Source organism: Nicotiana sylvestris, chromosome 8 (genome assembly GCF_000393655.2).
Source record: "Nicotiana sylvestris chromosome 8, ASM39365v2, whole genome shotgun sequence".
Lineage (NCBI taxonomy): Eukaryota > Viridiplantae > Streptophyta > Magnoliopsida > Solanales > Solanaceae > Nicotiana > Nicotiana sylvestris.
In genome coordinates this window covers 159,328,627-159,400,715 of record NC_091064.1, presented here as the reverse complement: position 1 = coordinate 159,400,715, position 72,089 = coordinate 159,328,627, and the positions used below count along the sequence as shown (strand labels likewise).

Here is a 72,089-nt window from a genome sequence, read left to right as displayed (position 1 = left end):
AAACTATGTACCCCTATCTGAAATGATGGAAACTGGGACAACATGCAACCGAACAATCTCCTGGATATAGATCTTTGCCAACCGCTCTGAAGAATAGGTAGTACACACAGGAACGAAGTGCGTGGACTTGATCAGTCCATCCACGATCACCCAAATAGCATCGAACTTTCTCAAAGTCTGTGGAAGTCCAACTACAAAGTCCATAGTGATTCTCTCCTACTTCCACTCGGGAATATCCATCTGCTATAGCAAGCTACCCGGTCTCTGATGCTCATATTTCACCTACTGACAATTGAGACACTGAGCTACAAATCACACAATATCTTTCTTCATTCTTCTCCACCAATAGTGATCCCTAAATCCTGATATATCTTCATGGCACCCAGACGAATGGAATACCGCGAGCTATGGGCCTCCTCCAAAATCAACTCCCAAAGCCCATTCACCCTAGGCACACAAATCCGGCCTGCATCCTCATCACCCATCATCACCAATGGTCACATCTCTAGCATCATCATGCTGAACTCTGTCCTTAAGTACAAGAAAATGCGGATCATCATATTGGCGCTCTCTGATGCGATTATATAAGGAAGACCAAGAAACCACACAAGCCAATACCCGATTGGGCTCCGAAATATCTAACCTCACAAACCAATTGGCCAAGGCCTGAACATCAACTGCAAGAGGTCACTTCCCAACTGGAATATATGTCAAAATCCTCATACTCACCGCAGTTCGGCTCAAGGCACTGGCCACCACATTGGCCTTTCCTGGATGGTACAATATATTGATATCATAATCCTTAAGCAACTCCAACCACCTCTGCTGCCTCAAATTGAGATCCTTCTATTTGAACAAGTGCTGGAGGCTTCGATGATCAGTAAACACCTCACAAGACACACCATACAAGTAATGTCTCCAAATCTTCAACGCATGAACTATGGTAGCCAACTCCAAATCATGAATGAGGTAGTTCTTATCATGAGGATTCAATTGACGAGAAACATAAGCAATAACTCTACCCTCTTGTATCAATACACAACCAATGCCAACTCTCGAAGCATCACAATACACGGTATATGAACCTGAAGCTGATGGAAAAACTAACACTGGAGTTGTGGTCAAAGCTGTCTTGAGCTTCTGAAAGCTCCCCTCACACTCGTCCAATTATACAAATGAAACACCCTTCTAAGTCAACTTGGTCAAGGTCGATGCAATAGATGAGAATCCCTGAACAAAACGGCAATAATAACCCGCCAAACCAAGAATGTTGTGAATCTCTGTGGCTGAGGACGGTATGGGGCAACTCTAAATCGCCTATATCTTCTTCGGATCAACCTGAATACCCTCGCTGGACACCACATGCCCCAATAAATCCACTGAACTGAGCCAAAACTCACACTTGGAGAATTTGGCATAAAGCTTATCCTCTCTCAATCTCTACAACACAACTCTCAAATGCTCCGCGTGCTCCTCCTGACTACGCGAATACACCAGAATATCGTCAATGAAGACTATGACAAACGAGTCAAGATAAGGCCGGAACACACTATTCATCAAATGCATGAACACTGCTGGGGCATTAGTCAGCCCAAAAGACATCACCAAGAACTCATAATGACCATATCCGGTCCTGAAAGTTGTCTTATGAATATCCGATCCCTAATCTTCAATGGGTGATAACCTGAACAGAGATCAATCTTGGAGAACACTCTCGCTCCCTGAAGTTGTTCGAATAAATTATCAATACGAGGCAAAGGATACTTTTTCTTAATTGTTACCTTGTTCAATTGCCTATAGTCAATGCACATCCTCATAGTGTCATCCTTCTTCTTCACAAATAGAACCGGTGCACCCCAAGTTGACACACTAGGCCGAATGAACCCTTTATCAAGGAGTTCCTGAAGTCCTTTAATTCCTTTAACTCCGCTGGTGCCCTACGATACGGCGGAATAGAAATGGTTTGAGTGCTTGGCACCAAGTCAATACCAAAATCAATATCCCTATCCGGTGGCATGCCCGACAGGTCTGCATGAAACACATCGAGAAAATCCCTCACAACTGGAACAGAATAAAAACTGGAAGTCACAGCACTGACATCCCTCACAAAGGCTAGATAGGAAAGACAACCCTTCCTAACCATACATTGGGCTTTCAAGAATGAGATCACTCTACTGGGAACATAATCAGTCACACCTCGCCACTCGATCTATGGCACACCCGATATGGCAAATGTGACTGTCTTAGCATGACAGACCAGAATAGCACGACATAGAGATAGCCAATACATGCCCAAAATGACATCGAAATCCACCATACACAATAATAAAAGATCCACATGGGTCTCCAGTCCCCCAATACTCACCACACATGACCGGTATACACGGTCTACAACAACAGTATCACCCACCGGGGTAGATACATGAATATGTGAAGAAAGAAACTCACGGGGCATACCCAAATAACGAGCAAAGTATGATGACACATAAGAAAAGGTGGAACTGGGATCAAATAATACAAAGGCATCTCTATGGGAGACTGAAACAATACTTGTAATAACGGCATCTGAAACAATAGCATCGGGTCTGCTTAGAAGTGCATAGAAACGGGCCTAACCGCCACCTGATCGACCTCCCCCTCTGGGGCAACCCCTACCTGACTGACCTTCACCCATAGCTGGCTGGGCGGGTGGTGGTGAAGTAACTAGTGCTGAAGTTGATGATTGACCCCTCTAGTGAGATGAACTCGCAAGACGACAAGGGCACTGCCTCCATATATAACCCGTCTCACCACACTAATAACAACTCCCAGGTGCTAGAGAAGGGGACTGAAGGGAACCTCTCACACCGGAGTGACTAGCAGATACACTCAGCATAGATGAGCCCTGAACCGATGGAGCACTGGATGAACTCTGAGCTAGAAAGGCACTAAGTGATGACTGGCCCTAATGAGAACTGTGAGAACCATGACCCGATGACGCCCCACGATAACCTGAGCGAGCTGGCTGAGCATGCCTGAATGGACGACCTCTGCCGTGTTGAAACTAACCTCTCGAAGGGGTACCACTTTAACTACCAGATCCTCGAGGCCTCTTGGCCTCCCTCTCCTCTCACTCCTAGCGACGAACAGACTCAATCTCCCAGGTAATATCCACAACCTCCTCAAAAGTAGCACCAATCAGCCTCTCTCTAGTCATGAGAATACGAAGCTAATATGTGAGGACATCAACAAACCTCCTAACCCTCTCTCTATCTGTCAGAACCATCCAAATAGCATGACGAGCTAACTCGAAGAACCTCATCTCGTACTACATCATAGTCATCTCTCCCTAACGCAACCACTCAAACTCTCTACGCAGCTCCTCTCTGCATGACTATGGCACATATTTCTCCAGAAAGAGAACGAAGAACCGCTACCAAGTAAGGGGTGCTGCACCAATAGGCCTACGCCTCTCAAAAGCCTCCCACCAAGTGAAGGCAGCTCCAAAAACTGATAAGTAGTGAAAGCGACCCCATTGGTCTCCAGAATACCCGTTGTACGAAGCATCCTCTGGCACTTATCTAAGAAACCCTGGGCATCCTCACTCTCTACAGAACTGAAGGTCGGAGGCTGCAGTCTACCAAACCTCTCCAACCTACGTTGCTCATCCTTTGGCATGGTAGGAACTACATAGTCCTGAGCAGCTGCAATCGACTGGGCTAGATGTGCCCCTGGCGTCTGAAGTCCCTACATGACCTATTCAGGTGTGCGAGCGGTGGGAGTCTAATTACCTCCCCAGGCCTGAGAAGTAGCTGCGGCTGTAGTGGCTGAAACCGCCTGAGCTAGGCTAGTGCAAACTAAAAAGATCTGAGCCAAGGCCTCCTGAAGACCCAAAATCAGAATGGGCAGAGCTGGTGTCTGAGTTGGTGCTGCAGGAGCATCCATAACTAGGACCTAATCCTGAACTGGGGCAGCTGGTGGATCCGCAGGTGCTACCCTAGCTGCTCTGCCCCTACCACGACCACGACAGCGTCCCCAGCCTCTAGTGGCCACAGTTAGTGGTACTGGTGGTCGTCCATCCTGACCGGTAGCGCGTGTCCTTACCATCTATGAGAGAATAGAAGAACAGAAGTTTAGCACTCGGATCAACAAATTCGCACGATAAGAATTTCAAGAATATGAAGTTTTTTTAAAGGTTATGCAGCCTCTCGAGGATAAATATAGATGTCTCCATACCGATCCGCGAGACTCTACTAAACCTGCTCATGACTTGTGAGACCTATGTAACCTAGGCTCTGATACCAACTTGTCACGACCCTAAACCCTGACCCGGTCGTGATGGCACCTCTCGTGAAGACAAGGCCAGCCAACTATACCCAATTCGATGTTAAATAGTTAAACAACAGGAAAATAGTCTAAAACATGATTTAATAATACTAAGTAGCAGATAATATCGTAAATACGTGAAAGAACAACCCAACGCAGCCCGATACCGGGGTTTCACTAGTCATGAGCATCTATAAGTCATAATACAATTATGCTAAGTCTATAAGCTAGTACAAATGTCTAAAAAGAGATAGAAATGATAAAGGAGGAGAAACACAGGACTGCAAACGTCAAGCAGCTACCTCGTGGACTCCGATATCTGCCGGGAGCTCTCAACTCGCACTAGCAGGATCTGCAATGCCTGAATCTGCACACAGGGGTGCAGGGAGTAAAGTGAGTGCTCCATCTCAATGAGTAACAAATGTAAATAAAGACTGAAAGTATGAAATCACGTAAGGCACAAAGCATTCTATAATGAAGCAGTAAAACAATTAAAACAGTAAACCAGTGAAAGATAGGTAGAATTCTTTAACTCAAACGTAGTTTCATGAAAAGCCTTTTTCAATTATTAAGCAGGTAATTGACAGTCAATTATGAAAAATAAACACATAAAGGTTCGCCCCTCAGGAACAGTATCAACAAATCCGCCCATCTGACAATATCTCAGAACAGTACCAGCCCCTCGGGCAATCACATAGAACAATACCAGCCCCTCGGGCTCAATCTCACATCACAATGGGTACCTGCACTCACTGGAGGTGTACAAACTCCTCGAGGGGACCCTTACGGCGCAAGTGCAATATCAAGCCACCTCGTGGCATCATCACTAGTCCCTCAGCCTCATATCAATCAAGCCACCTCATGGCATACATGTCTCAAGCCCTCGACCTCATAATCAGTATCAAATGTTTCCTCACAACATAGGCCCTAGGGCCTTACTCAGTCAAAATCCTCACAAGCCACTCGGGCAATAGTAAAACATGTGTTTCTCAGCCCAAACATTATTTAAAATATCATTAAAGTATTAAAACTGAGTAAACATGGCTGAGTATGAAAAACAATGGAAAATATCATGACTTAGTTCAAGTATAAAGTCAAAACAGTGAGGAAATATCAATAAAAATCCCCCAAAGGGTTCAAATAGTTGGCACGAAGCCCAAATATGGCATTCAGCCAATTAATGATGATAGCAAATAGATTTCAGTCAAATACGCGGTAAAACCATCAATCGGGATGGACCAAGTCACAATCCCCAATAGTGCACGACCTCACGCTTGTTATCAAGCGTGTGCCTCACCTCAATATAGCACTACGATGTGCAATCCGAGGTTTCAAACCCTCAGAACATCATTTATAATCAGTACTCACCTCGAACCGGTCAAAGCTCTAGCTCATGACGCCTTTGCCCTTCGAATCGGCCTCCACTCGCGTCGAATCTACCCAAAATCAGAACGAGGACGTCAAAATATGCTAAGGGAACGAAGCACAAGCGAAAATAATCAAAATACGACACAAATCTCGAAATTACCAAAATTCGACCCCCCGGCCCACGTCTCGGAATTCAATAATTTTTACATCAATAGATTGATTATTTCCCTACGAGTTCATACATATCAAAAGTTCTCATATCATAGATCTAATCCGTGAAATAATAGCATCGGAACGAGTTTTAGGTCCAAATTCCTTACCTCAATGAAGTTCCCTTGAAATCCCTTTTTCAAATCATCCAAAAAGCTCCAAAGCCGAGTTAAAAATGGTGAAATAGCTCAAAATTCGCGAAGGTGACAATTTATACTTTCTGCCCAGACATTTTCGCATCTGCGGTCCTTACTCCGCTTCTGCAGAAATCACTTAACTGGCCAACAATCGCATCTGCGACCACATCCCCGCATCTGCGACATCGCAGATGCGGCCACCCTAATCGCTTCTGTGGTCACTGTTAATCAGGCCTCTTTTCGCTTCTACGACAAATCGACTGCACATGCGGCGCCACACCTGCGGTCCCCAATCCGCAGGTCCAAAAATACCAGAAGCAGCAAATTTAGCAGCTGCAACAACATCCAAACTTCTCCGTTAACCATCTGAAATCACCCGTAGGCCCTCGGGACCTCAACCAAAAGCACAAACATGTCCTAATACCTTATTCAAACTTGTTCCAACATCAAAACACCTCAAACAACATCAAATCACCCAAAACACATCAGATTCAATCCAAACTTTCTAAAATCTTCCAAATTCCGCTTTTGATCAAAAACCCAACCAAATCACGCCTGAATGACTTAAAATTTTGCACACACATCCCAAATGACCAAACAGAACTACTGCAACTCTCGAAATTCTATTCCGGTCCCTATATCAAAATCTCGCCTACCAATCGGAAATCGCCAAAATACCAATTTCGCCAACTCAAGCCTAAATCTACTCCGAACATCCAAAACTCATTCTGATCACGCTCCTAAGTCTCAAATCACCTTCCAAAGCTAACCAAACCACCGTAACTCACATCTGAGCCCTCTAACACTTATGTCAACATCCGGTTGACTTTTTCAACTTAAACTTCCTTAAATGAGATTAAGTGTCTCAAACCTTACCAAAATCATTCCGGATTCGATCCGACCAACCCGATACCACATAACACGGATAAAAATAGCATAAAAAGTAGAAATGGGAGAAAACGGAGCGATAACTCATGAGAAAACTTGTCGGGTCATCACAAAATCGGTCTCCAAATGCTCGAAATCTAACCAATTACAGATTTATACCATCAAAATATGCTAAGTGAACAAAGCACATTTGAAAATAACCAATTTACATCAAAAGTCCCAAAATTGGCCAAACCCGACTCCAAACCCACATCTCGGATTCCAAAAAAAATCACAAAACTAGAAATCTTATACTCTCACGAGTTCATACATATCAAATACATCAAAATCCGACCACAAATGACCCCTCAAATCCCTAGATTTAGGTCTCCAATTTCCAAGCCTTAACTTCCAAGTTGCTACTGATTTTCCCATATAATTAAAGCTTACAAACTTAAAATCATCATAAAAACGAGCTTTGGGACCAAGGACCTTACCTCTAATAAAGCATCTTGAATTGCCCCTTCAATTAGCTCTCTAAAGTTTTCTCCCGAATGAAATATGGTGAAAACCCACTCAAAATCGCGAAAGGTGAAATTTATATGTTCTGACCCAGCAAAAATCGCATCCGCGGTCCAATTATCGAACCTGCGATCCCAGGTGCGCATATGTGGATATCACTTATACGCCCAGCCACCGCACCTTCGATCATATACTCGCACCTGCACCATCGCAGGTGCGCCCAAAGTTCCACTTCTGCGGTTCCAGCCTTTCCCTCCCTTGGCCGCATCTGCGACTTCACTTCCGCTTCTGCAGGCTTGTACCTCCGGTCCCCAAGCCACAGGTGCGATTATGACAGAAAACTCAGCAGCTTTGGCTGCAATGCACAACTCCAAACTTGCCATCAACCATCCAAAATCAAACGAGGCCCCCGGGACCTCAACCAAAAGCACGAACAAATCATATACCACTAAACAAACTTACACCAATTTCCAAAATACCTCAAACAACATTGAATCAACCAAATAACATCGGATTCAAGCCTAAGGTTACAAAAGTCTTTTGAGTTCCGCTTTTGATCAAAAAGTCTATCAAACCACCTCCAAATGACCTGAAATTTGCACACACGTCACAAATTACACAACGGACCTGCTCCAACTTCCGAAATTCCATTCCGACCCCTATATCCAAATCTCGCCTATCAACCGGAAAATGCCAAAATTTCAATTTCGCCAATTCAAGCCTAAATCTAATCCGGACCTCCAAAACACATTCTGATCACGCTCCTAAGTCCCAAATCACCTAACAGAACTAACCAAATCATAAAAATTCCCATCCGAGATCATATACTAACAAGTCAAAACTTGGTCAAACCTTTCAAATTTTTAGCTTCAAACTGAGAACTGTTCTTCCAAATTCATTTCGATTACCCTAAAAACCAAAATTGACAATGTACATAAGTCATAATATATCACATGGGGCTAGTCATGCCCGAGAACTGGCGAGCGAAGTGCAAAAGCTCAAAATGACCGATCGGGTCGTTACATCCTCCCCCACTTAAACATATGTTCATGCTCGAACGTGACTAGAGTTCTTTTGAAACCATCAAATAGATGAGTAACCTTACCATGCCCGGGGGTGATCCCACGTCATCCTATCTCGTATAGGTCCGATAACACAATGTAACTAGAATTTCACAATCCAACTCTAGCCCATAAAACATAGAACCACATTTCCACTTCTGAAATCATCTACAAGATCAAAATCTCACATCTATACTCTGAATAAGTACGAACAAGCTGTAACAAACCATATCTGCACCCGTAGATGCAATCACAAGATATACCATAAAACTCAGACACTTGTAGCGATAACTTCCAATCACGACAACTGCACACAACAACCGAATACCGATAATAAACCTCTTATCAATTTAAGTCTCATTCCAACACTTTCATATACTACCAATGATAAATGAAACATGTAGAAGTCATAACCATTCCTCAGATCACCATCCGTAAAGCCACTTCTCCTTTGGCAATGACCATAGCAAATTTTTGAGTCGAACATCGATATTATCCTTCCAACACGCTGAAACCGAATCCGTTTGTATTCATTCTAGATCCCAACGATCTCATCTAATATAACATAGCTGCTCTCGTGACATGCCACATCAATACTATCTAAAGCCACAACTCGTGCAATCTGCACACCAATAAGCAATAATCCGAACGTACTCAAATCATAAAAAATGACTCAAATGAGAGAGCTGTACCGCAAGCTCACCAGTATCACCACAATGCAAATGCTAAAAACCCATCAAACATCGTAGAACTAGAACACACGAATCTAACCCGAAGGGTCACGCCTCCACATAACTCTACTGCAATGCACGACCGTATCCAAACACTGGTCCACATGAAACACCTCAAGTCACTATGCTCAAACTCGACCATCACGTGCAATTTGATGTCTAGAACCAAATCAAATCATCATACCCTTGGCAAAGCAATTGATATAACATTACTAAACCTGAAAGGACACAACCGATACGCCATCTGTCGAGCAATACCCAATACTTTTCCCGCTCAAATTCCACTGAGAAACCCCAATAAAACTACACCATATGTGCCTATAACCAACAAATCCCAACGCCTCACAACATGGAAAGGTAGCTCATAGAACTCCCTAAATCACTAATAATCTCAATAACAATCGAATCAACACATCCCTAAACAATACAACTTGGAGTCAACCAAGCCGACTCGAGTTAGAACACATATCCATATTTGCCTACAAATGAACCTCTTTTCAAAGAGTCCCTGAAACTACTCCTTCATCTCCTCTAACTCCGCTAGTGCCATACGATACGATGCCTAGCACCAAATCAATAACGAGATCAATAACCCTATCCAGTGACATGCTCGACAGCTGGAAACACATCCAAAAAATCCCTCACCATCGGAACTGAATCAATGGTAGAAGTCTCTGCACTGACATCCATCACGAAGGCCACATAAGAAAGACAAACCTTCCCAGCCATCCGATGGGTCTTCAAAAGGAAACCACCCTATTGGGAACATAATCCGTCGAACCTCGCCACTCAATCCGTGGCATTCCCGGCATGGCCAACGTCGCCATCTTAGTGCAACAGCCCAAAAATAATACGACACTGAGGCAACCAGTCCATACCCAATATCATACCACACTCTATCATACTAAGCAACAAGGATCCATTCGGGTCTCCAAACCTCCAATAGTTACCACACAAGACCAGTATACATAGTCCACAACCACGACCTAACATGTTTATGAGAACTCCCAGTCTCCAAATCCATACAGCACGTGAATCACCATATCCGATCCCAACTCCACCGTCCGAATATACAACACACATCTAATAACCAATCATCTCACGAGAGGTACTCCTAAAATTCTTCCGTGCCACCAAGCAAACTCGAATATCAGCAGTCGATCCAACAAGAGAGTTCCATAATACTAATAAAGTATCATCAACTCAATCACATTGCCCTTTTCTAAAATGTATACACTCATCAAGCCACACCAATTAGTAATATCATTTCCCTAATCATCTGAAGCTGCCCGTGCTGCCTAAGAATTTTATGGCCTTCCTTTCAGAACTGAGCTGTGACCTTACACATGCAAATCTCAATCCTACACAACATACCGCATATACCATATCATCCTAGGATAAGCATGAGAACTTCATATCCCTTCCAAGCCACAGGTAACTACATACTCAACTAGCCAAGAACTTTCTTTTGATCCTATCCAGAAGAAAATTACTATACATCCCATGATCCTCACGCTCGTGAAAAATATACATCTCTAACCGTAGTGGAAACTATCAAGAATTCTCCAAATTCCATTTGCTCAAAACTAAACCATCAGGAATGAATCTTTCTAACTCAAAACAAGCTATGCAGGCAACTAAAACCGAAGAGCATTACTGCGAAACACCTACAAAAACTCATTACCTCGTAAGCAACCAAAGAACTAATCATATCCTTACTATGCCGATCTGGCCTACTACAAAGCTATCCCATCCATCCAAGTTCCTTCTGATTTACCTTCAACTTGATACTTCTTCTCGCTATAACGCCATAATTCCTCAACACAAACTCACCACGCGAGACCCCAAGCATAAAACCACACCGTCTAAGGCTCATAAGCCACTGGGTACTCTCTTAAATATTCCCAAACGCACCACATTCAAAATACCTACCATAAAGTGATTCCCTGCGAACACAAAGCCATTACCTTCACCTTCCTGATACTGATATATATAGAATCCCATAATGATATAGAAATACCAGGAGTCTTGACACCCTCCAATGCAAACCTCAGTTTCTAGCCAAATATACAACCTGAAATCTCCAATTATTGCATGTAAAATCTTGAACCCACTAGAACCATTCTCGAGAGTCATACACTCTACTCAAACCGCAATTAGACCGATCAAACGGACCAGATGACCTGTACTTCATTAGCAGCCCGACACCGCAAAATGTAACCTCACCTTAACGCAACCAAGAAACTTCCTATTCCATGCACCCTACATCCTTTACCAATAACAACTCAAGTCATTCCATGATTCTTATGCACCCATAAAGCATAACATAACCTTTATTGAAATTTCCTTTACTCGAGCCATCATCGGTCTCAACCTCCGCATGCCATAACTGATTCACCAGTACGACTCAAACTGGAACCAACATAGCACATAACCGTGCAATCAAATAATCAATAGCAGACTCCCCCACTTGGCTCAAAGCCATAGATCAAAACACACAATAACTCACAGTGCATATACTCTATTACTTCCATAATACTATAGTGAGATTAAACTCAATCCTTCATAAGCTCGTGCAACACAGACCATCCAGTACTTCAAATATTCTACAAATCTTTCATTCACCCTCGTAACAGTCAAGTCCACTCTTTTAAACGACCCAAAATTTAAATTGCAACACATATATTTCACTAGTAAAGGAGATCTTCCAACAACAATATAAGGATCACACAAACTTCAGAACACTCCACAGGAGATAACCTACCCGCTTCGCCTCAAACTAACATCTCTTTATACCCTTCCACCGTCATAAACATTATGTAGTCACTTAATCTTCCTGAGTCTGAACTCGTATCACAGCATGAAATCTACTTCACTTCCCAACTAGGCAACATGAAAAGGTCCTTCAACACGCGACAACTCAGGATATACATCAAATCACGATGGAAATCAAATACTGGATAGTTCTTACAACTCTCAAGAAGACCCTTCTTGTCTTGTTCAAATCATATGTACACATCTCGCAGTCACATCATACTCATCACATAGCTATCCAGTCATCACTCCCACTAATAGGGACGCTATCGGACATATAAGTCCAAAAGCACGTGCTCACACAATCAACGCCTCAGTGCTCAAGATATAGGCAAAACTCGGCCTCAAGTCCTCTAGACTGGCCCAATATCAACACACAAAGATCACACCATTCCCCTCGAATAGGGAATCACAAGCCATCGATGAACATTTGATACTGAGCGCTCATGCGCGCATACAAATACGTGGAAGGAATTTAAAGAGTTACATTTCAAGCTGAGTCAAGGACGCACGATAAGAATTCAAGAATGTGAAGTTTTTTCTAAAGGTTCTACAGCCTCCTGAGGGTAGGTACAGGTGTCTCTATACCGATCAGCGAGACTCTACTAAACCTGCTCATGACTTGTGAGACCTATGTAACCTAGGCTTTGATACCAACTTGTCATGACCCTAAAACTGACACGGTCTTGATGACGCCTATCGTGAAACTAGGCCAGCTGACACAACTCCTGATTTAACCATTTAATTAATAACAATCATTTTTTAAAGCCTTTAATTAATTAGATATCTCATAATATAAGTCTAAATGAACAACGAAAAAAATACATAAGCCCAATAGCGAGGTGTCACAAGTCACGAGCATCTTCTAAAGTCTGAATACAACGAAGAGTCAAAATGTACTAAATACAATCTAAGGAAGACAAGAGGGAGAAAAGCAGTGCTGCGAACTTCAGGCAGCTACCTCGCTAACTCCGATGACTCTACCACTGAGAAATCATCATCTGCTACCAGGTTCAGAAACACCTAGATCTGCACACATGGTGTAGGGAGTAATGTGAGTATGCCAACTCAGTAAGTAATAACACTACTGTGGCGCGCAGCCCGATCCCACCATAACCTCACAACATAGGCCCTCGGCCTCACTCAGCTAGAAATCGCTCAAAGCCATTCGGGCATTGTAAAATATGATGCTCAGCCCAAAATATCATTTAAGATGTCAAAATAGAGTAAATATGGCAAAGTTGCGAAAACAGTAGAATACAGCATGACTGAGTACAAATATGAATTCAAATTAGTAAGGAATAGTAGTAAAGTTTCCTAAGGGTCCAAAATAATTGACACAAGGCCCAAGTATGCCATTTAGCCCAAAACATCATGATAGCAAACAGTTTTCAATCAAATACGCAGTTAAATAGTCATACGGGACGGACTAAGTCACAATCCCCAGTGGTGCAGGACTCCATGCTCGTCATCTAGCGTGTGCGTCACCTTATAGTAGCACACCGATGTTAAATCCAGGGTTTCGTACCTTCAAGACAAACATTTACAATCATTACTTATCTCAATCCGGTCCAAACTCTAGCCCACGATGCCTTTGCCTCTTGAATCGGTCTCCAACCCAACCCCCAGCCCACATCTCCAATTCCTATAAAAGTCACAAAACTAAAATCCTTACACTCTCACGAGTTCATACATATCAAATACATCAAAATCCGACCAAAAATGATCCCTCAAATCTCTAGATTTAGGTCTCTAATTTCCAAGCCCTAACTTCCTATTTGCTACTGATTTCCCCATATAATTCAACTTACAACCTTAAAACTCATCATAAAAACTAGTTTAGGGACCAAGGACCTTCCCTCTAAGAAACCTTCTTTAATTCCCCCTTCAATTAGCTCTCCAAATCTTTCTCCCGAATGAAATATGGTGAAAACCAACTCAAAATCACGAAGGGTAAAATTTATATGTTCTGACCAAGAAAAAACCACATCTACGGTCCAATTATCACACCTGCGGACCCTCACCTACGGTCCCTGATGTGCATCTGCGGATTCCACTTATCTGCCCAGCCACCGCACCTGCGATCATATACTCGCACCTGCGTCATCGCAGGTGTGCCCAAAGTTTCGCTTCTGCGTTTCCAGCCTTTCCCTATCTTGGCTGCATCTGCTACTTCACTTCCTCTTCTACGGGCTTGCAACTGCGGTCCCCAAGCCACAGATGCAGTTATGACAAAAAACTCAGCAACTTTGACTGCAAATTCACAACTCCAAACTTCCCGTCAACCTTCCGAAATCACCTCGAGGCCCCCGGGACCTCAACCAAAAGCACAAACAAGTCATATACCACTAAATAAACTTACACCAATCTCCAAAACACCTGAAACAACATCAAATCAATCAAATAACATCGGATTCAAGCCTAAGGTTCCAAAAATCTTTTGAATTCCGTTTTTTATCAAAAAATCTATCAAACCACCTCCGAATGACCTGAAATGTTGCACATACGTCACAAATGACATAACGGACCTACTCCAACTCCCGGAATTCCATTCTGACCCCTATATCCAAATCTCACCTATTAACCGGAAAACACCAAAATTCCAATTTTGCCAATTCAAGCCTAAATCTACTCCGGACCTTCAAAACACATTTCGATCACGCTCCGAACTCCCAAATCACCTAACGGAGCTAACCAAATCATAAAAATTGCATCCGAGATGATATACTAACACTTCTCAAATTTTTAGCTTCAAACTGAGCATTGTTCTTCCAAATTTATTCTGATTACCCTAAAAACCAAAACTGACGCTTTACATAAGTCATAATACATTACACGGGACTAGTCATGCCCGATAACTGGCGAGCGAAGTACAAAAGCTCAAAACGACCGGTCGGGTCGTTACAGTTCTTTTCAATATAATATTTTAGTAATAATTTCAATCATTATTAAAAATATCATATATTAGAAATTTATCATATTATTAAAATTTCAAGGAGTTGCTTGGAATTTTTTAATTCAAACTTTTCTCATTATAAAACAATAGAATTTCTCGTCTCAAATTCGAATAAACTAAAATTTATTTTTAAGCTGCTTTTTATTAAAAAAAAAAATAGATATGTCTCTCTTTTTGTTCATTGTTTTTTGTTGTTGTATTTTTTGCTAGGAATTATTATATTATCATGCTATTTTTTATTAGCTTATCACTTTGACTTCATATTAACCATATTACTAATTTTTTTTATATAGATAAATATGAATGCTCTTGAAACTTTTATTTGTCTTAGAGTTTTGTTCTATTGCTCAAAATTATTGTGTTATTTGAAATTATCAATAAGTCTTGAAAGAAGGCATAGTGGAACGGAAAGTATCTCAGAGAAAAAGATCTAACATTGATTTATGTATAACTAAAAGGGCCACATATAAGAGGTTAAGAAGTTGGAGCTTCATTTTAATTTAAAATTCATTCAGATTAAAATTTAAAAATCTTATTAATGGTTATGCCACTTAGCATCATATAATATATATATATATATAGATATTAATATAGATATAGACTATCATATTAGAAAAAAACTACTACCAAATTGAATTGATAGTTTATTTTCATATTTTATTTTAAAATAATTTTAAAAATCCAACTTGAAACTACGCTCCAATTTGAATTGGCAATTTTTTTATTTTAAAACTCTAACTTTGTTAGATCTTTGTCCTAAAAATTTAAACTTATCATCTTATGGTAATGCCACTTGGCATCATATAATTATTTTACTTTTCTTTTTATATATAAAATAAATTTATATATAGACAATCATAGTATGAAAAATTACTCCCAAATTTGAATTGACAGTTATACATTCTTGAATTTCTTAAGCTTATCAAAAATATCGTTGTGTATTACTTACTTAATTTATGTTATTTTCTAAATTAATTCAAAGTTGAAATTGTAACGACTTTGCCGGTCATTTTGAGAGTATTAGTCCCGATTCCCTATATATTATTTCCTCTATTTCATTTTATGCTTATGTGACTTGCGGGAAAGATTTATTTTTGATTTCGGAGTGAAATTGGACACTTAGTCCCTAAAATGGAAGCTTACATTCTAGGAATTTGACCGTAATTGAAATTGTGTGAAGACGACTCTGGAATGAAGTTTTGTCGGCTCTATTAGTTCTGTTGAGTAATTTTGGACTTAGGAGCTTGTTTGAATTATGATTGGAAAGTCCGTAGCTGAATTAAGCTTGAAATGGCAAATGTTCGATTTTTGGCAAGTTTGACCGGGAGTGGACTTTTTGATATCATGGTCGTATTTCAATTCCGAAAGTTGAAGTAGGTCCGTAATATCAAATATGACTTGTGTACAAATTTGGGGTCAATCAGACATGATTTGATAGGTTTTGGCACTGGTTGTAGATGTTTGAAGTTTTAAAGTTCATTAAGCTTGAATTGGGGTGTGATTCATGTTTTTAACATTGTTTGATGTGATTTGAAGACTTAACTAAGTTCGTATGATGTTTCAGGACTTTTTGGTAGGTTTGGTTAAGGTTCCAGGGGCCTCGGGTGAGTTTCGAATGGTTGACGGATCAATTTTGGACTCAGTGTTATGGATGAATCTTTAGAAGTTCAGGTGTCTGGTTTCCTTCTACACATTCGTGATGGTGCTCCCGCGTTCGCGTAGAAGAGTTAAGTTGTAACAACCTGGCCGGTCGTTTCATGAGTTACCGCTCCATTTTCCCCATTTCTTCTTCTTATTACCTTGTTCAGTTGTATTTTGTGTTATCGGGTTGGTTGGCTCGGGTTCGGAAAGGTTTTGGTAAGGTTTGAGACACTTAATCTCTTTTGAGTAATTTTAAGTCGGAAAAGTCAAACGGATGTAACTTATGTTATAAAGGGCTCGAATGTGAGTTCTGATGGTTTGGATAGGTTCGGGATGTGATGTGGGACTTAGGAGAGTGATTGGAATGTGTTTTGGAGGTCCGGAGTAAATTTAGGCTTGAATTAGCGAAATTAGAATTTTGGCGAGTTTCGGTTGGTAGGTGAGATTTTGATATAGGGGCCGGAATGGAATTTCGGGAGTTGCAGTAGGCCCGTTGTGTCATTTGGGTTGTGTGTGCAAAATTTTAGGTCATTCAGACATGGTTTGATAGACTTTTTGATAGAAAGTAGAATTTGGAAGTTTTTGGAATTCTTAGGCTTGAATCCGATGCAAATTTGTTGTTTTGATGCTGTTTTAAGCATTCTGAAGGTTGGAGAAAGTTTGAATGATGTTATGGGATATGTTGGCATGTTTGGTTGCGGTCCTGAGAGCCTCGGGGAAGTTTCGGGTGGTTAAACGGATCATTCATTTTGAAGAAAATTATAGAAAAACTGCTATTGGTGTTGCAAGTTTTTGACCTTCGCGTTCGCGATGCATGTCCTGCGTTCGCGAAGGGTTGGGATGTGAGGCTGTGAAGTTGTCCTTCGCTTTCGCAAAGGTGGTCCCGTAATTGTGAAGGGTTGAGATCAATGGTCATCGCGTTCGCGAGGGATTAGCCGTGTTCGTGTAGAGGAAAGGTGAGCAACTGGGTCGAGGTTGATTTGTTCTTCGTTTTCGCGGATGGGGAGTAGCATTCACGGTGAGTTGGAAAGCTATGCCTTCGAATTCACGTATAGAGAGTCGCGAACGCGATGAAGGGAAAAGTGGTCAACATAGGTTTGTGCTTCTCAAACGCGAGGCGTTGACCGTATTCGCGAAGAAGGATTTTGAATAGCTGGGCAAAATGTTTTAAAAGGCCATATCCGCAATTTTGAGTCTAAGTTTCACCATTGTTGGGCGATTTTAGAGCTATTTGAGGAGGATTGAAGAAGGAATCAAGGAGGAACACTTGGAGATAAGATTTATGGACTTAATACTCAATCCTAGTGTGATTTCTACCTAATTAATCATGGAATTTGTGGAATTTAAGCTTAAAAAATTGAAAGGTAGGGCTTGGAAATTGGAGACCTAAATCTAGGCATTTGAGGGGTCATTTGTGATCAGATTTTGATGTATTTGATATGTATGAATGCGTGACGATGTAAGGATTCTAGTTTTGTGACTTTTATCAAAATCCAAGACGTGGTCCTAGGGGGTCGGGTTTGGCCAATTTCGGGATTTGTGTTGTAATTTGATACTTTCAAGTGGGCTTTGTTCCCTTAGCATATTTTGATGGTTATGTACTGATTTTGGTTAGATTTGGAGCATTTAGAGACCGATTCGAGAGACAAAGGCATTGCGGGCTAGAGTTTGGACCGGATAAAGGTAAGTAATGATTGTAAATGCTATCCTGAGGGTAAATCCCGGATTTCACATTGTTGTGCTATTATGAGGTGACGCACACGCTAGATGAAGAGCGTGGGGTCATGCACCATTGGGAATTGTCACTTAGTCCATCCCGTATGACTGTTTAACCGCGTATTTGATTGAAAATTGTTTGTCATAATCATGTTTTGGGCTGAATATCATATTTGGGCCTCGTGCCAACTGTTCTGGACCTTTAGGGGATTTTAACTACTATTCCTCACTGTTTGCCTTCGTATTTGTACTCAGACATGCTATATTCTACTGTTTTCACGACTCAGCCATCTTTACTTGTTTTTGATACTTTAAATAATATTTTAGGCTGAGCATCATGTTCTACTATCGCCCGAGTGGCTTGTGAGATTCTAACTGAGTGAGGCCGATGGCCTGTGTTGTAAGGATACTATAGGATCGGGCAGCACACCGCAACAGTATTATACTGATTCATGATTATGAGGTCGAGGTCCTGAGTTGTATGCCACAAAGTGGCTTGATATAAGGATGAGAGCCCGTTTGATTATGCCACGAGATGGCTTGATATTTCACTTAGGTCGTAAGAGGCCCTTCCCGGAGTCTGTACACCCTCAGTAAGCACGAGTACTTAGTGTGAGATGTGGTATAGCCCGAGGGGCTGATGTTGTTCCATATTATTGCCCGAGGGGCTGATACGAGTGATTGTGAGATAGCCCGAGGGACTGATTCTGTTGGTATTTTGCCGGAGGGGCTGACTTTATGTGTCTATCTATTCTTACTACTTTTTTCATTTACTCGTTTAAACTGCTAAAAGATATTTTAAAGAGGTGTTTACTAGACTAAGACGTTTTTACGAGCTTTTACTATTTTATTACATTGTTCTAGTGTTATACTGCCTCTTTGTAGCATTTTCCTGTGATTTACGTGTTTTCTTATCGCTCAACTACCTTTACTTTTATTACTTACTGAGTTGGCATACTCACATTACTCCCAGTACCTTGCGTGTAGATTTAGGAGTCTCGGGTCATGCTAGCGAGGGCTGATTGCTTCCAGCAGGCTGTTCGGAGTTCACTAGGTAGCTGCCCGGCATTCACAGCCCAGTGCTTCTCCTTCCTATCTTTATTTTCTTTGTAATAGACTGTGTTGTCCTTTTTATACTCTCAGACGGATGTTTTGATGCTCATGATTGGTGACACCCTAATGTCGGGCTGTGTTTGTTTCCGCATTTGTTCTATTTCACTCTATTTTGGGATTTCCACTTATTAATGACTTAATTATGAATTATTATCACTGTTAATTGGTTTGGGGGTTTGTGTCGGCTGGCCTTGTTTCACGATAGGCGCCATCGCGATCGGATCCAATTTAGGGTCGTGACAAGTTGGTATTAGAGCCTAGAATACATAGGTCTCATGAGTCATGAGCAGGTTTAGTAGAGTCTCGCGGATCAGTATGGAGACGTCTGTATTTATCCTCGAGAGGCTGCAGAACCTTTAGGAAAAACTTCATATTCTTGAAATTCTTGTCGTGCGAATCTGTTGATCCGAGTACTAAACTTCTATTATTCTATTCTCTCACAGATGGTGAAGACACGTGCTAATGGTTAGGATGGATGACCACCAATACCACCAGTTGGGGACACTAGAGGCCGAGGACGCGGTCAAGGTCGTGGTAGGGGCAGGGTGTAGCCCGCACAGCAGCTAGGGCAGCACCTGCAGATCCACCAGTCACCCCAGTTCATGATCAGGTCCCAGTTGCGGATGCTCCAGCAGTACCAGCTGTGCCCATTGTCATTCCAGGTCTTCAGAAGGCCTTGGCTCAGATTCTATCAGTATGCACTGGCCTAACTTAGGAACTCAGACTCCCGCCGCTCGCACACCTGAGAAGGTCGTGCAGGGACTTCAAACATCGGGGGCACCTCTAGCCCAGCCGGTTGCAGCTATTCATGACTATGTAGCTCCTACTATGACAGACGACACGTAGCGCAGGTTGGAGAGGTTTGGTAGACTTCGGCCTCCGACTTTCAGTGGTGCAGAGAGTGAGGATGCCTAAGGTTTCTTGGACAAGTGTTAGAGGATTCTTCGTACAACGGGTATTCTGGAGACCAACGGGGTCGCTTTCACTACTTTTCAGTTTTTTGGAGCCGCCTTCACTTGGTGCGAGGCTTATTAAAGGCGTAGGCCTGTTGGTGCAACACCCCTTACCTGGCAGCAGTTCCCCGTTCTTTTTTTGGAGAAGTATGTGCCACAGTCTCGCAAAGAGGAGATGCGCATACAGTTCGAGTGGTTGCATTAGGGAGAGATGATGGTGACGCAGTATGAGATGAGGTTCTCAAAGTTAGCTCGTCATGATGTTTGGTTGGTTCCTACAGAGAGAGAGGATTAGGAGGTTCGTTGATGGCCTCACGTATCAGCTTCGGATTCTCATGACTAGGGAGAGGGTGTCTGGTGCTACTTTTGAGGAGGTTGTTGACATTGCTTGCGAGATTGAGTCAGTTTGTCGCTAGGAGAGAGATGAGAGGGAGGCCAAGAGGCCTCGGGGATCTAGTAGTTATGGTGGTGCTCCTTTGAGAGGTCAGTTTTAGCACGACAAAGGTCGTCCATTAAGACATGCTTAGTCAGCTCTCCCAGGTTATTGTAGGGAGTCATCGGGTCATGGTTCTCACAGTTCTCATCTGGGCCAGTCATCACTCAGTGCCCTTCCAGCCCAGAGTTCGTCTCGTGCTCCATCAGTTCAGGGATCTTCTATGCCAGGTGCATATACTAGTCATTCCGGTGCTAGAAGTTCCCTTCAGTCCCCGTCGCCAGCATCTGGGAGTTGCTATAACTATGGAGATTTGGGTCATATATGGAGGCAGTGCCCTCGTCGTCTTGGGGGTTCATCTCAGTAAAGGAGTCAGCCATCGCTTTCAGTGCTAGTACTTCAATAACCACCCACCCACCCAGCTAGGGGTGGAGGTCAATCAACTTGGGGTCTCCCTAGAGGGGAAGGTCGATCAGGCAACGGTCAGGCCCGTTTCTATGCACGTCCAGCTAGACCTGATGTTATCGCTTCAGATGCTATGATTATAGGTATTGTCTTAGTTTGCCGCAGAGATGCCTCTGTGTTATTTGATCCCGGTTCTACTTTTTTGTATGTGTCATCATATTTTGCTCATTATTTGGATATGCCCCGTGAGTCTCTTATTACATCTGTTTGGGTATCAACTCCGGTAGGCAATACCGTTGTTGTAGACCGTGTGTACCGGTCATGCGTGGTGACTATTGGGGGTCTTGAGATCCGAGTGGATCTTTTGTTATTATATATGGTAGACTTTGATGTTATATTGGGAATGAATTGGCTATCTCCGTTTCACGCTATTTTGGACTATCATGTTAAGACAGTGACTTTGGCTATGTCGGGTATGCCACGTATTGAGTGGTGAGGTTTAACTGATTATGTTCCCAGTAGGGTGATTTCGTTCTTGAAGGCCCAGCGTATGGTTGGGAAAGGTTGTCATTCATACTTAGCCTTTGTGAGAGATGTTGGTGTAGAGACTCCTAGTATTAATTATGTTCCTGTTGTGAGGGATTTTCCTGATGTTTCCTGCAGACCTGCCAGGCATGCCACCAGACAGGGATATTGATTTTGGTATTGAACTGGTGTCGGGAACTCAGCCCATTTATATTCCACCATATCGTATGGCACCAGTGGTGTTGAAGGAGTTAAAGGAGCAGCTTCAGTAACTCCTTGATAAGGGGTTTATTCAGCCTAGTATGTCACCTTGGGGTGCGCCTATTTTATTTGTGAAGAAGAAGGATGGCACGATGAGGATGTGCATTGATTACAGGTAGTTGAACTAAGTAACAATCAAGAACAAGTTTCCTTTACCTCGTATCGGTGATTTGTTTGACCAGCTTCAGGGTGCAAGAGTGTTCTCCAAGATTGGTCTCCGTTCAGGTTATCACTAGTTGAAGATCAGGGACTCGAATATTCTTAAGACAGCTTTCAAGACCCGATATGGTCATTATGAGTTCTTGGTGATGTCTTTTGGGCTGACCAATGCCCCAGCAGCGTTCATGCATTTGATGAACAACGTGTTCCGACTGTATCTCGACTCGTTTGTCATAGTTTTCATTGATGTTATTCTGGTATATTCGCGTAGTTAGGAGGAGCACGCAGAGCATTTGAGAGTTGTGTTGCAGAGATAGAGGGAGGAGAAGCTTTATGTAAAGTTCTCCAAATGTGAGTTTTGGCTCTGTTCAATGGCTTTCTTGGGGCACGTGGTGTCTAGCGGGGGTACTCAGGTTGATCCAAATAAGATAGAGGTGGTTCAGAGTTGGCCCAGACCATCCTCAGCCATAGAGATCCGCTACTTTCTTGGTTTGGCAGGTTATTACTGCCGATTTGTTCAGGGATTCTCATCTATCGCATCGCCCATGACCAAGTTGACTCAAAAGTGTGCTCCATTCCTGTGGTCGGATGAGTGTGAAGAGAGCTTTCAGAAACTCAAGATTGCCTTGACCACAGCTCCAGTATTAGTTTTGTCATCAGCTTCAGGTTCATATGCTGTGTATTGTGATGCTTCGAGAGTTGGTATTGGGTGTATGTTGATGCAGGAGGGTAGAGTTATTACTTATGTTTCTCGTTAATTGAAGCCCCATGAGAAGAACTACCCTTTTCATGATTTGAAGTAGGTTGCCATTGTTCACACATTGAAGATTTAGAGGCATTATTTGTATGGTGTGTCTTGTGAGGTGTTTATCGATCATCGTAGCCTCCAACACTTGTTCAAGCAGAAGGATCTCAATTTGAGGCAGTGGAGATGGTTGGAGTTGCTAAAGGATTATGATATTACTATTTTGTACCATCCGAGGAAGGCCTATGTGGTGGCCGATGCTTTGAGCCGGATGGCGGTGAGTATGGGGAGTTTGGCATATGTTCCTATTGGGGAGAGACCTCTTGCAATTGATGTTCAGGCCTTGGCTAATTGGTTCGTGAGGTTGGATATTTCAGAGCCCAGTCGGGTATTGGCTTGTGTGATTTCTCGGTCTTCCTTATTTGATCGCATCAGAGAGCGTCGGTATGATAATTCTCATTTGCTTGTCCTTAAGGACAGAGTTCAGCACGATGATGCCAAAGGTGTGACCATTGGTGATGAAGGGGTGTTGAGGATGCAGGGCAGGAAATGTGTTCCCAATATAGATGGCCTTCGGGAGTTGATTCTGGAGGAGGCTCATAGCTCGCTGTATTCCATTCATCTGGGTGCCGCGAATATGTATCAGGATCTGAGACAGCATTAATTATGGAGGAGAATAAAGAAGGACATTGTGGGATTTTTAGCTCGGTGTCTCAATTGTTAGCAGGTGAAATATGAGCATTAGAGACCGGGTGGCTTGCTTTAGCAGAAGGATATTCCACAGTGGAAGTGGGAACGAATCACCATGGACTTTGTAGTTGGGCTCCCATAGACTTTGAAGAAGTTCGATGCTATTTGGGTGATTGTGGATCGGCTGACCAAGTTCGCGCACTTCATTCCTGTGTGTACTACCTATTCTTCAAAGTTGTTGGCAAAGATCTATATCCGAGAGATTGTTCGTTTGTATGGTGTCCCCGTTTCCATCATTTCAGATATGGGCACTTAGTTTACTTCACAATTTTGGAGGTCTGTGCAGCGAGAGTTAGGTACTCAGGTTGAGTTGAGCACAACTTTTCACCCTCAGACGGACAGGCAGTCCGATCACACTATTCAGATATTGGAGGACATGTTGCATGCTTGTGTCATTGATTTTAGAGGGTCATGGGATCAGTTTCTACCCCTCACAGAGTTTTCTTATAACAACAGTTACCAGTCGAGTATTCAGATGGCTCCATATGAGTCTTTGTATGGGAGGTGGTGTAGATCTCCAATTGGTTGGTTTGAGCCGGGTGAGGCTAGACTATTGGGTACAGACTTGGTGCAGGATGCTTTAGACAAGGTGAAGGTGATTCAGGAGAGGATTTGTACAGCGCAGTCGAGACAAAATAGTTATGCTGACAGGAAGGTTCGGGATGTGTCCTACATGGTTGGTGAGAAGGTTCTGTTGAAGGTCTCACCCATGAAAGGTGTTATGAGATTTGCAAAGAAGGGTAAATTGAGTCCTCGGTTCATCGAGCCTTTTGAGGTGCTTTGGAGGACTGGGGAGGTGGCTTATAAGCTTGTTTTGCCACCCAGCTTGTCAAGTGTGCATCCAGTATTTCATGTTTCTATGCTTTGAAAGTATATTGGCTACTTGTCTTATGTTTTGCATTTCAGCATGGTTCAGTTAGATGGTGATTTGACTTACGATGTGGAGCCAGTGGCTATTTTGGAGCAGCATGTTCGAAAGTTGAGGTCAAAGGATATAGCTTCAGTGAAAGTGTAGGGGAGAGGTCGGCCCATGGAGGAGGCTACCTGGGTGACCGAGCGGGGGATGTGGAGCAGATATCCTCACCTGTTTGAGGCTTCAGGTATATTTCTTGACTCGTTCGAGGATGAATGTTTGTTTAAGAGGGGGAGGATGTAACGACCCGGTCGGTCGTTTCATGAGTTATCGCTCAGTTTTCCCCATTTCTGCTTCTTATTGCCTTGTTCAGGTGTATTATATGTTATCGGGTTGGTTGGCTCAGGTTCGGAGAGATTTTGTTAAGGTTTGAGACACCTAGTCTCTTTTGAGTAAGCTTAAGTCGGAAAAGTCAACTGGATGTTGACTTATGTGATAAAGGACTCATATGTGAGTTCCGATGGTTCGGATAGCTTCGGGAGGTGATTTGGGACTTACGAGCATAATCGGAATGTGTTTTGGAGGTTCGGAGTAGATTTATGCTTGAATTGGCGAAATTGGAATTTTGGCGTTTTCTGGTTGGTAGGTGAGATTTTGATATAGGGATCGAAATGGAATTTTGGGAATTTCAGTAGGTCCATTGTGTCATTTGGGATGTATGTACAAAAGTTCAGGTCATTCGAACATGGTTTCATAGACTTTTTTATCGAAAGCGGAATATTGAAGTTTTTGGAATTCTTAGGCTTGAATCCGACGCAAATTTGGTGTTTTAATGTTGTTTTAAGCGTCCAGAAGGCTGGAACATGTTTGAATGATGTTATGGGATATGTTTTCATGTTTGGTTGCGGTCCCGAGGGCCTCGAGGAAATTTTGGGTGGTTAAACGGATAATTTCATGTTCAAAGAAATTGTAGAAAAACTGTTGTTGGTGTTGCAGATTTTTGACCTTCGCGTTCGCGATGCATGTCCCGTGTTTGAGAAGGGTTGGGATATAAGGCTGTGAAGTTGTCCTTCGTGTTCGCGAAGGTGGTCCCGCGATCGCGAAGGTGGTCCCGTGATCGTGAAGGGTTGAGATCAATGGTCATCGCGTTTACAAGGGATTAACCGCGTTCGTGTAGAGGAAAGGTGAGCAGCTGGGTCCAGGTTGATTTATTCTTCGCGTTCGCGGATGAAGGAAAAAGTGGTCAACATAAGTTTGTGCTTCGTAAACGCGAGGCGTTGACTGCGTTCGCGAAGAAGTATTTTCAATAGTTGGGCAGAATATTTTAAAAGGCCATGTCCGCGATTTTGGGTCTATGTTTCACCATTGTTGGGCGATTTAAAAGCTTTTAGAGGAGGATTGAAGAGGGAATCAGGGGGGAACACTTGTAGGTAATATTTATGAACTTAATACTCAATCCTAATGTGATTTCTACCTAATTAATCATGGAATTTAAGCCTAATATTGAAGAACTAGGGCTTCTAATTGGAGACCTAAAATTTGGGATTTGAGGGACCATTTTTGGTTGGATTTGGTGATTTTGATATGAATGAACTCATGGAGTGATAAAGAGTCTATTGATGTAATTTTTACCGGAATCCGAGACGTGGGCCCGAGGGGTCGAGTTTTGCCAATTTCGGGATTTGTGTTGTAATTTGATTACTTTCGAGTGGGCTTTGTTCTTTTAGCATGTTTTGATGGTTATGTACTGATTTTGGTTAGATTTGGAGCATTCGGATGCCGCTTCGATAGGCAAAGGCATCGCGGGCTAGAGTTTGGACCGGATAAAGGTAATTAATGATTGTAAATGCTGTCCTGAGGGTATGAAACCCTAGATTTCGCATTGTTGTGCTATTATGAGGTGACGTACACGCTAGATGACGAGCGTGGGGGTCGTGCACCATTGGGGATTGTGACTTAGTCTATCCCGTATGACTATTTAACTTCGTACTTGATTGAAAACTGTTTGTTATCATCATGTTTTGGGCTGAATGCCATATTTGGGCCTCGTGCCAACTATTTTGGACCCTTAGGGGATTTTCATTACTATTCCTCACTGTTTTGCCTTCGTATTGTACTCAGTCATGCTACATTCTACTTTTTTCATGACTCAGCCATCTTTACTTGTTTTCGACACTTTAAATAATATTTTGGGCTGAGCATCATGTTTTACTGTCGCCCGAGTGGATTGTGAGATTCTGACTGAGTAAGGCCGAGGGCATGTGTTGTGAGGATACTATGGGATCGGGCTGTGCACCGCAGTAGTATTACACTCATTCATGATTATGAGTCTGAGGGCCTGAGTTGTACGCCAAAAGGTGGCTTGATATGAGGCTGAAAGCCTGTTTGATTATGCCACGAGATGGCTTAATATTGCGCTTGGTCCATAAGGGTCCCCTCCCGGAGTCTGTACACCCCAATGAGCGCGGGTACCCAGTGTGAGATGTGGTATAGCCCGAGAGGCTGATGTTGTTCCATGTTATTGCCCGAGGGGTTGATACGAGTGATTGTGAGATAGCCCGAGGGCCTGTATCTATTGGAATTTTGCCCAAGGGGCTGACTTTATGTGTCTATCTTTTCTTATTACTTTTTCATTTACTCGTTTAAACTGCTAAAAGATGTTTTAAAGAGGTTTTTACTAGACTAAGATGTTTCCATGAGCTTTTACTATTTTGTTACATTGTTCTGGTGTTATACTGCCCCTTTGTAGCATTTTGCTGTGATTTACGTGTTTTCTTATCACTCAACTGCCTTTACTTTCATTACTTACTGAGTTGGCATACTCACATTACTCCATGCACCCTTTGTGCAGATTTAGGAGTCTCAGGTCATGCTAGCGAGGGCTGATTGCTTCCAGCAGGCTGTTCAAAGTTCACTAGGTAGCTGCTCGGCATTCGCAGCCCAGTGCTTCTCCTTCCTATCTTTATTTTCCTTGTACTAGATTTATAATAGACTGTGTAGTCCTTTTTCATACTCTTAGACGGATGTTTAGATGCTCATGACTGGTGACACCCCGATGTCGGGCTGTGTTTGTTTCCGCATTTGTTCTATTTCACTCTATTTTGGGATTTTTCACTTATTAAAGACTTAATTATAAATTATTATAACTGTGAATTTGTTTGGGGGTTTGTGTCAGCTGTCCTTGTTTCACGATAAGAGCCATCACGACCGGGTCCAGTTTAGGGTCGTGACATAAGTGTTGCTGGGATTTTTGCCTTCACATTTGTAATGAAGGTCCCGCGTTTGTGAAGCTGTGGAACCTAAGGTCTACGTGTCTACGTGAGAAACATCACATTCGCGTAGTGGTACGGCCAATTGGGGCCTCAGACTTTTAGCCTATGTGATCGCGAGTGAAGCACGCGTTCGCGAAGGGTTAGAAAGGTGAAGCTCCACATTAGCGTTTGAGGTTCACATAGGCCATTTTTTGGCTGTGACTTTTGTTCTTCGCGATCGTGATGTAAAACACCTAGGCATATTTAAACATTTCAAAATCAAGGGTTTTCCATTTTCTTCATAATTTGAGATAGAGAGCTCGGTTTGAGGCGAGATTTTGAGGGATTTTTAGAGGAAATATTTGTGTAAGGATTCTACACTCATTTTTGATTAATATTCATTAATACATCTCTAATTTCATCACTTAATTAAGGATTTGGTTAAGAAATTTGGGGGAAAAGTTGGAAAGTTCTTAGACCGAATTTTGGGATTTGTGTAATTTTGATGTGGGTGAACTCGTGGTTGAATGGGTATTTACATTTTGTGACTTTTATTTGATTCCAAGATGTGGGCTCGGGTCGAATTTTGGGCCGATTTTCCAATTTCTTGTTAAAGTCTTGTTTTCATGTGATGACCCAAAATGTCATCACTCATTTTGAAAGTAAATTATGTGTTTTGAGGCCTTAAAAACCTCTTTTGTCTTACCTCGATTTGCATGCATTATCAGGGTACGTTTCCGGTAAGCTTTTATGTGAAATTTAAGAAAATGATGAAATTGGCCTTTAAAATTAATTAAAACTGACTTTTGTCAACATTCTTGATAAAGGGACCCGGACCCGTGATTGGACGGTCCCGTAGGGTCCATAGTAAAATAATGGACTTGGGCATATGCACGGAATGGAATTCTGAGGTCCCAAGCCCGAGAATAGAATTTTTAAATAAAATTATTTGCTGGAAAATATAAAGACTTTTAGAAGTAAAATGATACATTTTCTTGATGGTATCCGGCCCGTATTTTAGTTCTGGAGCCCGGTACAGGTTTAAAATAATAATTTAGTCGAATCTGTGAAGTTTGGTAAGAATCGGTGTTCGTTTGGTATAAATGGGACCTTTAGTTGAGAAAATAAAAATTTCAATGTTCTTGAATAATTTTATGAATTTGAGGTTGAATTCATAGTTGTTGATGTTATTTTGATTATTTGATTGTACAATCAAGTCCGTATGATGTTTTTAGAGTTACATGCACATTTGGTTTGGCGCCCCGAGGGCTCGAATGAGTTTGGGATAGGCTACGGGGTGAATTGGACTTAGGAAATTATAGCTGGTATCTGGTATTTTTGCCCAGGCCTCTGATCCCGCAATTGCAAGATCAGGCTTCGCAAATGCAAAGTTCTCAGGATTGGAAAATGCGACCCAGGCGTCGCAAATGCGAACCAAGCCTGAGCATGTCCTCTTCGCAAATGTGAGCACTGGGTGGGAATTGCGAAGCCCGCCCATTGCAAATGCGATGTTTTCCTTCGCAATTGCGAAGATGAGAGGATTCTAAAGGTCACAATTGCGACATCTGAGACCTACTAAATGAGATTTTGACGGGATTTCACCCATTTTTCAAACTCTTTCAAACCCTAAACTCTCTTGGGCGATTTTCCAAATAAAGATTCTTCTCCAAATCATTAGTAAGTAATTTCTATCTTATTTTCCTCAATCTATAACATCTTTTTACATGATTTCATTTCAAAATCAAGGGTTTTTTATGGGAAATTGGGTGATTTTGGGTAGAACTTAGGATTTTTAAATTTTGTGTATTTGGACCTCAATTTGAGGTCCAATTTCGAAACTAATTACATCTTTGAGTTTGTGGGTGAATGGGTGATCGGGTTTTGGTTCGAACCTCGGGTTTTGACCAAGCGGGCCTGTGGCAATTTTTGACTTTTTGGGAAATCAATGGGAAATCTATTTTTTGCATTAGAAATGGTTTATTTAGCATATATTAATGTTACTAAGTAAATTGTGACTAGATACAACCGAAAATAAAGTGGAACCGAGGGGTAAAGCGGTAGTTGAGGAATAATTTGTCTGTGGAATCGAGATAAGTGTTTGGTCTAACCTTAGCCTGAGGGAATAAGAGTTGTAGTCTTATTTGCTATGTGTTAAGTATTGAGTACGACGTATAAGTGTGGTGACGAGTATCTATACGCTGTTGTCAAGCATGCCCGTAAGTCTTATACTATGATTGTTGTGACTCCATTATGTATCGTTCATGCTTAATATGATGATTATAAATATTGAACAAGGCTTATGAAAGTATTCTTGGTAATTGACCATTGTTGAGCATTGGCTCAAGTTGAGATTTATGTTGTGAAGTGATGGTGGAAACGAGATGAGATATATTGTTGATTCACTTGCCGGGATGTTATTGTGATGATATTGTTTCCCTTGCCAGGATGTTATTGCTTATGATATTGTTTCCTTTGTCGGGATATAGTTGTTATACTATTGTTCCCTTAGCGAGATTCTTTTGTGATCAGTGTTGATTTGAATATTGGGATCGGGTTGCATGACACAACAATATTATATGGGATCGGGTTGCATGCCGCAACAAGGAGTAATAAGGGAGGACATGTGGGGTCGGGTTGCACACCGCAACAGTATTATATGATTGGGATCGGGTTGCACGCCGCAACAAGAAAGAATAAAAGTGAATATTGATTCTTATGGTGAGAACGAGAGTATAAACACGAAGGGTGATGTTGTGTCCTTATTCTTGTTGATATGCAATTATGGTGTTCTTTATGTTTATCTACTGAAATTCTGTTAGTACTTGATATTCCCCGCAGCATGTTCCCCCTTCCTATCTTTAACTGGTAGTTTTTGTTATTATTATTTGCCATATACGATTTAAATGCACGGGTTTATTTGTTAGTCTTGTCCTAGTCTCGTCACTATTTTGCCGAGGTTAGGCTCGACACTTACCAGCACATGGGACCGGTTGTGCTGATACTACACTCTGCACTATATGCAGATCCCAGTGCTAGAGCATTTGTACCATAGTGAGGTTGTTGCCTTCAGTCCAGCGGAGACCCAAGGTAGTCCTGCAGATGTCCACAGGCCTTGGTGTCCCCTTCTATCCTATTTCCTTTTGTTCTTACTTATTTCAGAGACAGTCATGTATTTTTCTTTGTTCAGACCCTATTTGCAGTATTCTAAGATAATCCATAAGATTGTGACACCAGCTTTGGGTGGATTATTTATATGAAATCGTATTTGTATTAAGTTAAATTATTAGATTTCGTCTTTCACATTTCTTTTTATTATTATTATTCTACTGTTGATCATATGTTTATTTGAAATTGTCAAAAGGTTAAGGAAAAAGGGTAATAAAATTTGTAACAGTCGGCTTGCCTAGCTTTCATGAGTAGGCTCCATCACAACTCATGAGGGTGGAAAATCTGGGTCGTGACAAGTTAGTATCAGAGCTCTAGGTTGCTTAGGTATCACAATGTACGGACAATCTTAGTAGAGTCAGAGGGATCAGTACGAAGACATTTGTGTTTATCCCCAGAGGCTACAGAGTTTAGGAAAACTTCATATCTATTATTTCCTGTCGTGCGACTTGATTTCTCAGTACTAATTGAACCTTGTCACAACCCCAAACCCGAACCCGATCGTAATGGCGCCTCTCGTGAAGACAAGGCCAGCTGACACTTCCCATTTTCCAATTTTTAACAGTTAAGCATTAAGAAATAGTCTAAACATGATAAAATAATCCAAAGCAGCCAATAATATCATAAATACACGAAAGAACAACCCAACACAACCCGATACTGGGGTGTCACTAGTCATGAGCATCTATAAGTCATAATGCAAGTCTGCTAAGTCTATAAGCTAGTACAGATGTCTGAAAAGAGATAGAAATGATAAAGGAGGAGAAACACGGGACTGCGGACGTCAAGCAGCTACCTCGTGGACTCCGATATCTGCCGGGAGCTCTCAACTCGCACTAACAGGATCCGCAACCCTTGAATGTGCACACAGGAATGCAGGGAGTAAAGTGAGTACTCCAACTCAATGAGTAACAAATGTAAATAAAGACTGAAAGCAAGAAATCACGTAAGGTACAAAGCATTCTATAATGAAGAGGTAAAACAAATAAAATAGTAAACCAGTGAATGATAGGTAAAATTCTTTAACTCAAATGTAGTTTCATGTAAAGCCTTTTTTCAATAATTAAGCAGGTAATTGACAGTCAATTATGAAAAGTAAACACATAAAGGCTCGCCCCTCGGGCACAGTATCAACAAATCCGCCCCTCAAGCAACATCTCAGAACAGTACCAGCCCCTCGGGCTCAATCTCACATCACAATGGGTACCCGCGCTCACTGGGGTGTACAGACTCCTGGAGGGGCCCCTTACGGCCCAAGGGCAATATCAAGCCACCTCATGGCATCATCACTAGGCCCTCAGCCTCATATAAATCAAGCCACCTCGTGGCATACACATCTCAGGCCCTCGGCGTCATAATCAGTATCAAATGTTTCCTCACAACATAGGCCCTCGGCCTCACTCAGTCAAAAATCCTCACAAGCCACTCGGGCAATAGTAAAACAGTGTTTCTTAGCCCTAACATCAATTAAAAATATCATTTAAGTATTAATACTAAGTAAACATGGCTGAGTACGAAAACAATGGAAAATAACATGACTGAGTTCAAGTATAAAGTCAAAACAGTGAGGAAATATCAATAAATATCCCCGAAGGGTTCAAATAGTTTGCACAAGGCCCAAATTGGTATTCAACCCAAATAATGATGATAGCAAATAGTTTCCAGTCAAATACGCGGAAAAATCATCAATCGAGACAGACCAAGTCACAACCCCCAATATTGCACGACCCCACGCTAGCCATCAAGCATGTGGCTCACCTCAATATAGCACTACGATGTGCAATCCGGGGTTTCAAACCCTCATAACATCATTTACAATCATTACTTACCTCGAACCGGTAAAATCTCTAGCTCGCGATGCCCTTGCCCCTCGATCGGCCTCCACTCACATTGAATCTATCCAAAATCAGAACGAGGAAGTTAAAATAGGCTAAGGGAACGATGCCCAAGTGAAAATAATCAAAATACTACACAAATCCCGAAATTACTAAAACCCGACCCCTGGTCCCACGTCTCGGAATTCAATAATTTTTGCATCAATAGATTTCTTATCTCCCCCCAAGTTCATACATATCAAAAGTTCTCAAATCCGACTCCAAATGGTCTTTCAAATCCTCAATTAAAGGTCTAAGTTTCCAAGCACTAGTTCTTCAATTTTTGGCTTAATTTCCATGATTTTCTAAGTGGAATTCACATAATGATCGAGTTTTAAGTCCAAGAATCTTACCTCCAAGTGATTTCCCTTGAATCCCTCTTCAATCTCCTTCAAAAAGCTCCAAAAATGACCAACTATGGAGGAAATAAGCCCCAAAATCATGGACAAGACGAGCTTAAAAACCTTCTGCCCAGGCATTATTCCTTTTTCGTGAACGTGGTCAAAGCCTCGGGTTCGCGAAGCACAAAAATTCCGGTGACCAAAACACTCCTTCGCGAACGCGAGCCTACAATCGCGAACGCGATGCTTCAGCCTCTCAAACCTACGCGAACGCGACAATGCCTCTCGCGAACGCAGTGCATACTAACCTGGCCCTTCGCGAATGCGGGACTCCCCTTCGCGAACGCAAAGGATAAAGTTGACGCCTCCCTTCCTGACCCTTCGCGAACGCGAGGGTCCACTCGCGAATGCGAAGAGCAAAATACTTGCAACTGCTGGAACTCAAAATCTGCAACTTTCTTAACTTCAAAATGATCCGTTCAACCCCTCGAAACTCACCCGAGGTCCGCGGGACCTCAACCAAAAGAACCAATATAACCCAACGCCTTATTCAAACTTGTACCAACCTTCAAAACACCTCAAACAACATCAAATCAACTAAAACACATCGGATTCAAGCCAAACTTCCTCTTTTGATCAAAAACCTAACCAAACCATGTCCAAATGACCTAAAATTTTGCACACACATCCCAAATAATACAACGGAACTACTGCAACTATCAAAATTCCATTCTGACACCTATATCAAAATCTCGCCTACCGACCGGAAATTACAAAATATCAACTTCGCCATTCAAGCGTAAATCTACTCCGGACCTCCAAAACCCATTCTGATTGCACTCCTAAGTCCTAAATCACCTCTCGAAGCTAACCAAACCACCGGAACTCACATCCGAGCCCTGTGACACAGAAGTCAACATCCAATTGACTTTTCCAACTTAAACTTCCTTAGTGTCTCAAATCTTACCAAAATCATTCCGGATTTGATTCGACCAACCCGATACCACAAAACACGGATGAACAAAGCATAAAGAAGCATAAATGGGGGAAACAGAGCGGTAACTCATAAGACGACTGGACGGGTCGCCACATCTTCCCCAACTTAAACAAATGTTCATCCTCGAACGAGTCAAGAAACATACCTGAAGCCTCAAACAGGTGAGAATATCTACTCCACATCTCCCGTTTGGTCTCCCAGGTAGCCTCCTCCATGGGCCGACCTCTCCATTGCACTTTCACTTAAGCTATATCCTTTGACCTCAACTTCCGAACCTGACGACCCAAAATAGTTACTGGCTTCACACCATAGGTCAAATCATCATCCAACTGAACTGTGCTGAAATCCAGAAGATGACACGGATCCCCGATATACTTCCGAAGCATAGAAACATGAAATACTGGATGCACACTTGACAAGCTAGGTGGCAAAGCAAGCTCATAAGCCACCACCCCAATCCTCCGAAGCACCTCAAAAGGCCCAATGAACTGCGGACTCAATTTCCCTTTCTTCCCAAATCTCATAACACCCTTCATGGGTGAAACCTTCAACAAAACCTTCTCACTAACCATGTAAGACACATCTCGAACCTTCCTATCAGCATAACTCTTTTGCCTCAATTGCGCTGTACAAAGCCTCTCCTGAATCACCTTCACCTTTTCTAAGGCATCCTGCACCAAGTCTGTCCCCAATATCCTAGACTCTCAGGCTCGAACCAACCAACTGGAGATCTACACCGCCTCCCATACAAAGCCTCATATGGAGCCATCAGAATACTCGACTGGTAGTTGTTGTTATAAGAAAACTCTGTGAGCGATAGAAACTCATCCCATGACCCTCCGAAATCAATGACCCAAGCGTGCAACATGTCCTCCAATATCTGAATATGCGCTCGGACTACCTATCCGTTTGAGGGTGAAAATTTGTGCTCAAATCAACCTGACTACCCAACTTTCGCTACACATACCTCCAAAATTGCAAAGTAAACAGAGAGCCCCTATCTGAAATGATGGAAACTGAGACACCATGCAAATGAACAATCTCCCGGATATAGATCTCTGTCAACCGATCTGAAGAATAGGTAGTGGACACAAGAATGAAGTGCGTGAACTTTGTCAACCGATCCACAATCACCCAAATAGCATCAAACTTTCTCAAAGTTTGTGGAAGTCCAACAACGAAGTCCATAGTGATCCTCTCCCACTTCCACTCGGGAATATCCATCTGCTGAAGCAAGCCACCTGGTCTCTGATGCTAATATTTCACCTGCTGACAATTGAGACACCGAGCTACCAATCCCATAATGTCTTTCTTCATTCTCCGCCACCAATAGTGTTGTCTCAGATCCTGATACATCTTCACGACACTCAGATGAATGGAATACCGCGAGCTATGGGCCTCCTCAAGGATAAACTCCCAAAGCCCATCCATATTGGGCACACAGATCCGACCATGCATCCTCAACACCCCATCATCTCCAATGGTCACATCTCTAGCATCATCATACTGAACATTATCCTTAAGGACAAGCAAGTGCGGATCATCATACTGGCAATCTCTGATACGATCATATAAGGAAGACCGAGAAACCACACAAGCCAATACCCAACTGGGCTTCGAAATATCTAACCTTATCAATCGATTGGCCAAGGCCTGAATATCAACTGCAGGAGGTCTCTCCCCAACTGGAATATATGCCAAACTCCCCATACTCACTGCCTTTCAGCTCAAGGCATCGTCCACCATATTGGCCTTTCCTGGATGGTACAATATAGTGATATCATAATCCTTAAGCAACTCCAACCATCTCCGCTGCCTCAAATTAAGATCCTTCTATTGAACAAGTGTTGGAGGCTATGATGATCAGTAAACACCTCACAAGACACACCATACAAGTAATGCCTCCAAATCTTTAATGCGTGAACTATGGCAGCCAACTCCAAATCATGAACGGGGTAGTTCTTCTCATCGGGCTTCAACTGACAAGAAGCATAAGTAATAACTCTACCCTCCTACATCAATACACAACCAGTTCCAACTCTCGAAGCATCACAATACACGGTATATGAACCTGAAACTGGTGGCAAAACTAACACTGGAGTTGTGGTCAAAGCTATCTTGAGTTTCTGAAATCTCTCCTCACACTCGTCCGACCATACGAATGAAGCACCCTTCTGAGTCAACTTGGTCAAGGGCGATGCGATAGATGAGAATCCCTTAACAAAACGGCGATAATAACCCACCAAACCAAGAAAGTTGCAAATCTCTATGGTTGAGGACGGTCTAGGACAACTCTGAACTGCCTCTATCTTCTTCGGGTCAACCTGAATACACTCGCTGGACACCACGTGCCACAAGAAAGCCACAAAACTGAGCCAAAACTCACACTTGGAGAATTATGCATAAAGTTTCTCCTCTCTCAATCTCTGCAACACAACTCTCAAATGCTCCGCGTGCTCCTCCTAACTACGCGAATATACCATAATATCATCAGTGAAGACTATGACAAACGAGTCAAGATAAGGCCAGAACACACTGTTCATCAAATGCATGAACGATGCTGGGGCATTGGTCAGCCCAAAAGACATCACCAAAAACTCATAATGACCTTATCGGGTCTTGAAAGTTGTCTTAAGAATTATCCGAGTCCCTGATCTTCAACTGGTGATAACCTGAACGGAGATCCATCTTGGGGAACACCCTCGCTCCCTGAAGCTGGTCGAATAAATCATAAACGCGAGGCAAAGGATACTTGTTCTTAATTGTTACCTTGTTCAATTTCCTATAATCAATACACATTCTCAGAGTGCCATCCTTCTTCTTCATGAATAGAACCGGCGCTCCCCAAGGTAACACACTAGGTTGAATGAACCCTTTATCAAGGAGTTCCTGAAGCTGCTCCTTTAATTCCTTCAACTCCGTTGGTGCCATACGATACGGTGAAATAGAAATGGGCTGAGTGCTCGGCACCAGGTCAATACCAAGATTAATATCCCTGTCCAGTGGCATGCCCCGCAGGTCTGTAGGAAACCTATCGGGAAAATCTCTCACAATTGGAACAGAATCAATATTGGGAGTCTCAATACCGACATCCCTCACAAAGGCTAGATACGAAAGACAACCCTTTCCAACCATACGTTGGGCTTTCAAGAATGAGATCACTCTACTAGGAACATAATTAGTCACACCTCTCCACTCAATCTGTGTCACACCTAGTATAGCTAATGTGATTGTCTTAGCATGACAGTCCAGAATACCATGACACGGATTAGCCAATCCATGCCCAAAATGACATCGAAATCCACCATACATAATAATAAAAGATCAACATGGGTCTCCAGACCCCCAATAGTCACCATACATGACCGGTACATACGGTCTACAACAACAGTATCGTCCATCGGGGTAGATAAATGAACAGGTGAAGCAAAAAACTTATGGGGCATACCCAAATAACGAGCAAAGTATGATGACACATAATAAAAGGTGGAACTAGGATCAAATAATACAGAGGCATCTCTATGGCAGACTGAAACAATATATGTAATAACAGCATCTGAAGCAATAGCATCGGGTGTGCCCAGAAGTGTATAGAAACGGGTCTGCCTCCCCCTCTGGGGAGACCCCTAGTTGACTAGGTGGGTGGTGGTGAAGTAACTGGTGCTGAAGCCGATGACTGATTCACCTGCACGCCTTAAACTAGAACCAACATAGCACATATCCATGCAATCGACTAATTAATAGTGGACTCCCCCACTTGGCTCGAAGCCACAGACCAAAACATACACAATAAATCATAATGCATATACTTTATTGCTGTCATAATACCATAGCGAGTTTAAACTCAATCATTCATAAGCTCGTGGAACACAGATCATCTGGTACTTTATATCTTCTGTAAATCTCGCATTCACTCTCGTAGTAATCAAGCCTACTCTCTTGAGCAACCCAAATTCAAATTGTAAAACATATATTTCCCTGGTAACAGAGATCTTCCAATAAATGACATAAGGGATTACGCGAACTTCAGAACAATCCGCAGGAGATAACACCACTTGCTTTGCCTCAAACTAACATTTTTGTATACCTTCCACCATCATAAACATTATGCAGTCACTTAAACTTCCTGAGTCTGAACTCAGACCACAACATGAAATTTACTCCACTACCAACTAGAAAATATGGAAAGATTCTTTACACACCCATAACTCGGGGCTATACCTCAAATCAAGATGAAAATCAAGTACCTAATAGTTCTTCAATCCTCCATCACACCCTCCACATCGTTTCCAAATCATATGAATACACCTCGTAGTCACATCACACTCATCACGTAACTATCCAGTCATCACCTCCCTTAATAGGGACACAACAGAACATATGGATCCAGACACACACGCTCACGAAATCAATAGCTCAAGGCTCAAGCTATAGGCAAAAATACAACCTCAAGTCTTCCCGACTGGCCCAACATCATCACACAAAGATCACGTCTCGCCCCTTGATTGGGGAAATCACAAGCCATCGATACACATCGGATACTGAGAGCTCATGCGCGCATACGAACACATGGAAGGAACTCAAAGACTTACTTTTCAAGCTGAATCAAGGACGCACAATGAGAATTCAAGAAAGTGAAATTTTTCCTAAAGGTTCTGTAGCCTCTCGAGGATAAATACAGACGTCTCCATACCAATCCGTGAGACTCTACTAAACCTGCTAATAACTTGTGAAACCTATGAAACCCGGTCGTGATGGCGCCTCTCATAAAGACAAGGCCAGTTGACACTTACCGTTTTCCAATTTTTAACAGTTAAGCATTAAGAAATAGTCTAAACATGATAAAATAATCCAAAGTAGTCGATAATATCATAAATACGCGGAAGAACAACCCAACATAGCCCGATATTGGGGTGTCACTACTCATGAGCATCTATAAGTCATAATACTAGTTTGCTAAGTCTATAAGCTAGTACAGATGTCTGAAAAGAGATAGAAATGATAAAGGAGGAGAAATACGGGACTGTAGATGTCAAGTATCTACCTCGTGCACTCCGATATCTGTCGGGAGCTCTCAACTCGCACTAGCAGGATCTGCAATGCCTAAATCTGCACATAGGGATGCAGGGAGTAAAGTGAGTACCCCCACTTAGCGAGTAACAAATGTAAATAAAGACTGAAAGCAAGCAATCACGTAAGATACAAAGTATTCTATAATGAAGCAGTAAAATAATTAAAACAGTAAACTAGTGAAAGATAGGTAAAATTCTTTAACTTAAACGTAGTTTCATGTAAAGCCTTATTTCAATAATTAAACAGGTAATTGACAATTAATTATGAGAAATAAGCACATAAAGTCTCGCCCTTGATCATAGGGTAAAAACTCTTATTTTAGTCGTTGTAACAACACTTTATTATTGCATTTTACAAAAGTTTGAGCTTAAATGATAATGAATTGTACAAAATTCATGTTTTATACCTTGCAGGAAGCTAATCCAACTTAAGAAATAAATTTGGGATGAATTTGATTGATTTGGGGCTTTGAAGTCTGAGTAAAAGCTAAATATATCAAGTCGGGATCGTGTTCGGGGGTTGCAAAGCAAGCCCGGATAGCAAAACAAATGAAAAAATGAAACAGCGCAAAATTTTGCAATGCCGCGCTGCGGGGGGCGCTGCGGGGGGTGGCGCGGCAATGCAAAAATCTATGCTGCATTGTTTTGCTCCGTTAAAATGCATTTTGCCTCTGTCCAATCGATGTACGCGCCGCGGGGGGCGCCGCGGACGTGTAAAAATCGCATAATTACTCTATTTCGGTCTAAAAAGGGAATAATTATCAAAACCCCTTCACACACGATTGAAAAGAGAAAATCATCCATTATTGATAGCGGAGACCTGTTTTGAGAGAGAAAGAGACGAGGAGATCCATCTGGAAGGATCAAAATCAAGAGGAGACAACACTTTGGAGCAAGGATTAAAAGAATTTTTCTAAACTTTCTTCTAGTGTCTATTTATTTGATGTTTGTATAATTATGAGTGGCTAAAAACCCAAATATTCTGGGGTTATGGATGTTAGATGATTATGTTGTTTGAAGCTTAGATTGATGACCTTGAAAGTATCGTTAAGGGTTGTTTATTTGATTCTGTTGTTAATTATTTTACTGTGTAGCTAACAGTGAAATACTATCTACGAATCTTGAGTTAAACTTGAAAAAGGAAATTCTTGATTGCATATAGAATCAAATATAGCAAGATCTGGATCCTGGGCATCGGGTGAAAGATTCGCAATTAAGTTAGAACTATACTTAATTGCCTTGTTTGGTTGAGAAATAGGATTTGTAAATGCATTTGAGTTAATATTAATACCACGGAAATATAGGTTTTAATTTAACTTGAATAGGCGCATAAGAAATCGATAGATTCTTATGGGTATTATTAACCCTATAATCAATAACCCAAATAATTCAATAAATCATTTTTAAGCTAAAAATGTAGTATGATCTCTAGCAAGCCCATAACCCCGGGATATCTCTTTTATTAATTGTTAAAAGAAAAATTCATAAGTGGCGTAGTAACTTTGCGTTGTATTATTGTTTGTCTACTAGTTAAATTGTAAATTGGTTATTTATGTATTTTGTGATGAATTAGCTTGAATCGATAATTGTTTGAGTTTGCATCAGTCGTTAAGTTAATCACAAGTCCTCGTGGGAATGATACTCTACTTATTACTATATTACTTGAAGATCGCGTACACTTGCGTGAGTGTTTTGGTCGCAACAAGTTTTTGGCGCCATTGCCGGGGAGCTTGGAAATTAGCTACTTGACTAAGTTAAGCTTTTATCAGCTATTGGTTTAAGTATTAATTTTCAGTTCACTTTGTTTGTGTCACGCAGGCTCTTCTCTTGAATGCGGAGGAGTAGAAGCACAAGCAATCTCTTCCCTCTTGATCCTGAAATTGAAAGAACACTTCATAGAGCGAGGAATGAGTTGGAAGCTAGATAAAAAACAGAAAGAGAGTTGGACATTTTACTTCAACCACAGCCAACAGTGATGGCAGGTAATGGAGGGTGTCCGGTGATAGAAACTGCAAGACCAAATCTTGCTAATATGACCTAGGCTATTGTGAAGCCTGATATCACTGGTCACTTTGAGCTTAAACAGTACATGGTACAGCTGATTCAGTCCACTGGGAAATATGTAGGTCTATCTCATGAAGACCCGCAGAGGCACATTCAGAATTTTTTGGAAATCACGGATACTTACAACTATACAAATGTTTCCAAGGACTATGTCAGGCTAACCTTGTTTCCTTTTTCATTGTTGGGGGAAGCTAAAGAATGGTTGCAGAAGGAGCCTGCTAATTCAATCCATACTTGGGATGATTTAGCAAAGAAATTTTTAATCAAATTTTTCCCCACTAAAAAGACAAAGTCTTTGCGGAGCCAGATTCTTGGGTTTCAACAACGGGATGGTGAGACTCTTCGCCAAGCTTGGGAAAGATACAAGAAACTACTCCGAGACTGTCCATATCATTGTCAAACTGATGAGGTATTGGGCCATACTTTTGTTGATGGATAAGATGAGACTTCAAAGATGAATCTTGATTCAGCTTGTGGAGGTAGTTGCATGGCGAGACCATATAGTGAAATACAACTTCTGCTAAACAACTTCACTGCTAATGATCATAATAGGCAAGGTGAGGGAGAACCAAGGAGAGCAATGAAACAGAAAGCAGCAGGGGTACTTGAACTTGATGATTTTTCAGCCATGAGAGCAGATATAGCAAAATTGTCAAATCAAATGAATAGAATGACAATGAACCAGACACAACAATTGTAATATGTTCAACAAATGTCGATTTGTTGTGAAATGTGTGGTGACAATCACACAACTGACATGTGCCCAACGAATCCTGATTCTATTTATTATGTGGGACAACAAAGCAGAGGTCCGATGAACCAACAAGCACAATATGGGAAAACTTACAATGCAAATTGGAGAAATCATCCTAATTTCTCTTGGGGTGGAAATCAATCAAATCAGAATCAATATAGACCCCAAGGAAATTTTAATCAACCTCAAAGGCCACACCAGCAGGTAGAAGAAATTACAAATGATTTGTTGAAGAAATTATTGCATGACAATCAACAACTCAGAACTGATTTCAGAAATCTTGAAAGGAAAATAGGACAACTAGCTGCAAATCAAAACACTAGACCTGCAGGTGCTCTTCCAAATGATACAGAGAAAAATCCGCAAGTTAGTGCAATTACACTTAGAACTGGAAGGGAATTAGAAGAAGTTCCAAAGAAGAGAAAAGACAAGTCTATACCTGAGGGTGAATTGATTCCCAAAGCAACACAAGAAGTAAAGAAAGATGATACAGTTTCAGCGCATGTGAATGTTCCAAGGCCACCACCACCTTTTCCACAAAGATTGCAGAAAAAGAATGATGATCGCATGTTCAACAAATTTCTCTCTATGTTGAGTCAGATTCAATTGAATATTCCGTTGGTAGATGCGATTCGTGATATTCCAAAGTATGCCAAGTACATAAACGATATTGTGGCTAAAAACAGGAGATTGACTGAATTTGAAATAGTTGTACTTACTGAGGAGTGCACTTTAAGGGTCCAAAATGAGCTTCCTCAAAAGGTTAAGGATCCTGGCAGCTTTACTATCCCTGTGAGAATAGGCAATGTTGATGTAGGCCATGCACTTTGTGATTTCGGAGCAAGCATAAATTTGATGCCATTGTCCTTGTACAAAAACATGGGTTTGGGAGCTCCAAAACCCACCACTGTGATGTTGCAACTAGCAGACAGGTCCATAGCTTATCCGGAAGGGGTGATTGAAGATGTGCTACTGAAAATTGGGAAATTAATTTTCTTGGCTGATTTCATTATCTTAGATTTTGAAGCAGATGAAAAAGTTCCTATTATATTGGGAAGACCTCTCTTGGCTATAGGTGATGCTATAATTAAAGTAAGAGAGGGAAAATGATCATGAGAGTTGACAACAAGGAAGCTGTTTTTAATATATACAAAGCAATTCAACTTTCTCGCCATTATGAAGAATTGTCTATGATATCTGTCATAGAGATGGATGAGCAACGTATTTTCCCAAGTGTATATTTGAAGGATTCTTTAGAGAAAGGAATTGTGTTGTTCGAGAGTTTGGAGATTAATGCTGAGGTTGAAGAGATGAAGCATATTTTGAATGCATCATGTGAATATATGAAAGGTTTAAATCCCTTTGAACCTTTGAACAGACCAAATGTTCCTCCTCCGAAGCCATCAATTGAAGAAGCTCCAAAATTGGAACTAAAGCCTTTACCTTCTCACCTTCATTATGCTTATTTGGGTAGTTCTGATACGTTACATGTTATTATTTCTTCTGACTTATCTGAATTGCAGGAAGAAAAGTTGTTGAGAGTATTACGTGAGCATAAAAGAGCAATTGGGTGAACAATGTCTGACATAAGAGGTATTAGTCCATCTTTTTGCATGCATAAAATTCTCATGGAGGAAGAACACAAGTCGGGCATAGAACAACAATGCCGTCTAAATCCCAACATGAAAGAGGTGGTAAGAAAAGAAGTGATTAAATGGCTTGATGCAGGTATTGTATTTCCAATCTCTGATAGCAAATAGGTAAGTCCAGTCCAATGTGTTCCAAAGAAAGGAGGAAGGACCGTAGTGACAAATGAAAACAATGATCTGATTCCCATTAGAACTGTTACTGGGTGGATGATTTGCATAGATTATAGAAAATTGAATAATGCCACCCGAAAAGACCATTTTCCTCTCCCCTTTATTAACCAAATGCTTGATAGATTAGCTGGGCAAGAATACTACTGTGTTTTGGATGGTTACTCGGGATATAATCAGATTGTTATAGCCCTAGAGGACCAAGAGAAGACCACATTTATATGTCCCTATGGGACATATGCATTTAAAAGAATGCCATTTGGTCTTTGCAATGCACCTGCAACTTTTCAAAGGTGTATGATGGCTATTTTTACTGATATGGTTAAAAGATTTGTGGAAGTATTTATGGATGATTTTTCTGTATTTGGATGTTCTTTTGATGAATCTTTAATGAATCTTGACAAGGTACTTGCTAGGTGCGAAGAAACAAATTTGGTACTAAATTGGGAAAAATGTCATTTCATGGTAAGAGAAGGCATAGTCCTAGGGCATAAAGTGTCCAAGAATGGATTGCAGGTAGATAAAGAAAAGGTGGAAGCAATTGAAAAATTACCTCCACCGATATCAATTAGAGGCATTCGCAGTATCTTGGGCCATGCAGGTTTTTATCGTCGTTTCATTAAAGATTTTTCAAAAATTTCATCTCCTTTGTGCAGGCTTCCTAAGAAAGATACATCCTTCAAGTTTGATGATGCTTGTTTGAAAGCATTTGATGAGCTAAAAAGAAGATTAGTTACTGTACCAATTATCATTGCTCCAGATTGGAAACTTCCATTTGAGTTGATGTGTGAAGCAAGTGATATAGCCATTAGAGCTGTTTTGGGGAAGCGGAAGGAGAAAATCTTTTACTCCATTCATTATGCGAGCAAAACTCTTAATCCAGCTCAAATGAATTACACTTTTACTGAAAAGGAGTTGCTCGCAGTAGTATGGGCATTTGATAAGTTCAGGTCCTATCTAGTGGGAACCAAAGTCATAGTTTACACAGATCACTCAACTATCAAGTATTTATTTGCAAAGAAAGATGCCAAGCCAAGGTTAATCCGATGGGTTCTTCTTTTGTAGGAATTTGATTTGGAGATCCGAGATCGAAAAGGGATAGAGAATCAGGTTGCAGATCACTTATCCAGGCTGGAAAATCAAGGCCATGTCACTAAAGGAGAATCAATCAAAGAAACATTTCTTGACGAACATTTGCTAGCCATCACTTCAGATGAAACCCTGTGGTATGCTGATTTTGTGAATTTCATTGCAAGTGGGGTGACTCCACCAGAATTCATAGCTGATCATAGAAGAAGATTCTTACATGACGTGAGATTCTACATGTGGGATGAGCCTTTTCTATACAAGCAATGCGCAGATCAATTAGTTAGAAGGTGTGTCCCTGAGGAGGAGATGAATGCAATATTGCGTGATTGTCATTCTTCTCTTTATGAATGTCATCATGGTGGAGACAAAACTGCACAAAAGGTTCTGTAATCAGGTTCTTATTGGCCAAAATTATTTAAAGATGCACATGTTTTTGTTAAAAATTGTGATAGGTGTCAAAGAACAGGTACAATCACGAAGAGGAACGAAATGCCTTTGCAAAATATTTTGGCAGTAGAGCTCTTTGATGTCTGGGAAATTGATTTCATGGGACCATTTCCATATTCTAATGGGCACAGATACATTTTGGTTGCAGTCGATTATGTGTCTAAGTGGGTTGATGCCATTGCTCTTCCTACTAATGATGCAAAGGTAGTGGTAAGTTTCGTAAAAAGCACATTTTCACACGCTTTGGAACTCCAAGGGTTTTCATAAGTGATGGAGGAACACACTTTTGCAACAAATTGTTGAATAATGTTCTAGTAAAATATGGGGTAAGACACAAGGTTGCTACTGCATACCACCCTCAAACGAGTGGTCAAGTTGAAGTGTCAAACAGGGAGGTAAAACAGATTTTGGAGAAAATAGTGAGTGCAAATAGAAAGATTGGTCCGGTAAGTTAGAAGATGCATTGTGGGCTTACCGAACTGCATACAAGACTCCAATAGTTACTTCTCCATACATGTTGGTTTATGGAAAGGAATGTCATTTGCCTGGTGAGCTAGAACACAAAGCTTATTGGGCAATTAAAAAGTTAAATATGGATATGGACTTAGCCGGTGAAAAAAGACTGCTACAACTCAATGAACTTGATGAGTTTCGGTTGCATGCTTATGAAAATGGCAAGTTATATAAAGAAAAAACCAAGAGGTTGCATGACAAGCACATCCAACATCGTGAGTTTGAGCCGGGTCAAGAAGATCTCTTGTTTAATTCAAGGCTAAAGCTTTTTCCTAGAAAGCTTAAGTACCGTTGGGCAGGCCCTTTCGTTGTGGTAAGTATGACTCCTCATGGAACAGTTGAATTGCGGGACATAAATTCAAGTGGTACATTCTTGGAGAATGGGCAGCGAGTAAAACACTATTGGGGTGGTGATATTAAATGTCACAAGACCTCGATAGATTTGGTTGATGCATAATGACGTGTTGAGTCGTGCGCGACGTTAAATTAGGCAATTGTTGGGAGGCAACCGAATGACTAACATCACTAACTTTTAATTGTAGTTTATAAATATTAAATTTTAGATGTATAATATTTTTAGTCATGTGCAAGCATGAATTTGGCATGAAATCAATGTACAATGATAGAGGGGGTAAATTGTGAGCTAAAGAAATTGAAAAATAGGCTAACTCTGTGAAAAATTGGCCTACCACGTCGCATGGGGCGTCGTACCACACACCGCGCCAGGAAAAATTGCACAGACGAGGCAGAATACAAATTTTTTGGAGCAGCTAGAAAAAATGGCCTACCGCGCCGCGGGGGGCCATTCTCGTATAAAAAAAATAAAAAATAAAAAAATTATTTCCTTAAATCCGAACCCCCCTCACCTTATTTCATTATTTCACTCCCCAAACTCTCTTCTTCTCAAATACTAAACTCAAAAATCTCAACCAAACAAATTCACTCAAACATTCATCCACAAATCCTTTTTCTTCTTGCAAGGTAAGTAGTCTTTTCTCTCTTTTCCTTCAAACTAGTAGTATTTCATTTGTTTATTTCCTTATATTTTCAAGTATATTTGCATAAACCCTAGCAAGAATTGTGTTCATAATTTTCTTTTGGTTTCTTTTGTTAATATTGTTAAAAATAGTATTAGAAACGTAGAATATATATTCTTTTTGTGGTTATGGAGGATTTGAAGGTGTGTTGAGGTGAAATGAGTTGAGTTTCTTGTTGAAGATTGTAAAGAAGTGTACTAATCCGAAAATGCATATAAGAAAGTGAAAAATTGTGTATTGAATATTATTGTGAAGATGTGGTGATGTTATACTTATGATGAGAGGCATATTGGTGTTGTTGATATGGTGATTATGCCTCTTTTGAAGTTGAAATTTTAAGAATAAAAGACATGCTTACAATGTGTTTGTTAAAATGTCTAAGTGACATAAAATTGAGTAATGTTGTAAATTGAGAAACAAATTGCATTGTGAGATGTTATTATTGATAACAACTATAATATTAGGCCAAGCCATGATTTTTCGCTTTCTTTATGTAAAAATGAAATGTAAGATTCATGCTAATGTGCCTATGTGGTATTTTTTTTTTACAATAATTTTAAATTTTGTAAAATAGACTAATTTCTTTTTATGTTTATGTTTAATAATAATCTAGCTTAATTTTGTTTAATATTTATGTTTATGCTTAGTATTAATCTAGCTGCAAAATCTAGCTTAGTTTTTGTTTTTTTTTAATTTTTAATTGTTGCAATTGTCTCTGATATTGGGTAGGTCGATAAGCATTATACCATTCTAATTGAAGAACAGGGTAGTCTAAATCCCTGTTACATGTTAAGTGTCAACATGATGATACCATAAGTGTGGGTATTTAATCTACTTGCTCTTAAAATAATTTTGTGTATCTTTAACTAATATATCATGTTGTGTAGGTATAATGTCTCGGCGCCCAAGCAAAAGATAAAACGCTAGCCTATCTGAGGTTGCATCTACTAGCCGACGTGAAGGTAGAAGGGCACCACCTCCGACACCAGTGGAGGAGGAAGAGGAACACTTTGACCCTGACACAGATGAGGTGCCATAGTGCAAATATGGCATCAGGGCTATTCCAGCCCATACAATACAATGGTTCCAATCCTTTGTCCCTGTTGTGCCACCAACCCCAGAAGTTGTCATAGATGAAGCAAAGCTTCCCCGTAAGTATAATGTCATATATACTAACATTCGAGCTTTGGATTTTGAAGAGTTGTTTCGCCAAGGTGATAGTGTGAACATCAACTTGGTAAAAGTATTTTATGCCAATTGGCAACCAGGCAGTGATTTAGATGTCATCTATCAAGTCAGGGTCAGAAATAGAGTGATCCCATTTTCGTCAAAGATCATAAATAAAATAATGGGTTTCACTGAACATTCACATAAGCTGTTCCAGAGGTTTATGCGTAGACCAAATTACCCAGACATCCGCAGACAGCTATGTGGTGAAGATTCCTTTGCCTTGTGGACTAGAGATACAAATGAATGTCACAAGGAAATGAAAAAAGGAACATTCCAGCATCCTGCACGAGTCATTTTGAAGATAATAAATGCCAAAATCATGCCAACACAAAGTGATACAGACGTATCAAAACTAACGGTTTTCTTGATTTATGCATTTTTAACAGGAATGCAGGTGGATCTTGGGAAAATTATGCTGGAACACATGTCAAAGGTGAGACCTTTTCGGGGACGCCGCCTACACTATCCGAGTATGATTACTCGATTATAGCGGACGCACTTCATTGAAGAAGTCTATCACTATGATCGGCAGATAGAAGTAACATATCCTATCAGGGCGCTTGATGTCACGACTGCGATAGATCTGCCTGAAGCTGCACTTAACCCCGATCAAAGGTTTGTCCGGGTGGAAAAGACTTTCCAAATATTATTTGCTGACCTAGGCCTTCGCGCTTCTAGAGGGGAAATGAACTTGGAAGAGTTGCAACAAAATCACCATTTATCTCCTTTCACACAACAGTGGTTAGGAATGGCTCAGCATGGACAAATCCCACTGGATGAAGATGTGAACTCTATTCCCTCAGATGACGAGGAATATTTGTGCACCTTTGAGGATGACGATGCTTAGGCCAATGGCCTCAGGGAGTCTCTTCTGATCTATTTTTGTTCTTTTTGCATTAGGGACAATGCAAGTTTTTCAGTGTGGGGTGGTTGGCCCCTATTGTAGTGTACTTTTATATTTTTCGTATTTTGTTTGATTGAGTTTAGTTATTTGCTTTGATTTTGTTTAGTTTGTTAAAATTATTTTTAGTTTGTTTTGTTAGAATATAGTGTTGATAGATAGTAAGTAATCCTAATTTTGGTATAGATCCCTCCTGGATTTTCTTGTTGAAAAATAAAGTCGAAATTCAAAAAAAAAATCCATCAGAAAAATTCGAAATTATTGAGTTTGCAGTTTGCAGTTTTGTTTTATTTTCAATTTAGTGTATTCTAGTTTTGGTTTAAATTAAAAATTTCCCGTTGGTTTTTTTTACACCACGGTTCTTTTCCAAGGGTGCATTTGAACCGGGTATAGTGTAATTTTTTATTTCAATTGAATAAAAAGTTCCTAACTTACAGAGTTAATCTCCTCAAATGCACATGCTTTAGAAGTTATATGTACCTTATTTGTGATGTTCAAATCTCAGTTCTTGATTCTAAAGTAAGTGCCTTAAATTATGTATTTATAACTATGCTTAACTGCTTTGATTAGAGAGTCAAGAAAGATCCAAGCTTGAATGAGTTGTGTGCCAATGTGTGAGTGATGTTGTTGAAATATTCTTTGCGTAACAATTCATATCTAGAACTTGCCCTTTAGTGTTTTGCAAAGCGAAATAGTAGCATTATTCTGTTTAGGAGATGATATAGGCATTTCTTTATTGAACCAGTTTGATAATTATCTCCACCTAATTGTATATATCTTAGCCAAACCTTTTGAGCTGTTAATCCTATTTCTTTGGCATCCGCATTATAAACCTTACCAATTTATGTAAATATATCAGTTGTTTGAACCTCTATCTCTTATGAGCACTTAGTCTTGTTTTAATATTGTTAAAGTTGAGAAGAGATTTGTTGGTTTATATATATATATATATATATATAAATAAATATAAAAGAGTGAAGAATAATTCATATATTTATATATATGTATATATATATAGGGGTGAATTTTCAGTAGTAACATTCCCTAACTTATGGTGCTTAAAGAAAAAGGGATTTGTTGTTAGTATGAAAAATCTCAAAAAGTTTGGAGATGGTTTAACATAAGAGTAATGCTAAAATTGTGAAATGAAATGGTGTATATATGAAGTGCTCAAAGAGATGTAGCTACCACATTCTATATTTATCACATCCTTCCTCAGCCTACATTACAACCAATTAAAGTCCTATTTGATCCTTGATTGAATAAGCTCAATTAGTAGAGTATTACACTAGGGGCAAGCATATGGTATGTCATCTGTTGCGGATGAATTTCAATTCTGAGAGTGAGTTAATTCTTCCTATTTTGAGTTCCTAAATATTTGTGAATACTATGTTGAGAGGAACTAGTCTATATTAGTTGTGGGAGGGCACATGATTTGTGAAATCAAGGAAACGCTTTGACCTTTGTGTTAGAGTAAGTGAGTAAGTTATGAAAATGCGTGGCACTTGTGAGTCATGTCTTGAGGATTGAACTATTATGAATTGGTACTTAAGTGTTGGCATGTGTTGTTAGAGAAATTGTTTGATAAAAAGGTCGTCCTTATGTGAAATGTAGGTCAATTGCTCGAGGACGAGAAATGGTTTAAGTGTGGGGTGTTGATCATAGTCTAAAAACCCGTATTTTAGTCGTTGTAACAACACTTTAATTATTGCATTTTACAAAGGTTTGAGCTTAAATGATAATGAATTGTACTAAATTCATGTTTTATGCCTTGCAGGAAGCTAATCCAACTTAAGAAATAAATTTGGGATGAATTTGATTGATTTGGTGCTTTGAAGTCTGAGTAAAAGCTAAATATATCAAGTCGGGATCGTGTTCGGGGGTTGAAAAGCAAGCCCGGAAAGCAAAACAAATGAAAAAATGAAATAGCTCAAAAATTTGCAGTGCCGCGCTGCGGGTGGCACCGCGGGGGGTGCCGCGGCAATGCAAAAATCTATGTTGCATTGTTTTGCTCCGTTAAAATGCATTTTGCCTCTGTCCAATCCATGTACGCGCCGCGGGGTGCGTCGTGGGGGGCGCCACGAACGTGTAAAAATCGCAGAATTACTCTATTTCGGTCTAAAAAGGGCATAATTGTCAAAACCCCTTCACACGCGATTAAAAAGAGAAAAGCATCCATTATTGACAGGGGAGACCTGTTTTGAGAGAGAAAGAGACGAGGAGATCCATCTGGGAGGATCAAAATCAAGAGGAGACAACACTTTGGAGCAAGGATTAAAAGAGTTTTTCTAAACTTTCTTCTAGTATCTATTTATTTGATGTTTATGACTTATATTGTTGATGTTTGTATAATTATGAGTGGAGAAAAACCCAAATATTCTGGGGTTATGGGTGTTAGATTATTATGTTGTTTAAAGCTTAGATTGATGATCTTGAAATTATCGTTAAGGGTTGTTTATTTGATTCTGCTGTTAATTATTTTACTGCGTAGCTAACAGTGAAATACTATCTACGAATCTTGAGTTAGACTTGAAAAAGGAAATTCTTGATTTCATATAGAATCAAATAGAGCAAGATCTGGATCCTGGGCATCGGGTGAAAGATTCGCAATTAAGATAAAACTATACTTAATTGCCTTGTTTGGTTGAGAAATAGGATTGTAAATGCATTTGAGTTAATATTAATACCATAGAAATATAGGTATTAATTTAACTTGAATAGGCGCATAAGAAATCGATAGATTCTTATGGGTATTATTAACCATATAATCAATAACCTAGATAATTCAATAAATCATTTTTAAGCTAAAAACGTAGCATGATCTCTAGCAAGCCCATAACCCCGGGATATCTCTTTTATTAATTGTTAAAAGAAAAATTCATAAGTGGCGTAGTAACTTTGCGTTGTATTATTATTTGTCTACTAGTTAAATTGTAAATTGGTTATTTATGTATTTTGTGATGAATTAGCTTGAATCGATAATTGTTTGAGTTTGCATCAGTCGTTAAGTCAATCACAAGTCCTCGTGGGAACGATACTCTACTTATTACTATATTACTTAAAGATCGCGTACACTTGCATGAGTGTTTTGGTTGCAACACTCCTCGGGCACAATATCAACAAATCCACCCCTTGGGCAACATCTCAGAATAATACCAGCCCCTCGGGCAATCATATAGAACTATACCAGCCCTTCTGGCTCCATCTCACATCACAATGGGTACCCGCGCTCACTGGAGGTATACGGACTCTTGGAGAGGCCCCATACGGCCCAAGCGCAATATCAAGCCACCTCGTGGCATCATCACTAGGCCCTCAGCCTCATATCAATCAAGCCACCTCGTGGCGTATACATCTCCGGCTCTCGGCCTCATAATCAGTATCAAATGTTTCCTCACAACATAGGCCCTCGGCCTCACTCAGTCGAAAATCCTCAAAAGCCACTCGGGCCATAGTAAAATAGTGTTTCTTAGCCCAAACATCAATTAAAAATATCATTTAAGTATTAAAACTGAGTAAACATGGATGAGTACGAAAATGGTGGAAAATAATATTACTGAGTTCAAGTATAAAGTCAAAACAGTGAGGAAATATCAATATAAATCCCCGAAGGGTTCAAATAGTTGGCACAAGGCCCAAAATGGCATTCAACCCAAATAATGATGATAGCAAATAGTTTCCAGTCAAATACGTGATAAAATCATCTATCGGGACGGATTATTATGGTGGACACGATCCACCATAATAGAATCACACACTGGTGTAGACACATATACATGAACACTCAAAGAATAACTGTGATTGTGAATTAGTCTGTCCCGAATGACTATTTTACCGTGTATTTGACTGAAATCTATTTACTATCATCATGATTTGGGTTGAATGCCATATTTAGGCCTTGTGTCAACTATTTGAACCCTTCGGGGATTTTTACAGGTATTTTCCTCACTGTTTTGACTTTATACTTGTATTCAGTCATGTTATATTTCATTGTTTTCGTACTAAGCCATGTTTTACTCTGTTTTAACACTTACGTGATCTTTTAAATGATATTTTGGGCTAAGAATCACTGTTTTACTATTGCCCGGGTGGCTTGTGAGGATTTTTGACTGAGTAAGGTCGAGGGCCTATGTTGTGAGGAAACATTTGATACTGATTATGAGGTCGAGGGCCTGAGATATGTACGCCACGAGGTGGCTTGATTGATATGAGGCCGAGGGCCTAGTGACGATGCCACGAGGTGGCTTGATATTGTGCTTGGGCCGGAAGGGACCCCTCCAGGAGTCTGTACACCCCTAGTGAGCACGGGTACCCATGGTGATGTGAAATTGAGCCCGAGGGGATGGTACTGTTCTTTGTGATTGCCCGAGGGGTTGGTATTATTCTGAGATGTTGCTAGAGGGATGGATTTATTGATACTGTGCCCGAGGGGCGAACCTTTATGTGTTTACTTTTCATAATTGACTATCAATTACCTGTTAAATTGTTGAAAAAGGCTTTTCATGAAGTAAATGAGTTAAAGGATTTTACATATCTTTCACTGGTTTACTGTTTTAAATGGTTTTACTGCTTCATTATAGCATGTTTTTGTGCCTTATGTGATTTCCTGCTTTCAGTATTTCTTTACATTTGTCACTCACTGAGTTGGAGTACTCACTTTGCTCCCTGCACCCTATGTGCAGATTCAGGCATTGCTGATCCTGCCAGAGCGAGTTGAGGGCTCCAAACAGACATTTGGAGTTCACGAGGTAGCTGCTTGGCATCCGCAGCCTCGTGTTTCTCCCTCTTTGTCAATTCTATCTCTTTTCAGACATTTGTAGTAGTTATAGACTTATCGGACTTATAGTAGGATTTATAGATGCTCATGACTAGTGACACCCCATTTTCGGGCTGTGTTGGGTTGTCCTTCCACATATTTATGATATTATCTACTACTTAGTATTATTGTATCATGTTTTAGACTACTTTCTTGTTGTTTAACTGTTTACCATTGAATTGGGAATGGTTGGCTGGCCTTGTCTCCACGAGAGGCGTCATCACGATCGGGTTGGGGTTTAAGGTCATGACAAGTTGGTATCAGAGCCTAGGTTACATAGGTCTCATGAGTCATGCGCAGGTTTAGAAGAGTCTCGCGGATCAATACGGAAATGTCTGTATTTATCCTCGAGAGGATGCAGAACCTTAAGGAAAAACTTTATATTCTTGAAATTCTTGTCGTGCGAATTTTTTGATCTGAGTACTAAACTTCTGCTATTCTATTCTCTCATAGATGGTGAGGACACACGCTACCGGTCAGGATGGATGACCACCAGTTGTGGCCACCAGGGGCCGAGGATGCGACCGTGGCATGGTAGGGGCAGAGCAGCTAGGACAACACTTGCAGATCCACCAGCTGGCCCAGTTCAGGATTAGGTCCCAGTTATGGGTGCTCCAGCAGCATCAGCTTAGGCACCAACTGTGCCCATTGTGATTCTGGGTCTTCAGGAGGCCTTGGCTCAGATCTTATCATTTTGCACTGGCCTAGCTGAGGCGGTTTCAACCACTACAGCCGCAGCTACTTCTCAGGTCGGGGGAGGCAATCAGACTCCCGCCACTCGCACACCTGAGCAGGTCGTGCAGGAACTTCAGACGCCGAGGGCATATCCAGCCCAGCCGGTTGCAGCTGCTCAGGACTATGTAGTTCCTGCTATGCCGGAGGATGAGCACCGTAGGTTGGAAAGGTTTGGTAAACTGTAGCCTCCGATCTTCAATGGTGCAGAGGGCGAGGATGCCCAAGGTTTCTTAGATAAGTGCCAGAGGATGCTTCGTACATCGGGTATTCTAGAAACCAGCGGGGTCGCTTTCACTACTTATCAGTTTTTTAGAGCTGCCTTCACTTGGTGGGAGGCTTTTGAGAGGCGTAGGCCTGTTGGTGCAGTACCCCTTACCTGACAGCAGTTCTCCATTCTCTTTCAGAAGAAGTATATGTCGTAGTCTTGCAGAGAGGAGCTGCGTAGGGAGTTTGAGTGGTTGTATCAGGGAGAGATGACTGTGATGCAGTATTAGATGAGGTTCTTCGAGTTAGCTCGTCATGCTATTTGTATGGTTCCAATAGATAGAGAGAGGATTACGAGGTTTGTTGATGGCCTCACTTATCAGCTTCGTATTCTCATGACTAGGGAGAGGGTGATTGGTGCTACTTTCGAGGAGGTTGTGGATATTGCCCGTGAGATTGAGTCTGTTCGTTGCTAGGAGCGAGAGGAGATGGAGGCCAAGAGGCCTCAAGGATCTAGTAGTTATAGTGGTACTCCTTCGAGGGGTCAGTTTCAGCACGGCAGTGGCAGTCCATTCAGGCATTCTCAGCCAGCTCGCCTAGGCTATCATGGGGTGTCATTGGGTCATGGTTCTCATAGTTCTCATCAGGGCCAGTCATCACTTAGTGCCCTTCCAGCTTAGAATTTGTTCCGTGCTCCATTAGTCCAGGGCTCTTATATGCCGAGTGCAACTGCTAGTCACTCTGATGTAAGGGGTTCCCTTCAGTCCCCTTCTCCAGCACCTGGGAGTTGTTATGAGTGTGGTAAGATGGGTCATATGTAGAGGTAGTGCCCTCGTCGTCTTGCGAGTTCATCTCAGCAGAAGGGTCAGTCATCGGCTTCAGCGCCAGTTACTTTACCACCACTTGCCCATCCAGCTAGAGGTGGAGGTCAATTAGCTAGGGGTTTCCCCAGAGGGGGAGGTCGATCAGGTGGCGATCAGGCCCGTTTCTATGCACTTCCGGGTAGGCCCAATGCTATTGCTTCAGATGCTATCATTACATGTATTGTTTTAGTCTGCCACAGAGATTCCTCTGTATTATTTGATCACTGTTCCACCTTTTCTTATGTGTCATCATACTTTGCTCGTTATTTAGGTATGCCCCGTGAGTTTCTTGCTTCACCTGTTCATGTATCTACCCCGGTAGGCGATACTGTTGTTGTAGACCATGTGTACCGGTCATGTGTTGTGACTATTGGGGGTTTGGAGACCCGTGTGGATCTTTTATTATTGTGTATGGTGGATTTTGATGTCATTTTGGGCATAGATTGTCTATCTCTATGTCGTGCTATTCTAGTTTATCATGTTAAGACAGTCAAATTGGCTATACCAGGTGTTCCACGAATCGAGTGGCGAGGTATAACTAATTATGTTCCCAGTAGAGTGATCTCATTCTTGAAAGCCTAGCGTATGGTTGGCAATGGTTGTCATTTATATCTAGCATTTGTGAGGAATGTTGGTGCTGAGACTCCCAATCTTGATTTTGTTCCAGTTTTGAGGGATTTTCCCGATGTGTTTCCTGTAGACCTGTCGGGCATGCCACCGGATAGGGATATTGATTTTGGTATTGACCTAGTGTCGGGCACTCAGCCTATTTCTATTCCACTGTATCATATGGCACCAGCGGAGTTGAAGGAATTAAAGGAGTAGCTTCAGGAACTCTTTGATAAAGGGTTCATTCGGCCTAGTGTGTCACCTTGGGGTGCGCTGGTTCTATTTGTGAAGAAGAAGGATGGCACGATGAGAATGTGCATTGATTATAGGAAATTGAACAAAGTAATAATTAAGAAGAAGTATCATTTGCCTCGCATTGATGATTTATTCGACCAGCTTCAGGGAACGAGGGTGTTCTCCAAGATTGATCTCCGTTCAGGTTATCACCAGTTGAATATCAGGGACTCGGATATTCTTAAGATAGCTTTCAAGACTTGATATGGTCATTATGAGTTATTGGTGATATCTTTTGTATTAACCAATGCCCCAACTCGTTTAGGCATTTGATGATCTGTGTGTTCTGGTTATCTTGACTCGTTTGTTATAGTCTTTATTGGTGATATTATGGTATATTCACATAGTCAGGAGGAGCACGTGAAGCATTTGAGAGTTGTGTTGTAGAGATTGAGAGAGGAGAAGCTTTATACATAATTCTCCAAGTGTGAGTTTTGGCTCAGTTCTGTGGCTTTCTTGGGGCATGTGGTGTCCAACGAGTGTATTCAAGTTGACCCGAAGAAGATAGAGGCGGTATAGAGTTGGCCTAGACCATCCTCAGCCACAGAGATTTGTAGTTTTCTTGGTTTGGTGGGGTATTATCGCCATTTTGTTCAGGGATTCTCATCTATCACATCGCCCTTGACCAAGTTGACTCAGAAGGGTGTTCATTTGTACGGTCGGACAAGTGTGAGGAGAGCTTTCAGAAGCTCAAGACAGCTTTGACCATAGCTCCAGTGTTAGTTTTTCCATCAACTTCAGGTTCATATACTGTGTATTGTGATGCTTCGAGAGTTGGCATTGGGTGTGTGTTGATGCAGGAGGGTAGAGTTATTGCTTATGCTTCTCGTCAGTTGAAGCCCTATGAGAAGAACTACCCCGTTCATGATTTGGAGTTGGCTATCATAGTTCACGCGTTGAAGATTTGGAGGCATTACTTGTATGGTGTGTTTTGTGAGGTGTTTACTGATCACCGTAGCCTCCAGCACTTGTTCAAACAGAAGGATCTTAAATTTGAGGCAACGAAGATGGTTGGAGTTGCTTAAGGATTATGATATCACTATATTTTACCATCCAGGAAAGGCCAATGTGGTGGCCGATGCTTTGAGCCGAAAGGCGGTGAGTATGGGAAGTTTGGCATATATTTCTGTTGGAGAGAGACCTCTTGCAGTTGATATTCAAGCCTTGGCCAATTGGTTCATAAGGTTGGATATTTTGGATCCTAGTCAGGTATTGGCTTGTGTGGCTTCTCGGTCTTCTTTATATGATCGCATCAGAGAGCGCCAGTATGATGATCCGCATTTTCTTGTCCTTAAGGATAGAGTTCAGCATGATAATGCCAGAGATGTGACCATTGATGATGATGGGGTGTTGAGGATGCAGGGTCGATGTGTGCCGAATGTGGATGGGCTTTGGGAGTTGATTCTGGAGGAGGCCCATAGCTCGCGGTATTCCATTCATCCAGGTGCCGCGAAGATGTATCAGGATTTGAGGCAGCATTATTGGTGGAGAAGAATGAAGAATTACATTGTGGGATTTGTAGCTCGGTGTCTCAATTGTCAGCAAGTGAAATATGAGCATTAGAGACCAGGTGGCTTGCTACAGTAGATGGATATTCCCGAGTGGAAGTGGGAGAGGATCACTATGGACTTTGTTGTTGGCCTTCCAGGGACATTGAGAAAGTTCGATGCTATTTGAGTGTTGTGGATCGGCTGACCAAGTCCACGTACTTCATTCCTGTGTGTACTATTCTTCAGAGCGGTTGGTAAAGATCTATATTCGGGAGATTTTTCATTTCTATGGTGTCCCAGTTTCCATCATTTTAGATAGGGGCACTCAGTTTACTTCGCAATTTTTGAGGTCTGTGCAGCGAGAGTTGGGTACTCAGGTTGAGTTGAGCACAACTTTTCACCCTCAGACGGACGGGCAGTCCGAGCGCACTATCCAGATATTGGAGGACATGTTACGTGCTTGTGTCATTGATTTCAGAGGGTCATGGGATCAGTTTCTACCGCTTGCAGAGTTTGCTTATAACAATAGCTACCAGTCGAGTATTCAGATGGCTCCATATGAGGCTTTGTATGGGAGGCGGTGTAGATCTCTAGTTGGTTGGTTCGAGCCTGGTGAGGCTAGGCTACTGGGGACAGACTTGGTGCAGGATGATTTAGAAAAGGTGAAGGTAATTCAGGAGAGGCTTCGTACAGCACAGTCGAGACAAAAGAGTTATCCTGACAAGAAGGTTCGAGATGTGTTCTACATGGTTGGTGAGAGGGTTCTGTTGAAGCTTTCACCCATGAAGGGTGTTATGAGATATAGGAAGAAAGAGAAATTGAGTCTGCGGTTCATTGGGCCTTTTGAGGTGCTTCGGAGGATTTGGGGAGGTGGCTTACGAGCTTGCTTTGCCACCCAGCTTGTCAAGTGTGCATCCGGTATTTCATGTTTCTATGCTCCAGAAGTATATTAGGGATCCGTCTCATGTTTTGTATTTCAGCACGGTTTAGTTGGATGATGATTTGACTTATGATGTGGAGCCAGTAGCTATTTTGGGTCGTCAGGTTCGAAAGTTGAGGTCAAAGGACATAGCTTCAGTGAAAATGCAGTGGAGAGGTCGGCCCATGGAGGAGGCTACATGGGAGACTGAGTGGGAGATGCGGAGTAGATATCCTCACATGTTTGAGGCTTCAGGTATGTTTCTTGATTCGTTTGAGGACGAACGTTTGTTTAAGTTGGGGAGGATGTGAAGACCCGGCCAGTTGTCTCATGAGTTACCGCTTCATTTTCCCCTATTTCTGCTTCTTTATGCTTTGTTTATCCGGGTTATGTGATATCGGGTTGGTCGGATCGAATCTGGAATGAATTTGGTAAGGTTTGAGACACTTAGTCTCTTTTAAGGAAGCTGAAGTTGGAAAAAGTCAACCAAATATTTACTTATGTGTTATAGGGCTCGGATGTGAGTTTCGATGGTTCGGTTAGCTCCGGGAGGTGATTTATGACTTAAGAGTGTGATCGGAATGAGTTTTGGAGGTTCGGAGTAGATTTAGGCTTGAATTGGCGAAGTTGATATTTTGGCGATTTCCGGTTGGTAGGCGAGATTTTGATATAGGGGTCAGAATGGAATTCTGAGAGTTGCAGTAGTTTTGTTGGGTCATTTGGGATGTGTGTGCAAAATTTCAGGACATTCGGACGTGGTTTGGTTGGGTTTTTGATCAAAAGCAGAATTTGGAAGATTTTAGAAAGTTTGGCTTTAATCTGATATGTTTTGGTTAATTTGATGTTGTTTGAGGTGTTTTGAATGTTGGTAAAAGTTTGAATAAGGTATTAGGTTATGTTTGTGATTTTGGTTGAGGTCCCGGGGGCTCGGAGTGATTTCGGATGGTTAACGGAGAAGTTTGTACTTTGTTGCAGCTGCTGAATTTGCTGCTTCTGGTACTATCGCATTTGCGGGTTGGGGGCCGCAGGTGCGGCGTCGCATAAGCGAAGGATTTGATCGCAGAAGCGAAAAGGGATTGAGGAGAAAGATTCGCAGAAGCGGCTAAGAGACCGCATCTACGATATCGCAGATGTGGGTAGGGGACCGCAGATGCGGACTAAGGGGAATAAGTGATTTCCGTAGAAGCAGAGGAAGAATCGCAAATGCGGTACCGCAGAAGCGGGTACTGGGCCGCATATGCGAAAATGTCTGGGCAGAAAGTATAAATTGTGGCCTTCGCGAATTTTAGCTAATTTCACCATTTTTGACTTCGACTTTGGAGCTTTTTGGACGAATTGAAAGAAGGATTTCAAGGGAACTTCATTGAGGTAGGGAATTTGGACCTAAACCTCATTCCTATGCTATTATTTCACGGATTAGAGCTAGAAATCATGGAAATTAAGGGTGAAAATTGGGGAAACTAGGCCTTGGAAAGTTAGACCTAGACTTGAGGGTTTGAAGGACCATTTGAGGTCAGATTTCAGAACTTTTGATATGTATGAACTCGTGGGGAGATAAGGAATCTATTGATGTAAAAATTGTCAAATTCTGAGAAGTGGGCCTGGGGGTCGGGTTTTGGTAATTTCGGGATCTGTGTCGTATTTTGATTATTTTTGCTTGGGCTTCATTCCATTATCATAATTTGACGTCCTCGTTCTGATTTTGGATAGATTCGACGCGATTGAAGGCCGATTAGAGGGGCAAAGGCGTCGCGAGCTAGAGCTCTGACCAGTTCGAGGTGACTAATGATTGTAAATGATGTTTTGAGGGTTTGAAACCCCAGATTTGCATATTGTAGAGCTATATCGAGGTGACGCACACATTTGATGACGAGCGTGGGGTCGTGCACTGCTGGGGATTGTGACTTAGTCCATCCCGAATGACTATTTTATCGCGTATTTAACTGAAATCTATTTGCTACATCATGATTTGGGTTGAATGCCATATTTGGGCCTTGTGCCAACTATTTGAACCCTTCGGGGATTTTTACTGGTATTTTCCTCACTGTTTTGACTTTATACATGAACTCAGTCATGTTATATTTCACAGTTTTCGTACTCAGCCATGTTTTACTCTGTTTTAACACTTACGTGATCCTTTAAGTGAAATTTTGGGCTGAGAATCACTATTTTACTATTGTCCGAGTGGCTTGTGATGATTTTTTACTAAGTAAGGCTGAGGTCCTATGTTGTGAGGAAACATTTGATACTGGTTATGAGGATATGTACGCCACGAGGTGGCTTGATTGATAAGATTCTGAGGGCCTAGTGATGATGCCACGAGGTGGCTTGATATTGCGCTTGGGATGTAAGGGGCCCCTCCAGGATTTTGTACACCCCCAGTAAGCGCGGATACCCATGGTGATGTGAGATTGAGCCCGAGGGGATGGTACTATTCTATTTGATTGCCCGAGGGGCTGTTATTGTTCTGAGATGTTGCCCGAGGGGCGGATTTGTTGATACTGTGCCCGAAAGGCGAATCTTTATATATTTACTTTGCATAATTGGTTGTCAATTACCTGTTAAATTGTTGAAAAAGGCATTTCATGAAGTAAATTTTGAGTTAAAGGATTTTACCTATCTTTCACTGGTTTACTGTTTTAAATGGTTTTACTGCTTCATTATAGCATGCTTTTGTGCCTTACGTGATTTCCCGCTTTCAGTATTTCTTTACATTTGTTACTCACTGAGTTGGAGTACTCACTTTACTCCCTGCACCCTGTGTGCAGATTCAGGCATTGTTGATCCTTCCAGTGCGAGATGAGGGCTCCCAGCAGACATTCGGAGTTCACGAGGTAGTTGCTTGGCATCCGCAGTCCCGTGTTTGTCCGTCTTTGTCAATTCTATCTCTTTTCAGGCATTTGTAGTAGCTATAGACTTATCGGACTTGTAGTAGGATTTATAGATGATCATGACTAGTGACACCCCGGTTTCGGGCTGTGTTGGGTTGTCCTTCCAAATATTTATGATATTATCTGCTACTTAGTATTATTAAATCATGTTTTAGACTGTTTTCTTGTTGTTTAACTGTTTAATATCGAAGTGGTAATGGTTGGCTGGCCTTGTCTTCATGAGAGGCGCCATCACGATCGGGTTCGGGTTTACGATTGTGACAAACACAAAATGAGGAACAAGTAAATGTGATTGGTTATAAAAATAATTACTTATTCAGTAGTCCCATGGCACAAAAACATCCATGATTTCAATAGAGTAATCCTAATGGTGCTGAAAATTCTCAAAGATTTTTTAATCAAAAGCAGCTGGTACAGGGACCACCTGGTTTTCAAAATCAAAATAAAGGGCAACAAAGTTTTCAACAATATCAGCAACAACCTCAAAGAGCTCATAAACAAAGCCTTGAAGACCTGATGTACAAATTCATTAAAGCTACTAACGAGAAGGTTGAAAGTCAATATTCAGCTATCAAGAATTTGGAAATTCGGGTAAGCCAATTAGCAACCCTCATGTCTGAACAAATTCAAGGTGATCTACCAAGAAACACTGAGAAAAACCCAAAAAAACACCTCAAAACAATCTCTCTACGATCAGGTAAATCTCTTGATGATTCATATGCAAAGAGAGAAGGAAAGCCACAAGAAGTGGAAAAGGTAAATGAAGGTGAGAATAAAATAGAATCTAAGTTTCCAAAAGAACAAAATAATAAAGGGAAAAATGTACAAGAAAATGAATTTATAACAAATCCTCACTCTGTACCTCTCCCTTTTCCCCAAAAGATGAAAAGAGAAAAGTTTGACAAACAGTTTTCAAAGTTTCTAGATATTTTGAAGCAACTTTACATTAACATACCTTTATCAGATGCTTTGGCACAACTGCCTTCATATGCTAAATTTCTTAAAGAAATTCTGTCAAGTAAAAGAAAATTAGAAGAAGTTTCAGTAGTTAAGCTTACGGAAAAATGTAGTGTTATACTTTAAAATAAGCTCCCACAGAAACTTGTTGATCCAGGAAGTTTTACAATTCCTTGTACCGTGGGAGGTACTCACTTTGAAAAGGCGTTATGTGATTCAGGTGCTTCAATAAATCTAATGCCTTTTTCAATTTTCAGGAAATTAGAACTTAGTGAAATGAAAAATACTGGTGTGTCTCTTCAATTAGCCGATCAAAGTACTAAGAGACCAAAGGAAATTATTGAAAATATCATTGTCAGAGTTGACAAATTTGTATTTCCAGTAGATTTTATAGTGCTTGAAATGGAAGAAAATACTGAGGTACCATTAATTTTATGTGATGACCCAAAAGGTCATCACTTGTGTTGCAAGTGAATTCAGTGTTTCGAGGCCTAGAAACCTCCTTTTTACCTCACCTTGATTTACGTGCGTGGTCCAGACCTATATTCGGAAAGCCTTCTATGCGAAAATATGAGAAATAGAAATTTCTAGAGTTAAAAATTTGATTATGGTTGACTTTGGTCAACATTCTAAGCAAACATACCCGGATTCGTGTTCTGACAACCCCGGGAGGTCCGCAGTAAAATATGGGACTTGGGCGTATGCCCGAAAATGAATTCCGAGGTCCCAAGCCTTAGAAATCAATTTTTTATAGAAATTATTTTACTGAATTATTTAAGAAATGAAAAAAAGAATTAATGTTTGAAATCATTGTTATCGGGTCTGTCTTTTGGTTCCGGAGCCCGGTACAAACTTTTTATAGTATTTGATAACTGTGAAATTTGGTTAAAAACGGAATTTATTTGACGTGAGTTGGACTTCCGGTTGGAGTGTTATGAACTTTGAGATTTCTTGATGAAAATGTTGAGTTTTGTGGTTTAATTCATGATTTTACATGTTATTTTGATTATGTGATCGCACGAGTAGGTCCATACGATGTCTTTGAGTTAGTATGCACACTTGGTTTGGGGTTCCGAGGGCTCGGGTGAGTTTTGGGTAGGTTCCGGGATGTCTTAAGCTTAAAACATGGATGTTGCAGGTTCAGAGAACTGAAAATCTCTGAACCCGCCAGCGCTGACCGCATTGGTTTTGGTGTTGTCCGCGGTGGGGGCTATGCGGCCGCACTCGATTATGTGCGGTCCGCTCAAGTTTAGTGGTCCGACTTCGGAAGCCTATATCTTTTGCTCCACAAGGAATTTTGAGATGATTCAAAATCAAAAGTTGTAGCCCTTTGTGTCTAGTTTCCCGAAAGGTAAACAAATCATAATTTGGACATATATAGAAAACGTTATGGCCAAAATACTAAAGCATGTCACTGCAGTTCACATGGAGAGTTGTGCGGCCGCACTCAATTTTGTGCTCCGCACAGTGGGTCTGATAGGGGTATATTAAAATGGGATTTTCAGTTATTTTTCATTTTTCAAAACCCCAAAAAATATAAGAGGTGATTTTTCAAACAACTTTTCTTCTCCAAAACATTGGTAAGTGATTTCTAACTCATTTTCTTTACTTCTTGACTTCTTTTTACAAGATTTCACCCTAGAATCTAGGGTTTTCATGGTGGAATTGAGAACTTTGGGAAAAAACCTAAGAATATTGAAATTTGGGGAGTTAGACCTCAAATTGAGGTCGGATTCCAAAATAAATTATATATTTGGGTTCGTGGGGGAATGGGTAATAGGGTTTTGGTTCGAACCTCGGGTTTTGACCATGTGGGCCCGGGGGCGATTTTTAACTTTTTGGGTAAAACTTTGAAAAACTCATTTTCATGCATTGGGTTGATTCATTTAGCATTTATTGATGTAATTTAGTAACTTGTAACTAGATACGAGCGAATTGGTGGTGGAATCAAGGGTAAAGCTATAAATACAACGTGAATTGTGTTCGTGGCAGCGAGGTAAGTGTTTGGTCTAACCTTAGCTTGAGGGATTAGGAGTTGTGTCTTATTTGCTATGTGTTAATTGTGGAGTACGACGTATAGGCATGGTGACGAGTATCTATACGTCGGTGTCAAGCATGTCTGTGAGTCTTGTATTGTAATTGTTATGACTCCGTTGTAAATTATTGCACTTCACATGTTATTGAAATATTATTGTTCCCTTACCGGGATGATATTGAAATATTATTGTTCCATTGCCGGGATGTTATTGAAATATTATTGTTCCCTTGCTGGGATGTTATTGAAATATTATCGTTCCCTTGCCGGGATATTGTTATATTGCTCTTGTTTCCTTATCGGGATGTTGTTATACTGCTCTTGTTCCCTTGCTGGGATTCTTTGTAATTGTTGTTGATTTGTAACTGGGATCGGGTGGCACGCCTGCCACAAGATAAATTAAATGGGAGCGGGTGGCACGCCTGCCACAAGATAAATTAAATGGGAGCGGGTGTCTAAAACCAAAAGCTACCCGGATCTGGTGTCACAATTTCACAGACTGTCTAAGAATACTACAAATAAGGGTCTGAAAGATAAATACAAGCTGTTTCAGAAACACATAGAAGAAACAATATAGGAAAATAGAAGGAGACGCCAAGGCCTGCGGACGCCCGCAGGACTACCTTGGGTCGCCTGATGGACTGAAGCAGCAATCTCACTGTAGTCCAAAAGCTACAGCACCAGGATCTGCACACAGTGCAGAGTGTAGTATCAGCACAACCGACCCCATGTGCTGGTAAGTGTCTAGCCTAACCTCGACGAAGTAGTGACGAGGCTAGGACAAGATGACCAAATAAATCTGTGCAGTTAAATCATATACAACGGAAAAGTAAAGGCAGAAATTTACAGGTAAGGATGGGAGGGGGGAAACACGCTGCTGGGAATAACAAGTAACAACAGAAAGACAACAGATAAATGTAAAGAACACCATAATTCAATTATCAACAAGAATCAGAAATCAAATACAAGTGCACGGTATAACCCTTCGTGCTTTTACTCTTGTCCTCACTATAAGAATCAATATAATCGGCACGATATCACCCTTCATCCTTTTACCTCACATAATCATGACACAGAATTATCCTTTGTGCATCATCACTCATATCATGGAACGACATTGTACATCGTAGGGCACGGCATCACCCTTCTTGCTTTTACCTCACAATATCGGCACGGCATCACCCTTCGTGCATTAACACTCTCAAAATCATGCACGGCATCACCCTTCATGCTTTACACTCTTCCTCACCTAAGCAACAATCACAACGTAATTTGGGCAAGGGAATTACTAATATCACCATAAAATGTCACGACCCTAACCCCGAACCTAGTCGTGATGGCGCCTCTCGTGAAGACAAGGCCAGCCAGTTTAACACATTTCGTCGTTTTAAGCAGTTAAATAGCATAAGAACAGTTCAAATATGATTTAATAGCACAATTAGCGGAAATAGAGATAACAAAGCGGAATTTCCAACCTGACACATCCCTAACCGGGGTGTCACAAGTCATGAGCAACTAAGAAATCCAGATACAAGTCTACTGAACATTAAATCTGATACAATAGTTCTAAGAACATGAAAATGATAAGATAAGGGAGGCACGGGGGCTGCGGATGCCAACAACTACCTCGTAGTCTTCGAACCACTGCCTGAACTATGAGGGTCAGCACTCAGGAGCGGAACCAGCGACGCCTGAATCTGCACACATGGTACAGGGAGTAATGTGAGTACTTCGACCTAGTGAGTAATAAATATAAATATTTAGACATTCTGGAGTTAGAGCACTATGTAGTATCCATAGCTTGTGATTTCATGAGATTCTGGGTTTTGGGAAATTGTTCAGTTTTTGAGATCTTGTATTGGTATATGCCGAGCGGCATCTTAAATGCATCTATATTTGTTTATTTTCAGTCTTTATTAGTTTTTCCGCATTTTATTTCTTTTTCGAAATTGTTAGGCTTACCTAGTCGTAGCGACTAAGTTCCATCACAACAGTTCACGGAGGGCAAACTTGGGTCGTGACAAGTTGGTATCAGAGCTCTAGTTTCATAGGAGTCATGAATCACAAACTGGTTTATTAGAGTCTCGCGGATCGGTACGAAGATGTCTGTACTTATCTACGAGAGGCTATGTAACTGTTAGGAAAAACTTCACTTCATTTGATTTCCTTGTCATGCAAGATTTTTGACATCTAAATTCTAAACTTTTGTCTTTTATTCTCTCATAGATGGTGAGGACACGTGCTACTAGAGATGACTAGGCACACGCACCCCTAGTAGAGGCGTCAGAGGTCGGGGCTGGGGTAGAGGTCGAGGACGTGCCCGTGGTGCAACCAGAGCACCCACGCAAACTGCCATATAGGAGCCACTAGCAGCTCTAGCCAGAGCCCAGGGACTTGATTCGCCTACTGCTACTACTATTCCAGCTCTCCAGGAGACTCTTGTATAGTTTGTGAGCATGTACACCACTCTATCTCAGGCAGGGTTGATTCCCCTTGTTGCAGCCACATCCCAGGCCGAGGGAGGAGCACAGACTCCCACCGCCCACACTCTTGAGCAGCGGGTCCAAGTTGATCAGATCCTAGAGGTTATACCGGTAATGCCTGCAGTCCCAGATCAGCCCGATGACAGGGCAGCGGCTTCAGAGGATGAGTAGCAGAAGTTTGAGAGGTTCAAAAAGTAACTGTATTCAGTGGTTTAGTATCAGATTATGCCATGGGAATTGTAGAGGAGTTCTACCGTATCCCCCGCACTATGGGTATATCAAGATCGAGTAAGGTTTCTTTTATTGCATTCCAGCTTCGAGGAGCAGCCTATCAGTAGTGGCGCACTTATGAGTTGGACAGTCTAGATGAGGCAGCTTCCCTGACTTGGACTTAGTTTTCAGATATATTCTTGAGAGAGTTTATTTCTCAGAGCCTCAGGGATGCATGGCGCGCAGAGTTTGAGCATTTGCGTCAGGGAACTATGACTATTTCAGAGTATGTTGTCTATTTCACTGACTTGGCTAGGCATGAGCTAGCCTTGGTTGCTACTGTTTGCGAGTGGGTTCGCCAGTTTATTGAGGGAATTATTCCCAACATCAGATCTAGCATGGCTCGGGAGTTGGAGATGGATATTCATTATGAGCAGGTGGTGAGCATTGCTGGAAGGATAGAGGGTATGCATGCTCGGGATAGAGAGGAGAGGGAGGCCAAGAGGTCTCGAGAGTTGGGCCATTATTCTGGTGCCCGTGCTCCAGCTACAGTTTGTCATGGTAGAGGTTATATGAGTTGCCTCGTTCATTCATCTCTTCCAGCAGCCGGTGGTATTCCAGCTCTGCCTAGGCCTTAGGAGCCTTATTATGCACCTCCAGTATCTAGTACGCCTCCTGTGCGAGGTGCTTTTTGTGGTCAGTCCAGCAAACCTGGTTTGAGCTAGTCACAGCCGCCATGTCCTGCCAGAGCTTGTTTTGAGTGTGGTGACACATGCCATATCTTGAGGGATTGCCCCAAACATAGGAAGAGGCCTCCACAGACTTCTTATCCACAGCGTGCTCCGTAGAGTTCTCAGGCTATGATCACAGCACCAGTTGCTACCCCACCATCTCATCCAGCTAGAGGTGGAGGTTGGGGAGGTAGAGGTCGCCCTAGAGGGGGAGGCCAGGCTAGATATTATGCCCTTCCTGCCCATACCGAGGTTGTCGCCTCTGATTCTAGTATCACCGATATTGTCCTGTTTTGTCATAGAGATGCATCGGTTTTATTCGATGCAGGATCCACTTATTCTTATGTGTATTCTTATTTTGCCCCACATTTGGGCGTATCTCTGGATTCTTTGAGTTCCCCTGTTTATGTTTCTACTCATATGGGAGATTCTCTTGTTGTGGAATGCATTTATCAGTCATGTTTTGTTGCTCTTAGTGGTTTTGAGACTAGAGCGAATTTGTTATTACTCAGCATGGTAGATTTTGATATTATCTTGGGCATGGACTTGTTTTCGCCCCATTATGCTATCTTGATTGTCATGCCAAAACCGTGACGCTAGCTATGCCAGGTATACTACGAGTAGAGTGGAGGGGTATTTTAGATCACACTCCCATTAGAGTTATTTCTTTCCTTAAGGCTCAATGAATGATTGAGAAAGGGTGTGACGGTATATGGCCTATGTGAGAGATGTTAGTGTTGATACCCTTGCAATTGATTCAGTCCTAGTAGTACGGGACTTCCTTAATGTATTTCCAGATGATCTTCCGAGTATGCCACCCGATAGAGATATTGATTTTGGCATTGATCTATTGCCGGGCACTCAGCCTATTTCTATTCCTCCGTATCGTATGGCCCCTCCTGAGTTGAAGGAGTTAAAGGAACAGTTACAGGAATTGCTTTATAAGGGTTTTATTCGGCCAGTGCATCCCCTTGGGGTGCTCCTATCTTGTTTGTGAAGAAAAAGGATGGTTCTATGCGTATGCGCATTGGTTATTGCCAGTTGAACAAAGTTACAATAAAGAACCGATATTCTTTGCCTCATATTGATGATTTGTTCAACCAACTACAGGGTGCACGAGTGTTTTCTAAGATTGACTTGCGTTCAGGTTACCATCAGTGGAAGATTTGGGATCCAGATATCCCAAAGACTGCTTTCAGGACTCGGTATGGTCATTATGAGTTCCTTGTTATGTCATTTAGGCTAACCAATGCACCAGCAGTCTTCATGCATTTGATGCATAATATGTTCCGGCCATATCTTGACTCGTTCGTCATTGACTTTATTGATGATATTCTGGTATACCCCCGAAGTTGGGAGGATCATAAGCAACACCTGAAGACAGTGCTTCAGACTTTGAGGGAACAGAAGTTATATGCAAAGTTCTCGAAATGTGAGTTTTGGTTGGATTTCGTGGCATTCTTGGGCCACATGGTATCGAGAAAGGGTATACAAGTGGATCTGAAGAAAGTGGAAGCAGTACAAAGTTGGCCCAGACCATCCTCAACTATAGAGATCCGCAGTTTTCTTGGCTTGGCGGATTATTACCATCGATTCGTTAAGGGATTTTCATCTATTGCAGCACCTATGACCATGCTGACCTATAAGGATGCTCTATTCCAGTTGACAGAAGAGTGTAAGTCGATCTTCCAGAAGCTCAAGGTAGTTTTGACTACAACCCCAGTTTTGATATTGCCTACAGGTTCGGGGTCTTATACTCTCTATTGCGATGCCTCGAGGATTGGCCTTGGAGCAGTATTGATACAGGACAGTAGGGTGATTACCTATGCATCCAAACAGTTGAAGGTACATGAGAAGAATTATCCTGTCCATGATCTCGAGTTAGCTGCTATTGTCCATGCATTGAAGATCTGGTGTCATTATTTGTATGGTGTTCCTTGTGAGATCTATACTAATCATCGGAGTTTGCAGCACCTATTCACTATCTTGTATCACCCGGGCAAGGCCAATGTGGTTAGAGCTACTGAAGGACTATGATATCACTATCTTGTATCACCCGGGCAAGGCTAATGTGGTGGTCGATACTTTGAGTCGTCGGGTGGAGAGTTTGGGGAGTTTGTCTTATTTATCAGTAGCGGAGAGGCCCATGGCGATGGATATTCAAGCCTTAGCCAGCCAGCTTGTGAGATTGGATCTTTCAGAGCCTAGTTGGGTTCTAGCTTGTGTGGTCTCTTAGTCTTTCTTATTTGATTGCATCAGGGAGCGTCGGTATGATGACACTCATTTGCTCGTCCTCAAGGACAAGGTTCTGTACGGTGCCAGAGATGTGACTATTGGTTCTGACGGGGTATTGAGGATGCAGGGTTGGGAATATGTACCAAATGTTGATGGGCTTCGGGAATTGATTTTAGAGGAGGCCAATAGTTCGCGGTATTCAATCCATCCGGGTGCCGCGAAGATGTACCAGGATTTGAGGCAGCACTATTGGTGGAGGCAGATGAAGAAATATATAGTTGGGTTTGTAGCTCGGTGCCTCAATTGTCAGTAGGTGAAGTATGAGCACCAGAGATAGGGCGGGTTGCTTCAGCAGATAGAGATTCCGGAGTGGAAGTGGAAGCGGATCACCATGGACTTCGTAGTTGGGCTCCCACGGACTTTGAGAAATTTTGATGCCATTTGGGTGATTGTGGATGGGTTGACCAAGTCCGCGCACTTCGTTCCTGTGTGTACTACCTATTCTTCGGAGTGGTTGGTGGAGATTTATATCTGTGAGATTGTTCACCTGCATAGTATTCCAGTTTCTATCATTTCAGATAGAGGAACTCAGTTCACATTACGGTTCTGGAGGGACGTACAGCATGAGTTAGGTACTCGGGTGGAGTTGAGCACAACATTTCACCCCCAGACAGACGGACAGCCTGAGCGCACTATTCAGATTTTTGAGGATATGCTCCTTGCGTGTGTGATGGAGTTTGGAGGTTCTTGGGATCAGTTCTTACAACTAACGTAGTTTGCCTACAATAATAGCTATCAGTCCAGCATTCAGATGGCACCGTATGAGGCCTTGTATGGTAGGCGGTGTAGATCCCCGGTAGGTTGGTTTGAGCCGGGTGAGGCTAGATTATTGGGCACAGACTTGGTTCAGGAAGCTTTGGAGAAGGTTAAGGTGATTTAGGATAGACTCCGTACAACCTAGTCCATAAAGAGGAGTTAAGCGGATCGGAAGGTTCACAATGTTTCCTATATGGTTGGAGAGCGGGTTCTGCTTTGGATTTCACCTATCAAGGACGTTATGAGATTTGGGAAGAAAGGGAAGTTGAGTTTGAGGTATATTGGTCCTTTTGAGACAATGAGACGTGTTGGGGAGGTTGCTTATAAGCTTGCCTTACCTCCCAACTTGGCAGGAGTTCATCCGGTATTTCATGTTTCGATGCTCCGGAAGTATCACGGCGATCCGTCGCATGTGTTGGATTTCAGTTCAGTCTAGTTGGACAAGGATCCATCTTATGTTAAGGAGCCAGTGGCAATATTCGACAGGCAGGTTTGGAAGCTGAGGTCAAAGAACATTGCACCAGTGAAGGTCCAGTGGAGGGGTCAGCCGATCGAGGAGGCGACCTGGGAGATCGAGCAGGATATGCGCAGAAATTACCCTCATCTTTTCACCACTTCAGGTATATCTCTATGCTCGTTCGAGGATGAACGAATGTTTTAAGAGGGGGAGGATGTAATGACCCAGCCAGTCATTTAAAGAACTAACACCCCGATCCCCTATTAA

General features: G+C 41.6%; 2 protein-coding genes across 2 annotated transcripts; both read left to right on the top strand.

Annotated features, from left to right (window-relative positions):
- The first annotated feature begins 42,001 nt into the window (after nucleotides 1-42,001).
- Nucleotides 42,002-43,153, top strand: LOC138875906 (uncharacterized). The gene is made up of 2 exons (XM_070154783.1): nucleotides 42,002-42,872; nucleotides 43,062-43,153. Exons 1-2 carry the CDS (start codon nucleotides 42,002-42,004, stop codon nucleotides 43,151-43,153), a joined length of 963 nt encoding a protein of 320 aa, XP_070010884.1.
- A 19,261-nt stretch (nucleotides 43,154-62,414) lies between these two features.
- Nucleotides 62,415-67,544, top strand: LOC138875905 (uncharacterized). The gene is made up of 3 exons (XM_070154782.1): nucleotides 62,415-62,916; nucleotides 63,013-63,275; nucleotides 67,368-67,544. Exons 1-3 carry the CDS (start codon nucleotides 62,415-62,417, stop codon nucleotides 67,542-67,544), a joined length of 942 nt encoding a protein of 313 aa, XP_070010883.1.
- The last annotated feature ends 4,545 nt before the right edge of the window (nucleotides 67,545-72,089 follow it).

What these genes read in the sequence shown, in the direction of transcription:
- LOC138875905 (XM_070154782.1), top strand. Translation starts at nt 62,415, where the DNA reads ATGTACAAATTCATTAAAGCTACTAACGAGAAGGTTGAAAGTCAATAT. An exon ending in TCTTAAAGAAATTCTGTCAA is followed by an intron (nt 62,917 to 63,012) that starts GTAAAAGAAAAT and finishes TTGTTGATCCAG; the next exon opens with GAAGTTTTACAATTCCTTGT. An exon ending in AAATGGAAGAAAATACTGAG is followed by an intron (nt 63,276 to 67,367) that starts GTACCATTAATT and finishes ACTCTATCTCAG; the next exon opens with GCAGGGTTGATTCCCCTTGT.
- LOC138875906 (XM_070154783.1), top strand. Translation starts at nt 42,002, where the DNA reads ATGTCGATTTGTTGTGAAATGTGTGGTGACAATCACACAACTGACATG. An exon ending in TGATGTAGGCCATGCACTTT is followed by an intron (nt 42,873 to 43,061) that starts GTGATTTCGGAG and finishes TCATTATCTTAG; the next exon opens with ATTTTGAAGCAGATGAAAAA.